This window comes from Podarcis melisellensis (genome assembly GCF_964234715.1).
Source record: "Podarcis melisellensis genome assembly, chromosome: 1".
Lineage (NCBI taxonomy): Eukaryota > Metazoa > Chordata > Lepidosauria > Squamata > Lacertidae > Podarcis > Podarcis melisellensis.
The window spans coordinates 77,130,455-77,202,543 of NC_138528.1; the positions used below are offsets into that span (position 1 = coordinate 77,130,455).

The 72,089-nt window shown below is 43.7% G+C and overlaps 1 protein-coding gene across 2 annotated transcripts; it reads left to right on the forward strand.

Moving 5' to 3' along the window:
• The first annotated feature begins 7,146 nt into the window (after window positions 1-7,146).
• LOC309374560 (uncharacterized protein C11orf24 homolog) lies at window positions 7,147-34,817 on the forward strand. Of its 2 annotated transcripts, XM_081919576.1 has the most exons (5): window positions 7,166-7,286; window positions 14,362-14,413; window positions 27,833-28,076; window positions 29,882-29,995; window positions 32,572-34,817. In XM_081919576.1, exons 3-5 carry the CDS (start codon window positions 27,920-27,922, stop codon window positions 33,921-33,923), a joined length of 1,623 nt encoding a protein of 540 aa, XP_081775702.1. In that variant the 5' UTR covers window positions 7,166-7,286; window positions 14,362-14,413; window positions 27,833-27,919; the 3' UTR covers window positions 33,924-34,817. The 2 variants fall into 2 exon arrangements, with proteins under 2 accessions (XP_081775701.1, XP_081775702.1); XM_081919575.1 differs by lacking the exon at window positions 14,362-14,413 and having other exon boundaries at window positions 7,147-7,286.
• The last annotated feature ends 37,272 nt before the right edge of the window (window positions 34,818-72,089 follow it).

A 72,089-nucleotide genomic window follows, 5' to 3' on the forward strand; every position in this document is an offset into this window, starting at 1 on the left:
CAGGCATGCAGGGAAGCTAGTACCTCTTGCAAGCTGCTGGAGGAGGGCCGCTGTCTGAAGGAATTAAGTTCTATAGTCAGCCTCAAGGTTCAACAAGGTTCAAAAGAACACGCACACACGCAAGCATAATATGCCCTAGTTAATTTCACAATGACGCCTTTAGGTCCTGTAGTTTGGATTTTCCACATCTGGGCAAATCATTTGTTTTGGGCTTATTTTTAAAGGTTATTTGAGCAGGACAAGAAGAGCACAACCTGAACAGTACTCTTCTCAGCCCAGTGAAGGGAGGATGGCAAGAAAGTTGGAAATACTTTGTTTACTGCTAAATGTGGCTCCCTCACCCCCCCAAAAAACCTCATGGGTCACACAGAGGTGTGGCATTATGATGTGCAAACCAGTCACTTGTGATGTTTGCCTGGTAAATTTATTACTGGAATTTCAGGTGGCGAGCAAACAAAATGGGAACATCAACAGGTTTTTGTTGTTAAGGTTTAAATGCTCCATCTATCTCCCATACACATCCATTTACTACAGTTCAAATATACCTGGTCTCCTGCCCGCAGAGGTTCCCTGCCCAGCATGGCATGTTGTCCAGGCAGCCTGTGATCTCCACACAACTTGTAGCATGATGTCAGTGAAAGGTTTCTCCTGCTCTCTGAAACTAATACCGTGCCACGTTTCTGACTACTTTTAAAAGCTTCCCTCCTCTAAGTTCAGCAGCATTAACGTGAAAATGGAATAAACTAGTGTGAATGTAGCCAAAAGTGAAGTCTCCACTCACCCGTTGTAAACAATCAAGGGGCCAAAAAGAAAAAGAAATGAAGAACAAAACCTAAAACGAACCTACAGTCTACCACCATTCCTTCCTGTCTTTTTCTGTTCAGTGGTTCACTTTAGATTGGAAACAATCCTTTGCTCACCTTCTGGAGTGTGTTTTCACTGGCCAATTTCAGAGGTCTGCTAGGGAAGGGGAAGGAGATTTTGTGAGGTACACTCATGGCAAAATCGTTCCTCTCCTTTACCTTACTTTGATTGTGATCTGAGCTAAGGGGGCTGGGTCGAGGCAGGAGGGATGGAGTGGTCTTTCAGCGGCAGCTGCTTGCTTTGTCTCGCAGGATGTAATGCCAGTTTAGATTATCTTGCAAAGCATCCAAGAATTTTTCCTGTCACCACTTGGGGGCAGGGAAGTGAATAAGTAATCAGACCAGATGCACGTGGTGCTTTGAAATAAACGACAAAGGGGTTTTGTTCTCCCACCCTCCCTGCTTTGTTCTGCTTCTGGGGTAGGAAGCTTGTGGCTTCTGAGTTATTATTTCTAGATGTTGGCACAAGACTGTAACATAAGTCAACCTAAGGCCTGTTTGGGCAGGAAGGATATGATCATTTATTTTGTAGTATCTTTATTGGATTGTCTGAGAACGGTAATTTACTTGCAGGGAAAATGCCTTTGCCAAGCTGATCAATACATATAACAGTACAGATAACTAACAATATTAAGATACCAGGATAGTTCAGAAGATAATCAGCTCATTCAAGTTCCAGACATAATTTTCTGGAATAGGAGGAATAGAAGCATGTGTGATTTATTTATTTTTTAAAGCAGCAGCAGCTCATTGTGGGTCTGCATGTACCAAAATATGAATGTAACATTTTCGAGACTATGTCATAATTCTACTTGCTATTGTGTACTGCTTCTCTTTGTTCTGGTCACAAAGTACTATTGTGTGACTCCGCTCATTCCTTTGTCCCAAGTGCTTCCATAGCAAACTTGCTCCATTCTCATGGTAGTTTCCCCTTGTTTTCTTATTTAAATAAATAAAAATACTAATAGATCCTTCCTGATATTGTTGTTGTTGCTGGTATTTTCACACAACACACATAATGTTTTTGGTTGGTATTCCACAGGATATTTCAATAAACACCAGTAAGTAATATTTGTATTTTTACAAATAACTTTGAGCTCTTAAATCATATTCATTTTTCATGAATCAGATTCATTATAAATTTATACAGCCTTCCCAGTTTTCTCATGTTTGGTTTTAAAACTGTTGTATGCTGTTCAGCCACTCTCGTGTCCCTATGGACAGGTTATCTTTGGAAAATTAATGTGTGATGATGACTGCACTCACATTTATTTCAATGTACATGTGAGCAAAAAAACAAAGGAAAATGCTTCTTTTTCTTTGGCGATCACTCGTAGCTGAGTAAGATTGACTTTCATTAACATGGTTTTAGCAACGCAAACTATTTAGTTGGTCCTGTTGTTAATGGTCCTGATGCTAATGGGCCTTAAAGTCAGGGCCAATTTAATCAATTTCACATGTTCTGATTGTCTTGGCTGTTCTGTGCTTCATGGCTCCAAGGTCCCCCACAGGCCCCCTCCCTTGCCTGAACTATGGATGCTGGTAACACAAGCCTACCATATATACCATTGCATCTTCTCAAAGGACTGCTATGGCAGAAGATGTATGCATTTCTAGACCTCTTTTCAGCTTTAAGCAAAGCCCTGCTACCAATACACTAGCAGGGGTGTCCAACTTCCAAGAGACTGCGATCTACTCCTACTATGAATAAACTGGCAGTGATCTACCCATTGGATTGACCAGAGTTATTGAGCTTTGGGGGGGGCAGGGGCAGCTTGCGATCGACCGGTAGATTGCGATCGACCAGTAGATCACGATCAACTGGTTGGACAGGCCTGCACTAAAACAACAAAGCCATCAAACAATTCAAAGTGCCCTAGTTTTCAGCAGAAAAAAACCACTATCCCCAGCTCCTCTAATTTAAGCTTCATTTATACAGTGCTATAAATTGCAAGTTATCCCAAAGAATCTGACAGGTTAACAGCAACTCAGGGAAACATCACCCAACACTTCTGAGCAGTTCCATTCCTTTGCAACGCCCTGTCATTTCTATTTCTGACATTCTAACTCTCAGAACAGTACATCTTTTGTCCTTTTCACCCCGCCTTCTTTGCTGGATTGGAGTTGGGCTGCTTATTTGCTGTACGTGGTACAGTAACTTTGCATAAATGGCAAAAATAATAATAATAAAACCCACACCAAAAAACCTCAATGGGTGGGAATGCTGAACCTAATTGATGCCAGTTATTGCTTCTGGCACAGGGACTTTTCCATGGGGATGCATAGACCCTGGGATTTTTCCTGGATCATGGTGCTTTAAATAGGCCTTGACTCAGCTTGCCAAATGTATTACCCGTTTTCACTCTTGGGTACAATGCCTGTCCAGAAACGGCAAGGATTGTATTTTTTTAGCTCTCCAAGACACTGAAAGAATGTCCTACTGCTGTGCCTTCCACCCTGTTGTTTCATGGGTCCCCTTTCCCAAGCTTCTCCCCTACATTTTGGGAGGGAGAATTAGAAACATGCTGGCCACAGCAGTCAAGGGAATAGGATGAACCAGCCATGGATGAACCAGGCAGGATGCACAGCAGCTGCTTCCTTTGTCAGCATGATGCCCACAAATCATCAGAGCCACTGCGACTTATATAAAGGAACTATTATTGGGCCAGCTGGAACTAGACACTGGAGCTACATAAACATATCTGAGGTTTGAAGCAGAGGTTCCTTTCACGAACCTAGTTTGTTTTCCATAATTTATTCCACCTCTCCAAGTCATGGGGCAGAGAAGTTGGCAGGGGAGTGAAGCACCGCCCCTAACCGAGGGGTAGCCAACATGGTGCCTTCCGGACATTGTTGGACTACAACTCCCATCAGCCCAGCTAGGATACTAGTGATCAAGGATGATGGGAGCTGTAGTCCAACACTGTCCAGAGGGCACCATGTGGGCTACCCAGCCCTGACCAATGTCTCTTCCCCCATAAACGCACACACCTCACTTTCAGATATATCCTCAGGCATTGCTCCAAGTACTTTGCAACCTTATAAGAATGAGACATGCTTTTTAAAAGTTCCCTGCTACTGCTCTGGTTGCTCCCTGGGGCTGCTTCTTCTTGCAAGAGACAATCCCATTGAGACAGTCACTGCATCCTCCACCACAGTTGTTTGTTGAAAGGTTCCACCTTGGCTTCCTCTCACTTCTGTGGCTTTATTTCAGAAAAAAATATGCTATCCATCCAAAATGTAAAACTTCAACTGCTCTGCTGCTTCTTCTTCTTTTTTAAAAGAAACAGGCGGTTGGGTGCCACATTAATCCAGATCCTGCTATTTATTGTACAGACCTCTAAATTAGATATGATTGACTTTAGCGTCCTTTGGTTCTGTCCCCCCCCCCCCATTTTAGAGTGACATACTTCATTGGGGTTTAAATAGTACCCATGTTGCTCCCACAAACTGAAATAGCCTTTTCTTTGCATGTGGCGATCATATCCCTATCTCTCCCAAGTAAGAGAGTATAGGTGTGCAGCCTAAAGTCCTCTTATTCTAAAGTCTTATTCTACTGTAGTTCTTAAATTGTGGGGATAAGTAACGGGCTCCGGGTTGACTGGATGGCTTTCTGAGGACAGTGAAGGTTGGCAGACAATGCATTTCCTGTCCAAAAAAATGTCTGCAGATAAAAAATAAAGAAATAGCACAACAAGAACTCTGCAGCCCTGTTTACAATTTGTCCATCCAGTTCTGGAACTGGCCTACCCACACATGATCTTAATATAGACCTAAAGTCTCTGTTGCAGGTTATTCTAAGAGGTCAGAATACTGGTTATGGAAACAATAAGTTATTATAGCCAGTCAAATGCCTTGCAGAAAGCTTCACCTAGATTATGATTTTAAAGAGTTTCAAGTCAAAACAATTTCAAGAAACAGAGCTAAACAAAGAATGCTACCCCTTCCTCATTACTAATGGGCAAACCTTTCGAAAAGAATAAGCATATGGGGAAGCAAAGGTCTTATGACTCTTGCCACTGCAAGCCTTACATAGGTCAAGCAAACAAAGGCAACTCATTACAACCCTGTCCCAACCTAAGACATATAATATACTGAGGAATGGAACAATTGTCTATTTTTCAAGGTATCTATCAACTTTATTTGTATTTATTTATATGCTGCTCTTCTATTTAAAAAGCCAAATGCAGTTGGCAAAAAGTCACTCCAGTAAGACAAAAAAAGACAAAATCAACGAAACAGCTGCCAGCAGTCAGAAGAGCAGCAAACAAAAAAGTAAAAAACAATCAGATTAGATGACAGTTTAACATAAGAGGGTAAATAATTTTCTACTCCCTTCCTTCTACAACTCCAGCTGTGCTTCCACACCCCCTACATTCCCTCTAACCTTAACAGGAGAAGAGAAGAAGAGGAGGAGTTTGGACTTGATATCCCGCCTTTCACTCCCTTTAAGGAGTCTCATAGCGGCTAACAATCTCCTTTCCCTTCCTCCCCCACAACAAACACTCTGTGAGGTGAGTGGAGCTGAGAGACTTCAAAGAAGTGTGACTAGCCCAGGGTCACCCAGCAGCTGCATGTGGAGGAGCGGGGAAGCGAACCCAGTTCACCAGATTACAAGTCCACTGCTCTTAATCACCACACCACACTGGCTCTCAGTGCTTTTGGAACACCAAAAGCAAATATTTTTTAGTATCCATCTTATCTGTCTCTCCCAAGACCAAAGTAGCTTGCTCGTCTCAGTGAAACCCCAGCTTATACACACATGTAGCATGACCCAAGTAACTAGGCGTGTGATAGGTTGGAGTCCAAGGTTTGGCACAAATCAGGGACGGATTAAAACCTAAGCAATTAAGATTTTGGTGTCCCCACATTTATATCTAATTCAAAATATAAACAATATACTTCCACTTTATATTTGGAATTTTTTTCTCCTTTTTTCCAATTGCAAAGTCTTTGATCAGATCTTCAAAACTATCTCTACTAAGTATAGAAGATGTGTTACATAAGGTTAGATAAGGCATCCAGCCTGCCTTGTTGCATTGCTGTTCTGCTCGGATTTTTAATATACTTCAGCTGAGAAAATGGTCAGCTGAGCAATTTATGACCATTAATGTTAAAAATCCAACAATGGAAAATTTCTGTGGTACTCTCCGTCTCTTGATGCCCTAAGCATGTGCTTATTTTGCTTAATGGTTAATCCAGCCCTGGCACAAATGCACCCAAAGACTCCAACACATCTACAAAATTTATGACCATTTTTTTTAAGTAAAGAAAGAGGACAAATAGAAGAGGCTAAATCTTGCTTCAAGAAAATAACGAACAGAACCTTTTGGTTCAATTTTTCCTTACTATAACTATTTACAAACAGGATTCTGGCCTCCTTAAATTAACAGCAGTAAGTACTTCTGGATTTGTCTTTCTCCCCGCTAGACAGAACCAAGCCTATACTTTTGTGTATTCAAGGAGGCGAGATTGTTCTGCAAAATAGAGAACAGGAGATTCTCGGCCCACGCTTTTAGTTGAACCACAGGTCTGCCCTTAGAATCACATTGCTTTTATATTCTGAACAACAAAATCCCAGTCTTTATACGTTATATAATTACACTAATCGTGCAGGAGAAGCAGAAAATAAACAAACCAGTGCCATGGATTTAAAAGTCGTTAAGGCGGATTTGATTTTACGTGGATTTAGATACTGTACATTTTCGATAATGCTCGAATGATGGGACTTTAAACGCTGTGCTCGTGGAAAGAAGCCACAATCCTTCAAGATTAGGATTAAAAAACGTTGCGTAAATAAACAGAGCTGGGCATGGAAATGCTGCTCCTCTCTTTTCCGTTCCCCAACACCAAAAAGCCGCTTTATCCCCAACATTAAGCCAGGCAAAAGGCGCAGCAGCCGCCCGCCTTCCGCGAGCTGAAGAAGCGGCCGCTGACACTGAGCAGCCGGGCGAGGGCAAGAGCCTACAGGGACCGACTCCTAAAGCGACACCCCCTGCATTACGAAACGCGGCGCTTCTACGTCAGGGAACGCGACTGGTGAATGGAGAGGCAGCGAAAGAGCTGGCAGTGGAGGGAGGGGGGAGGCGGGAGCAGAACGTCCATCCGTGGAAGCCGGGGCTTCCGGGTTCTGCCTGATGACGTCCTCGCTCGAGAAGCACGGGCCAGGGAGGGGAGGACGCGAGGGGGCGGGGCCGCGGGAGGTGGGCGGGCCTTAGCGCCGGACGGCGCCACTGCTGATAGGGCCCGTGGGCGGGGCTGAGGGGCTGAGGGGCAGCCGGGGGCGGAGCTTTGCGGAGGCATGTGGCGGGCCCGCAGCGGTGGGGGCTGCCGCTGCCGCCTCTCTTTCCATCAGCTTTCGCGGCCGCACTCCTTCCAGGCGGGCCCGGAGGGCGGAGGTGGGATATGGCTGCTCCGGGGAGGGTAATGGCCTCTTCTTCCTTCGGGTTCTTTCCGCGGGGCGCGTAGCTACTCTCCGGCTTTGCAACCTGTGGGAGCTCAGGTGGGGCGGGGGGGTGGGTCGGCCGGCGTGACTGGGGGCTGGTGGTGCCTTGCCAAGTTTGAGGGGGCTCGAGGGCCCAACCCTGGAAAGGCGAGCCCTCGCCCCAGCAAGGGCTGCTGCTTTTTTTGTGGGGCGGGGGATCCCGTGTCCTTTAAGCGAGCGCCTCGTCTGCTTGCCAAGTGCCACCTGCCCCCTGACTCAGCTTTGCTCGGCTGGCTCCCCGTTTCCCTCCTGCGTGGATGTTGCTCTTGGAGTTTGTACCATGCCATTCCTGCGTTGGCTGAGGGTTGGAGTTCAAGCGTGGTTTGGCACAGCTGCAAGCCGGCCTTTCCTTTCCTGCTCTGGGGTACAGGAGCGAAGCTCCTTTCGCTTCTCTCGCCCATCTTTCCTCCCCCTCCCCCTCTCCGCCTTTTATGAAAATAAGTTCCTTCAAAAAGTGCTGGGCGGAGGAAGGAGGAATGCGATTTTGGGGGAAGAGGATGACTGCAGACTGCCCCCAGCTGCTGAGTGAGCATTTTTGCACTGGCTCAAAAGTGTGTCACTGCAACTCTAAAAGTAGCATTTGAAATCACAGGTCTGTCTTATACAGGTGAAATGTTACCTTATCCAACTGTTATTTTTATTCCCTGTGGATAACAGTAATAGGAGAATAGTGATAGGTTGGCCTGATAAAAAGGCATTTTGGTTGTTGTCCTTTACTCTGCTTTACCTAATTTAAGTGGCCTGGAAAAGTTGGCTGTTAAAGAAAACTTAGAAGACACTTACAATGACACTCAGGGAAGGGTTCTTCTTGATTTTCTTTTTCTTTCAGGCATGTTCTCCCTTTAAACTTTATTTTTAAAGGCATAGCACAAATTACATGCTGTATCTCTTTAAATGAATTGACTGTATATAAGTGGAATAATATGCTCAGATATAAGAGAATTGCATTTAGAATTCTGGTTTGTATAGTAATACTTCACTGAATTCTAACTTGTGATGTTTTTTATCCAAAATTTTATAAATTGTGGCCAGTCTGAACCAGTGCATTTATTATTTTTCTGCACAGGTGCTGCAGTTGACTCAATCTGCTGTGCAGACTGGTATCCCAAAACTGATAATGGGGCTGCCAACCAGTGCCTAGAGTGCAATGCTTTGTGGCCAATTTGCAAGCATTTTGCCACAAGTCTGTCTGGATGATACTTCCTTTTTAATTCTGAGCTCAGTGTCTAGGATGTATAATGGTCCTATGATCATAGATCTTGCATTCCATTGAAAAACTTATTGAGGTACAGTAACCATATTGGTTTTGTGTTCTTGTATATTCATACAGTAATTTATCGAATGGCACAAAATCAGGGCAGGGGATCCCTGGAATTTGCACATGGGTGAATGTAACACTTGTTCAATTGGCAGCAGTTTCTGATTGGAGGATTGTGGGAATTCCTGCTGGCTACATCTGTGATTGTCTGCATTTCTATCCAGGAATGTCAATATGTATTTGAGTGATGACAAAGTAGGATTGCCTGTGTACACAGAAAATATTGTTTGTAAGAGAAGCTGCAAGCAGTTCATCCAGCTCAGCAAAAGTGCATTATGAATCCAAATTGAAGACTACCCTTGCCCATGCAGCTATAGTGGTACCTCGGTTTAAGAACACCCCTGTTTACAAACTATTCGGTTTAAGAACTCTGCAAAACTGGAAGTAGTGTCCCGGTTTACGAACTTTACCTTGGTCTAAGAACGGAAGCCGAACGGTGGAAGGGCACCAGCAGCGGGAGGCCTCATTAGGGAAAGCGCGCCTTGGTTTAAGAACTGTTTGGTTTAAGAACAGACTTCCAGAATGGATTAAGTTAGTAAACCGAGGTACCACTGTACTTTGTAACAGAAAAGACTGAAATAATTCTTTGCCTTTCAGCTGGCAAGACTCATATATCTGCTTTCTAGCTTGGACCCCTTCCCCACCCAAGTAAATTTCCAAGCTGATTTACTGCTTTGAGCACGATCCCTGTTTCTGATCCCTGTTTCTCACCCCTCATTCATCTGTATGTTGGGCTAGTTTTGCCTTTCTTTTAACACATGGCTTGGCTGGCTGTCTTGTGCCATCTGGAGATGACTCCCTCCCAGAACAGATTTTCCCCACCAGAGCATCTGCTAGGAGATTGTGACACACTTAAGAACATAAGAGTCCTGCTGGATCAGGCCAGAGGCCCAGCAAGGCGCTCTGTTCTCGCTGTGGTCAACCAACCAGGTGCTTAAGTCCCAAGCTGACTTAAGTGCAACACTTCTCTTCCCACTTGCGGTTCCGGACAACTTGGGGCCGAGTTGCATGGGTTGATCTATAAGGCGTATATTGTTGTTATGTTAATTGCCCTGACTTGTGCCAGAAGGCTGGACTAAGCCAGAGGTCCAGGTGGCTCCCTTCCAACTTCATGGTTTGTATTTAAGAGGAACTTTGAACAATGTGGTCAAGGGTTTCTCAAGAGATCTTTGCATTGTGATTAGAAGCCTTCCTGAAATATATTGGTTAATATCAGTCATGCCTGGGGGGGGGGTGTTCACAAATGCATACATTCTCATGTGCTTTAAAAAAGCTTGCAGGACAAGGATGTTTGTTGGATTATTTTTTTAGCCTATTCATATCCCTGGCCTTTTGAAACTGCCAGAAACCTCATGGATTTTTTTAAAGAGAGAGTGAGTACCCTGCTCTGCATGTAAAAATCTGTGGTTTGCAAGGTCAATTCACAAGATGGCATGCCTCTAAAGCTATATTGTTAGTGTACACAGGCACTCCCTTCACAAAAGATGAATGGGCTTAATCATCTCTCTCTAGTTCAAGTTTTTAAAGTATTCTGAAATTCCTTCAGGCTTTGAAAAATCATGTTGCTGCTTGTGATTAGTTGTGTATTTTTAATTTCTTGCTCCTTGTGATCTAGTGTGGGGCCTGGGAGAAGAATGTGCAACTTCTGAAGATGTACTTCTCCCCCCCCCCACCCAGCACATGAATGTGCCTCTTAGCTATGGGGTGAAGATAGGGGGAGAGAGAGAGAGAACCTTGCCTTCATTTTGTGCAGTTCATTTAGTCATGTAGTCACAATGGCTAAAGTGTTGGCCTTGGACATGGGGAAACCCAAGTTTAAATTCCTACTTCTGTGTCTGAAGCTTGGGGGCCAAATTAGATGTGATACTGGGGCATTTCTCTTCTCTCTCAAGGTAGAATAAGACTCTGAAAGTGACATGTATGTTTTTTATTGAGAATTGTTTTTATTCTTATGACCATTGTTCTGTGTAGCTCTGAATTGTCTGCACTTGCCAGACAAGGATTTTAGGCAAAGAAGGGTCTTTTCTGACCCTACCTGGAGATGCCAGAGATTGAACCCAGGGTCTTCTACAACCTACACACAAAAAATGCTCTGCCACTGAGCCACAGCCTTTCCCTGCATCCTGTTTCTATAAGAGTGCTAAGGTGTGTATTGGAGTGTGTATGTACATTTGCAAGCCAAACACACACTCTCCTTGTGTTTAGAATCTTTTAAATTGCATTTTATGGTTGAGTCTTATCATCTCATGCAATACTTTTTTCATGAAGTGGGAGCCATAGAACATTGGGCAGTGGTATAAGGGTGGCTAGCAAGAGTTCAGTTGATAGAGCACGAGATTCTTAATCTCAGGGTTGTGGGTTCGAGCCCTGCATTGGGCAAAAGATAGATAATTTCTGTCAAACAGCTTCCCCCTGTACTCCTATTCAGAATGGCCTCCATCCTCCTACACACATCTGGTGTTCAGCCGCAAGTCTGCTTTGCAGAAGCTGGGGTATTTTTGTACTGTGATTTTTAGACACTCATATCTAAAAGTCACAGTGTAGCGCTAGAAAAAAAAGTTTCATTTTAATTATTTATTAGAACATTTATAGCACGCTGTTCGAGTACACCACTCAGGTGGATTACAACATATTAAATGACAATTTCCAAAGAAAAATAAAGCCATTACGAAAAAGATGGGTCAGTAGTTCTAAAAGAAAACCCTACAATGTTTGTGTGATCCTCTTAAGAACAGCTTTTAAGAGGTGTGGGGTCATACTGTATGTCACAAGCATAATTTTTAAGGCTGAGTCTAACCTTTGTGTGAGGTTCTACTAGCAATCGTTTTGTGGAGAAGAAAGATCTTTCTCTTGTGTGTTTACTAGTCAACAGGGCTGGGTCAAGGCATTTTGCTGCCTGAGGCAATGGACAAGATGTCACTTCCCCATTCCATGTACAGAAGCCAACTGGGCTGGCACTTGAATTAGACAGGAAGGCTATCTATCCTTCACTACATAAGAAGGCTAGAAGCTGGTTTGGGGACATGTGGTACACAGCTCTGTCTTCCCCAACACTTTGACCCCATCCACAGCTTCTGCTTTCTCAGGTGGATGATGAACTCTGCCTAATCATAGGGCCAGGGCTGTGTGCTGCTAGTGTATATATTTGCATAACTAAGAGAACGAGAGAGAATTACCGTCATACCTTGGGATAAATACGCTTCAGGATAAGTATTTTCGGGTTGCATTCCACGACGACCTGGAAGTAACGAAGCGTGTTACTTCCGGGTTTCGCGGCTTGTGCATGCCCAGGCGGTCAAAATGACGTCATGCACGGAAGCGGCAAAACGCGACCTGCGCAGTCGCGTCTGACGTTCTATTCAGGATGCGAACAGGGCTCCGGAACGGATCCCATTCACATCCCGAGGTACCACTGTATTATCTATTCCCATCCTACGAGACACACCAAGGTAGGCTGCAAATGCTCCACCACAACCAGCTTGGCCAGAAAGCAACCGACTGAGGCATAGATGCATTCAGCAAAACACAGGCACCTAGAATTAGAACAGGTGGCAGCGGTTGGAGAGAAGGTGCTGAATGCAACTTTCATACTGTTACAAGGCAACAGAAGCCCTTTCTAAATACTTTCTGTTGGAAAGATGTTTTAGTATACAGTAGCAGGCTATTTTGGTGGGGTGCTACTGAGAACACAGGACAAGGAAGATGTGGTGGCCTCAAAGTCTGGCACACCCCTTTGGCAAACAATATAATGTCAATATATTCAGCTGCTTGTAGGAGCTCATGTTCTACAGCAAAAGTCTCGTGGTTTTTGTGTGTTTTGTTTTTCTTTGTAAGATTCAGTGATTATCCTCATATTGCCACAAGCTAAGCTTGTCATAATCCCTCGTAACTTGGGCCATAAACACACCAAGTTTCCTATTGATTGTTTTAAGCCAATGAGGCAATGTCTCTTAAGGTGCGCTGGTGAGTAGAGGAAGTGGGGTATTGATATTCCTTATGTGCTATGGATGAAGGGACTATTTGGGTGCTTGGGGAAAGATGCAGCTATTGGCATTCCATATACAATAGGGGTGGGAAATCTGGCCCTTCAAATGTTGTACCACAGTTTCCCCTGGTCTCTGAGCATTGGCTATGCTGGCAGGGGCTGATGCATAGCTATCAACTTTTCCCTTGTGAGGAATCCTATTCAGAATAAGGGAATTTCCCTTTAAAAAAGGGAAACGTTGACAGCTATGGGCTGATGGGAGCTGGGAGTTCAACAGTATCTGGAGGACCGCAGGTTTCCCACCCCTGATATACAGAGCATCACCAGCAGCTGTAAGAAAGGGATTCCTGACTTTCTTGGCGCATGGGAGAAAAGTCTTAGCTGGTTCAGGAACCCCAATATGTATATCTGTCCTTGCTGCTACCTGGATGAAGCTGACTGCTTTGCTGTCAAACCTAAGTGTGCCATCTAGTGTGGCTGGAGCTGACTGCTGGAGGTGTCAGCAGAAGGCTGGTTTTCAAGGTGTAGCAGCTGATCCTTGCCAAGTGTTAACCTTAGAAAGCAATGGCGTAGCGGGTGCACATGGGAGCCCCTGGGCACTTGTGCCTACAGTAAAGTATCTAGACCCAGCCCCTTTGTGACTGCATTTCCCTCCATCACCTGACAAGCTGTCCCTGAAACTCAAGCAATCTTCAGAACCGCACAGCTTGTGATGTTGTTCAAGGCAAGGTTGCAGAAAAACTTGAAGATGTCCAAGGCTGACTTTTCATCATATTCTAAACCACAGGTGTGGAAGTGCAATCTTACAGATGTTGTTGGACTCCAGCTCCCATCAGCTAGTATGGGAAACGGCCAGGAATGATGAGAGTTATAGTCCCAATGACATCTGGAGGCCACAGGTTCCCTTACAGCTGCTCTTTACCCATGCATACTTGCCTGTCTTTCTGCCATCTAATGATTTTTGCATATACCTCTCTAACACACACACAGGAAGTTCCCTTGAGTCAACAAAGCTTACTTTTGGATAGATGTGTATCCACACTTAGGTTGCACTCTAAGCTCCCAAAGACGTAACAATATCACATTAGTGCTTGTTCCTGCTAAATAAAGCAAAAACAGTTCTTTTTGAATTAATTTGTGTATTTAATCTACTGCTTTTAGCATTTTAAATTCAAAACAAATAGATGGCTGTTACATTTTAAAGCTGTAAATACAGCTCTTCTAATTCATATGCATATACTTAAGATAAAATGAAAACCATGTGGGTTTCTAGCAAATTGGGCTAAATGGTTGATATTTCAATTGGACACATGTAGCATCAACATGCAATATTGACTTTCCCCAAGTGTATTTTGTTTCAGCTACACAGACCTGTGAGTCACGTAAGCTTTGCAGCACTCAGCAGCTTGGAGTGCTAAAGTGCTCCTATGTCTAGACATGCCAGCAGCATTCTCCATGTGTTTGTATTTGTGCCAGCAGTATTCTCCTTTAATGATAAAAATGAACTGAAGAACGTGCATGCCTTTTTAAGGCAGTTTCTGATTATCAGGCACCTATTAAAAGTACAACACAATTTGTAATCTTTTTTTTTTTTAAGTGTGTCAGCTGACCTGTCAAATTATTCCCACCTTTTTTATTCTGTCTTGAAAGACTCCAGAAAGGGCTGATTTATATTCTCTCTCTTTCCCTACCCCCACCCCTACTGTTGCAGGACCAAATAGCTCCCTCTGCTATTGGGAATGTCTTTTGCAAGTGCTGATGGGGTAAGTTTTTGTGGGGGAAACGGGTTTGGTACCTGCCTGTATCAGGTTCTGGGAGATCAGATAAAAATATATGGAAAAGCGTACACAGGAAGACAGTGCTTCAACAGGAAAACTCCACTATGTGATCCCTTAGACTCAGAGATCTTGTATGAGGGAATTCTGGCTTGTTTAGAGAGGTAAAAGAGATACTTTGCTTGAGCACGAGTATTAGCTCGGAACAGCATGAAGTGGAGTAGAGAACCTACATTAGGGAGATCATTTTACACATTTGTGGGTTTGCTTCAGAATGCAAATTCAGCAAGGTTCCACACCAGTGCCATCTCTGAGTGTGCTGGTATAATGAACAAGGGACTAGAGCAACTAGAAAAGGTTACAACATGTGAGGCTTTTTAGTTTAGGAAAAGGGAAGAGTAAGGGGAGGGAGACATGATAGAGGTATTTGAGATTATGCATGGTGTGGAGAAAGAGAACTATTTCTCTCCCTCATAAATACTAGAACCCTAGACTTTCCAGCATTCAGCTCCCTTGGATAATTCAGGTTAAACAAAACACATAGTTAATCTATGGAATTCACCCCTGCAGGCTTAGTGACCCCCAACTTCAAAAGGAGGCTGGACAAATTCATGGAGAATAAGACTTATCAATAGCCACTAGCCAGGATGGCTGTGTTCTGCCTCCAGTGTCATTGGACCCAGCTGCCAGAATCCCCAGTTCAAGACACCTAGTGCCTTACAAGTGCTACATAGTAGGGATGGTTGTCTTTCACCGCTGCTGGTAACTGGCAAGAAAATTGCCCTTGTACTCTTGATAGTTGCCAGTTTCCCTACCTGTGTTTGCCAAGGATATTGACTGCTTGTGGGTACATGTAGTTTGCACCATTGCCACGAGGAAGTGAATGTTGGGCACCCATGAAGTGATTTCACGAAGCAGTCAAACTTCAGCATGCAGCAGTCTGAACTGGCTACAGTAATGTTAGTGGTGACATGGAAGGAAGATGGCATGAGTTGGAACACTACATCAGCGATTTTCTTTTGTGATTATAGGGTGTGTGGGGCGGGGAAAGTCCACAGTCAACAAATGACTCTTGAGCTATGTAAACAGGCTGCATCACAAAGATGCAGGAGCCCGCGTTCAAAGTGCACAGCCAAAGTTCTCAGCTGGTGGCATTCCTTTACAACTGAATATGCATCCCTTGGGTTCAGAGTTTGTGTGCACATGAGTTCTAATAATTCAAATACTGCAAACTTCTTTTTAACGTTCCATTGCACAGGCGTAAGAATGCAATGCATCTGTAGCCATGCTCAGTATTTTTCTTTTCCCCATCTCCACCCCTGCAATTGTATCAAGATTCCATATTTTTAGAAGTGCAAGGTGTGCACCTCTGTTGTATATGTTGCTGTCCCAGACAGTATACAAAATAGCCACTTAAGGTGGTTACAGTACTTGAGGCTAATGGAAATATGTTCATTGAGCAAGAAGCAAGGCGAGGTAACAGTTGCAGACAGCAATTTTGATTTACCCAAGGCTGTCAGGTTTAACAGAGAAAGCACGTAGCTTAAGATGCGCACAGTTGCTCGTCGATCAGACTGATGTACTGCCGGAGTCTGAACATGGAGTGCACTTTTCTGTTTAGTACATGGCAGCTGGGAGTTTCATTACTGAGAGAACTGGCACTTGCAAGACGAATATGAAAAGCTTTACTATGGTGAGCCAGTTTGAGATTTAATTTTTAAAGGGATGTTCTAGACATCAAAGGTGGAATTCTGCTAATGAGTCTTCCAACATGGATTTACCCCCCTCACCCTCAAATTGACTTGTGGGAGGAGGCTTGGAAGAACCTCCAGAACAGTGCGGGTGGGGGGCAGGAGATGGGGGGGGGGGTAGTTCCATGAACTAATGCGACATCCAATTCCTCCCTAAGCCAGGTTTTTGTAGCGGTTTAGATTTTAACTGAGAAGTGGGCTGACCGGGGCTGTTGTGTGCCAACAGCGTTGTGCATATAGCACAACCCCCCTGCTGTTGGCCTAATGCTAGTTGTAGCATTGTATCAGCATCGAGTTCATATCCAGGATACTGCAGTGTCACTCTAGCATTGTGTGGCAACTGCACAAATAATGATCACAGTGGCTGAATGTGGGAATGCAATATTGTTCAATGCTGTTCAGCGAAGAGGGATGGTGGAGGGCAGGGTTTGTAGCGTGACGCCATCCTAGGGGAAAGAGCAGAGTGAAGAAAGGGGTGGCTGACGTCAGCTGAGATCCAGACGGAGGCTGCTTTTCCTTGCCTGTAGATATTAAAGCAGAGTAACTAACCTGTGGCCCAAATGTGCCTCCAACCATTTTTTGTGTGGTCCCCCAATAATTTAACTAAAGGCTCTGCATTTCCTAAGGAATCTGAGTGTAGAAAGGATGTGATTGGTGTCAGCTGGAGTACTGACTGGGGCTTATGCATCATCTTAATGACTTTTCAGTCACCAGAGTCCTGCTATGTCAGCATACACCTTGCAGCCTATGTCACAGTAGAATACATAATAAGGTGGTTAGGTTGATTCATGAATGATGGTTTTCTTTTTCAGTGTAGCTGCATTGTGAAACAACAGAGTATGCACATCTCGTCAGCATTCACAAACATTTGTGCATTCAGTGTCGTGGATAAACTCTATAAGAATTGCAAACAGTTCCAAACACATCTTGGTGTAGCAAATTCTGTAACATAGTGCTAGACCAGGGGTAGGCAACCTAAGGCCCATGGGCCACAAGCGGCCCACGGGGGTCATTTAACCAGCCCACAAGCCGAGCCGCCCACTCAGCGGGTCCCTGTGCACTGCACTAAAACAGCACAGCGCAGGGACTCGCTTCCGCTGTGCCTGAAATCGTGCATGCAGAGACACCAGAAATCGCGTTTGCGCAGACGCTGGAAATCATGGGTGTGCGCGCTCACGCACGTGCACAATCCAGCCCACAGAGGGATCTCCGCTGGAGTGAACTGGCCCAGGCAAGGTAAACCTTGCCGACCCCTGTGTTAGACCCTCTGTTTTGTAGCATAGTTCTTCTGCAATCTAATCCTATTCATAGTCGCTATGAAGTAGAACTGAGCCAAATGTTCACAAGGTCTGATTCTTAGATTGAAAGGAGTGATTCTGAAGGGACAAAAGTATTTCTTGAAAGAAGAGTGAACATTCATCAATCCTATTCCTTGTGTTTAATACCTCCTGCATTTATAAGCTTGTCAAAAGGATTTGTTATAGCTAGCATTTCATGAGGCTCTTAGGAAATATAGTTATTTTTGAGGGTGAAGGCACAAGTTTCATCAGAGGCTAATAGCAATATGCATCCTTCCTGAGATGGGTCTCTTTAAAGTGGGGATCAGCAACTGGAGACTCCTGGGCCAAATCTGGCCTCCTGAGGGGTGTTACCTGGTCTGCCAGTTGCTGTTTGACAGGCAGGGTAGTGGTACTGGTGTCTGCTGAAAAGGAAGCTTTGAATGATGAGGAATGGATTAGTCCACCCCATTCCTTCTTAAAGTGGCCCTCCTGTAGGAGTGGTTACTGAGCAGGCTTTAAGACTACAATGGTAGGGTTTTAGGGACATTTTTGATAAGTGGCTAATTGTTCTTTTGGCTGCCAAGTACCCTTTTGCATCCAGCCCTGCGCTTACATTCACAGAAGCTGTTGGCTGGTGAGAAAATGAAGGATGTATTTGTTTGGGAGTTGCACAGCTGTCCTGTGGGAGAACAAAACATTTAAAGACAGAAAATGGAGATCTTTAGTGTAGGGTGTTGTGCTGACGTAACCAAAATGGTCAGAAACATATTTCCTGTGTGTGAAAAATTAGAAGAGGCTTCAGTAAGAACTAGACGTGGGTTCTCCCTCCAGGCAGAGGTTACTGTCACTGCCAAAAGTATAAGCCAATGAGCCCAGGCCTGAAGGAAGTGGTGGGATTCTTATCTATCTTCAGCTCTACATTATTTGAATATCTTCTCCTTGCTACATTCCTGTGCCCTCTTCAATTACTATTATTTCTATTGACACATATTCTGTCTCTGATAAACCTTAGTTGTTGGTTGTCATTATCATTGCTAGAAAATTGAGATTTGAAATACAGTACAGTCGTACCTCGGAAGTCGAATGGAATCTGTTCTGGAAGTCCATTCGACTTCCAAAATGTTTGGAAACCAAGGCGTGGCTTCCGATTGGCTGCAGGAAGCTCCTGCAGCCAATTGGAATTTGTGGAACCCACATCGGACGTTCGGGTTCCAAAGACCATTTGCAAACTGGGACACTCCCGGGTTTGCGGCGTTCAGGAGCAAAAACATTCGACTCACAAGGCATTCAACTTTTGAGGTACGACTGTATTTTAAAGGTAGTCCCTGTTCCTTTAATTTCTGATGTTCAGAATGAGTGTAGGTATTTACAGGAACATAGGAAGCTGCCTTAAATGGAGTAAGATCATTGGTCCATCTAGCTCCGTATTGTCTACACTGATTGGCTGTATCTCTCCAGGATTCCAGACAGAGGTCTCTTCCAGCCCTGTGTTGTAAGTGCCAGGGATTGAACATGGGACCATCTGCATGCAAGGCAGATGTTCTACTGCTGAGCTGTGCCCTTCCCCAAAAGATATTATTCATGCACAAGAGGTAGGTTGATGCATGATAAGTCTTGCAGAAAGCTGAAGAATTAGGAAGAAAAGCTATGGATGGGAACCCCAAAAGTAATCAAGTGAGAATGGGTTGCTTCTTTTTCTGTAGCAGACTATGACAACTTCATCCCATAAGTTGTTACCGTCCTGTTGTGCAGTTAATTTCCTTTGAGCCTCACAAAGAGAAAAATCAAATTGTGGGGAGATCACCCTCTGCATTTGTAGCAGGGTGGATATAAATAAATATCAGATTTTTTTTATTTAAATCAGATATTTTTAAATTTAAATTGGATTTTTAAAAATAAAATGCTTTTGGAGGAAAAATCTTTCTTAAGATGGTTTTCTATTTAAGTTACGCTATAGTCCAAAGGCTATTCACCAGGAAAGAAGAATTCGTTTTTAATTATGTAGCATAAGGCTTTATATGCAATGTTTAAAATTTTTGGTAAATGAATTCCACTAATCCATTCACAATGTCATGCTCTTCCAGAGGTTTCTGTAAGGTTATTTGGGGCAGTTTTTCTAACGAGAAGATATTATCACAGATGCTCAAAAATGTGAATTTGTGTCTGTGGAGATAACATGCCTTTTATTCACAGGAAAAATGTTATAAAATAAACATACAGAGTTGAGGGAAAAACCCATTGTTCCTTTGCAAATTTATACACACAAACCAACCCCATACCTCTTAAATGCTAAGTTCCAAGAGGTTCAATGAATAGATTGTTTGGAGTGGAATAGATCTGCACAAGTAGCTAAGTGTGAAGCAGTAAAAATGAAAATGCAACCTTGTGAGCAGAGTACTCCTCAAGTCTTGGGATCTTTGTGTAATAATTGTGCGAGTCAGTTGCATATCTGTGCAACTCAGATTTGGGGCAAGTGCTGAAGGCACTTCAGGGCTGGCAACCTCTTCCCAATCCCACTGGGTTCCAACAACGGCAGTAACACTTAACTGTACAGAATAGGCACCTGAATGTAGAAGCAAATCCAAAGGGGTGGTGGTGGAAATAGTAACTGGGATCTGTAAGTCCATGGCGAGACCTTGAAGTGCTTGCCTGTCAGCTAATAAGAGTTCACTGGTTCCAGGCCCTTCTTCCCAGGGCTCGCCTGACATTGTCCAAACAATAAAGCCTCTACCCGGAACTTCAGTCCTGCAGCAGGAATCCCTGAAGTTCTGCTCCAGTCCTTGGTTCCCCTTTTCCAGCTTTCCACCAGCCTGTTTCTCCTTGGCCTGTTCTTTCTGCAAGCCTGTTCCAGCCTAGGCCTACCAACTGTATCTCTCCTCCCCACCCCACCAGAGAAAGGAAGGCCATCCTCGCCAAAGCCAGGGCTGCTGGGAGATATAGCCCCTATAAACAGTTAACTTATTGAACCTCACAATAATTTCATAATTATCTGTCTATGTATTTCTAATAGTATAACCAAATCAGTAATTTTTGATATAACTAAAAACTACTCTGAAAATTTATTATTCCAAAAATGAAGCCTTATATACCAGCAAGAATGAGTCTTTCTGTAAAAAATGATTTAAATCAAGTCTTACTGACTAGTGATTTAAATCGTGATTTAAATCCACCCTGATATGTAGTACTTTTCCCTCTGCGTTTCTTCTTCTTCTTGCTTGTTTGAATGCAGTCTTCACCCAGAGGCCACTGGGGAACCGAGCTTTGAGTTGGAGCTTTAAAAAGTTCTCCTAATCTGCAACAGTGTGTGAAAAGCAAAGAGCTTCTCGGTCCTCACATGGAGGCTGCGCATTTACAATTTCACTTGTGCCTTTCACTCCTGATTAGGCCCTGGAAGGCAACAGCCCAGTTTCCAGGCAGGTTTCTATTCCTTGGAGGCGTTTACATTGACAGATTTATTGTCCAATCCTGACTTTTATTCGTGGGGTTTGGCAGTTCATTTTTCTTTATATTAAACTGGATTGTTTCAGATATTCCAAATGAAGTGACATTTCATAAATGGAACTTCAGCCTTGTAATTTTTCATGCGGAAACCTTCAAAGAGCAGTGCAGTCTACCATAGCAGCTTCTAGAGTGTTTGGGGGGGAACAAAACTGTGTGTGTGTGTGTTGGGAGGGTGGGGAAGGAAGGAGCAAGAGAGAACATTGCTTTGAACAATGTTAAGCTTGACATTTGCAAAACCTTACATGCACCCTCTCTATTAACATGTGTGAGGTTTCCATAGGCCTCATATATATAACCAAGGTTTTATTCCGGTGATGATATTTGCATTGTTTTGTGAAGGTTGAGTGCTTTGTTGTCAGTTGTGCATCTGGGTTGTATTATCAATCTGACTTTCTATAGTTCTCCTTCCCAGACATAAGTGGCAGCATTATGAGTGTTTCTCAGATTACCTTTTCATCTGTCCAAAACATGGAGTGCATTGCAGAGGGCTCTTCTGAGGTATCTTCTAGGCCAGGGGTTGCCAAACTCTTGTCTGTGGACCTGGTGGTCTGTTAGTTTCATTCAGGTGGTTCATGGTCTGTTTCTGGAAAATGCTATTAAATATCATACAGCATCTAGCACAGCACAATTGCTACAGCAGGTGGAAAACCATTAAATGGTCCAGCAAGACCCACAGGAATTTTCAAGTGTGTACCAGTCCTTGCGAGAGAATATCCATGGGTAAAGTAGCAATTAAGAGGAGCTAGGTATGGGAAACCTATTTTTGAAAAACACGTTGTCTCTAAAATTCTGTTGACAATAGACCATAGTATATTTGAATGTGAATTGCACTGTGGTTCCTCGCTATCCTGCAGTCAAGTTGACTGGGTTGTCTGCTGGTGTATTTTTTTTTCCTTTTTGCAGGAAAAAACCAAGGGCAAGAATGTCTGTGTTAATGAAATGGAATTTTGATGGTTGGGGGACTATGTAGATCAGTTGCTTTATGATAAAAAATGACAAGGAAAAGCTTTTCTAAAAAGATGCTACACCAAGGCAAGACCTGTTCTGTTGTAATGGCAGTGGGGGCAGGTATTGCAAGGAAGTGGTGTTACAGCTCCAGTCTCCTTGCATCTGACAAGACAATTGCCTTCCTTAATCAGTTCATTACCTCAAGGCTTGTGCTACATTTGCAAGTGAAGCTGAAAAAAATAAAGCTACAAAATGGAACAGCAGCCGGGAAATGCAGGAATGCAGTGGTTTGGGGAGGAACAGTATTTGAATTATTGAGTGAGTGAATGGTGCTCTTACAGGATAAATAGGCTGGTGTGGCACGGTATTAGGGAAAATAAAGCCAAAACAACAACAACCATGATGCAAATTTTTGGATGCTGTTCTCCTGTGCAAATTATCATCTACTTATTTTTAACTTGTTTCCATCTAGGCAAACAGTGCCTAGAAAAAAGTCTAGTGGTGTCCAGGAAGTTCCTCTTTCATTGCTAAGGAGATCACTTTAGAGGTGAATGAACTAGGAAGCCAGGGAAACCAGTTGAACCATCTCAGTTGAGAAAAACTTGAAAAGGCAGCTGGGACAGTCAGATGTCACACAACTTCCATGTGAGTTGTTTCCTGACACATGCCAGTCTCTTCAATAGTGGAGAAAATCAGCAAGAGGGTAGCTGTTTTAGTTCATTTGCATCAAAAACAACAACTAATAAAAAAAAGCCTGAGGAATAAAAATATTGCTAAAGGAACACCAGTTCATTGACTACAATATATAATAAAATGTCAAACATTTTATTTTATTTTATTTAACTCGAAGCTGCCAGAGTGGCTGGGGTATAAACAATATTATTATTATTATTATTATTATTATTATTATTATTATTATTATTATTACTAGGGTGAATTTAACTTCTGAACATTTATTTTGAAGGGAGAAGGAGAGTGGTTGCTATATCTGAGATAAGGTTTTGACATTTTTTAAACTCTGACTTCAGGAAGGCTCTCCCAAGTTATATGACCTGACCTACCAAATCAAAGGATATGTGATCTGGTAGTATTGGAATCCATTTAGGCATTACACAGCTGCCATGATTAGCAACCATCAATGGCCTTCCCCTCCATGACTTTGTCAAATCCTCTCACAAAGCTCTGCGAGTCAGTAGCCATCACTACATCATGGAGCAGCAAACTGGTGCCTCAGGTTTTCTGAACATCTTTTTCTATGAAACGCTTACCGGCTTTGTTGCTCAAGGCACAGGAAACCATGTACTCTGTTAGCACAATGCCCTTACTTTAGTGCACAATGGCCTGGAGTGTGTAGGCTGATCTGCACTGGGTTTGGAGTACAAGAATTTAGCTAGATGGTCTTCTGGCCACTTACCAGTCTGGTTATAAGCGATTGCCAGCTAACATGATGTCCTGCTTCCCAGGAGGTGGCAAACTAAGAAAGGTCGCTGGGAGAAGTTAACTCTGCTTTCAAGTCTCAATTTAAAAATCTAAGAGTGCATGTGACAATTACCTCCAATGTTGTGAAGTCAGTCTGCCTCTGAATACATATGGATGGGGTCACAAATGGGAAGAGTGCTGTTCTGTTCATGTCTTGCTTGTGAGCTTCCTAAGGACATCTGGTTGGCCTCTATGAGATCAGGGTGCTGGGCTCAATGGGCCCGATTGAGCAGGGCTTACCTTATGCTGTGCATGGGATACCAAAGAAGGCTTCCCTCCTGATGCAAATAGCAGCTGGGGGAGCAATTTTTGTCAGGACCATGGCAGGGGCAGGATAAAACCACTTCCCCCTGCTATTACTTAGATAACAACAATGTGCAGGTTAGTTGCATTCATTGTCCTCTCTGTCCTATAGCATTTCCTTATAGATTTTGTTATTGAACATTACGTAAGCACCAGCCAAGCCCTTCCCCAGTACATGCACAGTTTGATCCAAAAAGGCAGATGATGCGTTTTTGGAAATAATCCACCGGCAGCAAGGGCAGATGTTCTGTAGTATTTTTGGGCCTGAGTTATATGACCGAAAGATTACTGCTTAGTTAAAGGCATGCTGTAAAGCTGTTCAGGGCTATTTATGGTGTGCAAGAATTAGATCTTTTGAAATGCTCTCCCACATCCAGTATAACTTTGGCTATGAACGTGTAAATACACTGCACTCCGCACAGACGTTTGAAATGTTTTGTGTCGCTAATAGATTCTGCAGTGTTGAGCCAAATTCCTATGCACTCCTCTGACTTTTCTTTTAGCGCTGCTTGACATCCCATCTCCCAATGCAAATATTGATTCTGCTTGTTGCTCAACATGAAGTCCTGATTGTTTTTGCACATCCTGTAGGAGTAGATCATTTCTGTATTTGAAAATGGATCATGGGTGCCTTACCTTTATGGAAGGTACTCACTGAACCAGCGGAATGTTGATGACACAATTACAGGAGTAGGTCAGTTATGCATGTGAAAATGCACCATTAGTTTCTATGGTGGGTGCTTGCTAGCTGCTCAGCTGAGGCACGGAAGGCTCCCTTCGCCTCTTTGGGTTCTAGGGTGGGTCTTTCTGAGGGAGGTACATTCCGGCACCTTTTTCTCTAGGGGGAAAAAGCACTGATTGTGAGTTCTACTTAATATCACAGCTCTAGATTTCACTTACTTTGGTGATTTTTATTTTAGAAATGTTGACCTAGTTAAACATTCAGAAAAAGAACAAAGGTTGTCAACGCTATAAATACCTTGAAAAGGGAGCATAAAATTAATGGCATAATGGAGCACAAAATTAAATACAGCCTTCTGAAAGCTATGTTTTGTTCCCGAACTATTAGTGCAGATTGACTTTATCGTGCAACCATAAATGGAAAAGTTGTCAAATTGCAAGATGGAATTCTCTTGGTCCTAAGGGGGAAGGGGAGTGCAACCCAGTGGAAGATCACATGCTGCTTTAAAAAATAATAACAATTTGTTTTTGGGTTTTAGGAACAAGGATCATAGGATACAAATAAATAGACCAAGTTATCTCATGCCATTTGTATATCACAAAACTAGCATAATTAATTTTCAGTAATATCTGCAACTTAAGTGGTCAATGTGTAGGTTCTTGGTTCATGAATTGATTTGAACAAAAACAAAGGGGAAGCAGGCTATAACAGAAATAAGTGAGAACATTAAACATCGCATAGCTAAACACCCAATCAGGAGCCCTTGTGGTTGTGCTTAGATTAAGTATGAGTAGTAGTCATTTTTCCGCTTATGTTACCAATGAAACAATGGTTTATTGATGAACATAGGAGGGAGGCTCAAAGTGAACATAATTTATGTTTAAATTTAAATTTGGATCAACCAGATTGAGCCAAATGCTGATGGGGGAGGCGTTGTTCATTTTCTGGAATACTGGCATGTTATGAAATTTTTAAAAGCGCATCCTTTTTATACAAAAGGTGCCAGGCTCACTCCCTGGCATTTTCAGGTATGGCTGCGCAAAATCCCCTGCCTGAAAAGCCTGGAGAGCCTTTGCCAATCAGTTTAGATAGCTCTGAGTTAGCTGAACTCAGTATAAGCAGCTTCCTGTATTGCTAAAGGCCAGCTTCCAGTCAGAATACCCACGGAACTGTAGGCCAAGTTAGGGTGCATGCCTCCTTCCACAGTTGTCTCAAATTTCAGTGGTTCACAGCAAAATCTTCAAAAAGAAGATCAGAGGATGTAATGCCCATGCACACTGTAAACCCTTGTTTCCAAGTGCAGGCCTGGTGTTGAGCCTAATGTAAGACTAAGCTGTCAATTTAACTGTGTCCAGCAGTCAGATCGCTTGCTAGTTTTTATATCGCTGCTTCCACAAAAGAGGCCTTAATGGGAAACTTCTACCCTCATTAAGTCTGCAAAGACTTGTTCTATTACTCTTTAAGGCTGAAACATTTTGTAGATTGATATTCAAGCCTGAACACTGTGCTTCTGTTCAGAAACATAATCTCCCCATCACCCTTTCTACACCCACCCACACCCAGGGTATAGTGGACTAACTTCTGCCATATAAATTTGTTAGACTTTAATGTGCTACAGGACGCTTTGTTTTTGCTGCAAAAGGGTAATATTGGTACCCCAAGCCTCTGGAAGTTGAATTCAGGATTTGTCTCATGCAGTGATTTATTCTTCTGTTTAAGACACTGGAGCGACTTCAATGCAAGAAGGCCAGATGTCTTTTTCAAAGTCTCAATGCAGCCACAGAGCAAGTAGGCCCTTCTTGCATTGTAAAAGTTAGTACATCTTAGTGTTTCTCCTATAAAGAAAGAATTTAAAAAGTTGCTAAAACCATGGCAGGGTGGCAAGCCTGTCCTATGTTATTATTGTTTTATTAAATTTGCATCCCACCCTTTCTTCCAAAGGAATCCAGGACAGCACAAAAGTGAGAATTAAAAATAAAAAACTACATAAAACAATTTAAAACATTCAAAGAAATTTAAAATGGTCATAACTATCTAAAAACATGTAAAACAATCACACATATAGAGGAGTTTTCAGAAGTCACAGCTATAGTGAGTGGGCTACCTGTCTCACACATGAGAATAAAATAAAATCCTGCCTCTGTCTTGTGATGAGGTTAAAGGAAGGTATGATATGAATACAGCTTCCAAATGGATTATATCGCCTATGCAGAATATTTTAATCCTTCATTATATGATTGACATATTTCTGGGCATCTGAATTTGAAATACTTTTTAAGGTTTTGTTTTAGGTATTAACATCCCAAATCTGCCTTTTTAAAAAAAACTTAAAACTTTATGGAAGCAGTGTGATCAACTCCAAAGAGAGACATGAACTATCAGAATTATGGGAAATGGAATGAAAAAATGCTTTCTGATAATAAGATATTTAATACAGTGCATGTTTCCCAGGTGTTAAGGAGGTGACCTTTCCCGTGGTGGTATAATTCTGCTCCCTGACCAGCAGCAAAATTCATTCTGCAGTATTTTAGCAAGGAAGCAAAAGATCTCGTAGGCCTTATTTATGTTCAAGTGTAGATTTCAAGATGAGCAAAATGAAAATACAGTGGTACCTCAGGTTACATACGCTTCAGGTTACAGACTCTGCTAACCCAGAAATATTACCTTGGGTTAAGAACTTTGCTTCAGGATGAGAACAGAAATCATGCAGTGGCAGCGCAGCGGCAGCAGGAGGCCCCATTAGCTAAGGTGGTGCTTTAGGTTAAGAACAGTTTCAGGTTAAGAACAAACCTCCAGAATGAATTAAGTACCTAACCTGAGGTACCACTGTACTTGTGATGAGGTGCTCAGGCAGCTTTTTCTTTCATGGGGACACTTGGCCTTCCATGGCCCATCAACTGTGGAGGTGGCTGAGCAAGAGTAGAGAGAGGTAGTAGTAGATTGCGTTACATGGTGGTTATGTTAATAATACTGCTTGTAGCTGTTAATATTTCTAAGAATTTTTCTTTAGAGGTCAATCTAATCTTAAGTAGTTATTCACTGGTCCCACAACTATGAACTTCAATGGTTCATTAATAAATTTAATCCAGACACCGCTTTGGCCTGGATACCTTGGTCTCAATAGCGGACTCCTGTCACATGTTTTTAGACCATTCTGTCACTTGGTCTTTGCCAACCTGGCGCCCTCCAGATGTTTTGAATCACTGCTCCCATCAGCCCAAGTCATATGCCATTCTGTTAAGTGTGCTAGGAAAGTAAAGAGGAGTGTTCCAAACTCGAGAAAACTACCATTGTTGAAGTCACTTGTGGCCGTTTGTCTTCTCAATGTGTATAGCACACCAGTGTGTGGTAGCGGGACCCATAGAAAGAGAGGGCTTTTGCAGGCAGCTGGGTGAAGGCCTGGAAATGTTTTGGAAATGACTGGAAAGTGTAAGTTTGTGGTGTTTTTTCTTTTCTTTTGCAGATGTGCTACTTAAGACCCGACAGCAGCTTTTAAATCTGGAGCTACTATCCAGAGAAGTTTCGTTTCCTTCCAAGGCAGGCCTTCAAGATGTGGACAGCTGTTGGGTCTTTTCTGTTGATCTCCTTATGTGTGTCTGAAAATGGCAGCTCCATCTTAAAGGAGAGGGGGGTCCAGGTAACACATGTACATCTGCTCAGCAGTGAAAAGCATTGCAAGCAAGCTTGTAAAGGCCCAACAGCATCAGGTAAGATTACCTCACCTGACCATAAATCTTTTCCTTTGGGGCAGTAGGCGTCTGCTTAGGTCTTTCACAGCGTTTGTGATTATGGCTGCTACATATGCAGTAGCTAAATGACTTTGCAACCTTAGTCAAATTGAAAACAGCATCCGTTTTCCAGGGACTGCCTTTTCTCTATTTCTTTTTTACAATTTTACAATGCAGCAAGCATAGAAGAGCCTTTGTGTGTAACGCTAGCAAGGAAATTGTGTTGGATTACTTAACATACCCTTCAGCCAGATGTCTCTATTTGATGAAGTTTCACATTCTTCTGTGTCCTTGTTGCCCTGTTACCTGAATGCCCCAGAGATCCTTGGAATGGATTTGCAATCCAGTTTGACATGAGCTTCACGGGTGACTTAATCAAACCCCTTGGAACTTTAGGAGCTTCTAGACTCGGGGTGACTAAATTATTCCCCCCAGATGTTGCTGGACTACATCCCTGACAATTGTCCAAGCTGTCTGGAGCTGTGGTGAGTTGGAGCCTGACAACATCTGGAGGGTCACAGCTTTGCCCACCTCATTCGAGGCTTAAATCATCCCTGACAGATCCTCATCAGTTTCCCTATTTAAAGGCCGTAAGGGAAGAGGACTTCAGTTTCCCAAAGCAACTTTTCACATTACCTAGCTTTTATGGATGCTGCTATAAGTTAAGAAGTGGTTGGGTTTGCTTTCTTGTGCCCCCCCCCCCCCGCCCCCTGAAGCTGCTTATCATGCCCCTACCACGAATCTTCTCTAAGTAAAATGTGCCCAGCTTCTTACCTTGTCATCGTAAGACACAAGTTCCAGTCCAGCATTGTCTACTTCAGGGAGGTTCTCCCAAGTCCTCAAATGTGAGCCTTTTCCTAGTTTTCTTGCTGGAGGTTTTCTTAAATGACAGTTCAAAGGTCAGCCCCAACAACATTCTGCATTCAAAGCACATGCTGTGTGGCTTAGCTTTGGTCCCCTCCCTCATGGCTGAAATGCAAGTCTTTGTAGCTGCCTTCTCCTTGTATCTTGCTTCTACTTTTTATCTGAAGGGACTTGCCTGGAGCTTGTAAGCCAGGGGTCAGCAAACCTTTTCAGCAGGGAGCCAGTCCACTGTTCCTCAGACCTTGTGGGGGGCCGGACTATATTTTGGGGGAAAAAAAAAATGAACGAATTCCTATGCCCCACAAATAACCCAGAGATGCATTTTAAATAAAAGCACACATTCTACTCATGTAAAAACACGCTGATTCCTGGACCGGATGTAGAAGGCAGTTGGGCCGGATCTGGCCCCCAGGCCTTAGTTTGCCTACCCATGTTGTAAGCTTTCTGTCCCACTAACACTGTTTACAGCAAAACTCTTATTGTAACTGGACCCCTTTGAATCCTCACTCATTACTTGCACACTAGCCCTTATCTGTGACATTATTGTCCTTGTTTACTCGTTTTTTCAGGGAAGCAGTATAATATTGTTGACAAATTGTTGCAGTCTAGTATTTATGCTGTTCATTTCACAGATGATTAGAGCTTTGTAGGAGTTTTAATTTGTTTTAGTCTATTTTATTGCAGTTTTCATTCTCTGTATGTTTTAAATCACAGTTGTAAAATTTTGGTAATGATTTTATTGTTTTGTCTTTTTTTTGTAAACTGCTTTGAGGTTTTGTTCTTCAATCAAGCGGTATGTACATTTTATGAAATAAAATAAGTAAAAATGTCACCATACTAAAACTCTGCTAATAGGATAACATGTGATTCATTTTATACCAGTGAGAGTGATGATCTTCCTTTCCTGTGTGATATTCTAGGTAATCTCTACTGCTGGTCAGTGCTGTATCAGAGCCACTGTGTCCTTTTGCGCTGTCCTCAGCTGAGTGCATGTCAGAACGCCAGCACACAGGATGTTAAAGAACTAATGGGAGGTAATTTGGATTCAATGGGACAGCTCATGATTAAAAAACCTGCTGCTGCAGCAGCTATTGCTATTACTAAAGGCAACATTCTCTTACCTCACCATCCAGATGTTTACAGTGTTTAAAGGGGGCTCTATCAGATTTCCACAAGTTTCATTTGAGAGGTAAAGATTCTTTGGATGTGATTATAGGCTATTTTGCCAGACTGATTATTTATATTAAAAACATATACCCCACCTTTCTAGGCAGAATATTCAAGGTGTCTTAAGACAAAGCAGTCTAATGTAACAATATAAAGTATAATATTAAAAAACTGGCAACAATTAAAAACTGCAGAATCAGAAGGACAAAAAAAGCCAAGTAGAGCATTAACTAAAGGGAAAAAAAACCCTTCCAAAAGAATACAGTTTTCAGCATAGCAGTGCGCAATGAAGAAAATACTCTGAGGGAAATATTCCATAATCTGGATTCCAAGATAGAAAAGGCTCCCCACCCCACCCTAGGAATGCCATGCTCTTTCAATCTTCCCATCTGTGGAAGCGTTTCAGTCTGCCAGGTGTAATGATTCCTCCCTCTCCTCCCCCTGCACATTGTTTTTCTTTTTTGGGGGGGTCTCCCAATCCATTTTCAGTGTGCAGAGGAGAGGGGAGAGGTTCTTGTTCATGGCTTCCACTGGCAGGGCTGGTTAGGTGAATCCCTTCCAGTGTCTAACTAAGAAGAGTTTAAAGAAGAGTTTGGATTTGATATCCCACTTTATCACTACCCTAAGGAGTCTCAAAGCAGCTAACATTCTCCTTTCCCTTCCTCCCCCACAACAAACACTCTGTGAGGTGAGTGGGGCTGAGAGACTTCAAAGAAGTGTGACTAGCCCAGGGTCACCCAGCAGCTGCATGTGGAGGAGCGGGGAAGCGAACCCAGTTCACCAGATTATGAGTCCACTGCTCTTAACCAATACACCACACTGCCTTTCCAACTCATGACCAACTCATGAATCCTAGAGAAAGTTAGCTCAGTTAACTATGAATCTGATTATTTCCTGGGGAGTGGCAGAGGGTGGGATCAAGACATCATGGTCTGCACCACCAAAGGCCTGTGGGTGACTGAAGGGTCCGCCTGCCTTCTGATGCTTGGGAGGCCAGCAGGAATTGAGGATCATGAAGCAATCCTCCTGTGAAAAGGGAGGGAAGTGGGGGCTGGCACTGTTAGTACTTTGTCCAAGGTCCCAGCAAAACCCAGTCTGACAATCCTGCCTGACACAAGGCTCGGAAATGAAATTGTGCGGTTTTTAAACAACTTGATTTAGATTGTCCCCCTTTTAAAAGTGCCTCTACCATTCCTTTTCTGGGTGCTCTTTCTGTTTATCCTTGCACCCTTGTTTCCCTGAGGAAAGGAGGTAATATTGGCATTCTTTTCCTGTTGGTTTACAAGCCAGAAACTGGAGGCTCTGTGTGTAATTGGAGTGGTTTTAGCATCCGTAGCTAACACTGGATTTTGCAACAGCGGAGTCTTCTGCTCTAATTGCAACTGACACCATAACAAAACGAAGCATGTTAGGAACTGGGGAATCAGTCTTGTAAAGGGTGTGAGAAAGTTCTGCTGTACATGCATTTTTGAAAGGACAGCTTTTCATGCTTGTTTCTGGCCTTTAAATACTTCTCAGGAACTTAGCTGCTATGTTAAGTTGAACAGGTTCTTGCAGCCAAGAGCGAATAGTTGTGACAAGAAATACATTTCTTTATTTTCTTTCTGATATTTAGCTGAGTTTGAATTTTGATCCAGGAAGGACTTCTAAGATGTGTTTTGTGCTTGAGTAACAGAAGGATAAACAACTGGTGCCCCAGGAGCTCAATCACTTCCTTGGAGACATTCAGCTGTACACCTCTGCCAACTTTCTCTTGTGGCACAGGCTAAGGCTAAGTGATTTCTAAAAAGTCTTCTTCCCTTGTGTGAAAGACAAGGCTCTCTCTTTTTTATATGTACATCTTGTGTGCCTCAGCCACTCCCTCGAGCAGACAAGACATGAGGTGTAGCAGGTGGGTCTCCAACGAAGTCTTTGTTACTGTCCCCTCTGAAGAGGAGGTTAAAGATCCCTTGGCTTGTATGGGAGTCAGTCAGTGGAACCAGTCCTTCAGCCTTTGTTCAGTCTTTGCAATATGGCGACTGCTTTAAAAATGTTTCATTAATCATATGGGGATGGAGCATGGTTATATCGGAGTATATGCAGCATATATATAAAGCTAACTGGTGGTAATGAAGCTATGCTACTGAGGATGTTTGCTTCTGTCATAACTAGTCTAAAAGATCTATGCAACCAATTATTTAAAGCAATATCTGCTCGCTTACTGCAGGTTGTATTTGGGGTGCGTATTATATGTGTCAATCTATGCAATTCTATAGATGGAAATCAATGATGTATTACAGCTGGTAGATTCTATAGCTCTCCTTCACTGTAAATGGAGGTGGCACCACAAAAGTACAACTCCTGGGACTCTTTTATCGACTGCCATTTGATCTACTCTTTATCTGCAGCCCAATCCTGATTGTGTCTCTGGTCTTTTGTTTTGTTTTGTTTTGTTTCTGGCCAGAATTTGTGATCCGTAAAAGGAGAGATCATGAAGGAGCCCTTCAAACAAACAACACAGGAAAGTCTGCTGGAGCGCAGGAGCTACTGAATAAAACAAGACTTGCTGAGACAGAAACAAAAGTGCCTCTTTTGCCAAAAGCTCCAGAGAGGAAGGTAGCAGAAGGTACTGCAGTCAGCACAACTACCACTGCCACTTCAACGATCGCTGCCATCTCCAAAGGTAGAGCAATAGCCATAACGACAGCTAGTAACGACGTAACCACAACTCATGTTAACACAACTCTTGGCATCCCAAATGTGACTTCTGGTCCCAGCACTTCCCCTCAGAAACCATCGTTGCCTCCCACACCTTTCCATTTAACTGAAAGTGCTATTACTGTTAACAGTACATCAAGTTCAAAAGGGGCGCAGACCAGTAAGTTAACTTTGGGAGTTGCTAAAACAACAGAAACTCCTCCCAGGACTATTCCTACTTCTTTTGCCACAGCAGCAAACAATCCAGTGCTTTCCACAACCCAAAAAACAGGTATGGCAACCGGCACTCTTGTACCAGTGAACTCTAGCAGTGTTGGAAGCAGCTTAAGAAGCCCAGTAAACTCATCTTCAAATGCAACCACCCAGAATCCACCAGCTTCAGCCACCCAGAATCCACCAGCTTCAGCCACCCAGAATCCACCAGCTTCAGCCACCCAGAATCCACCAGCTTCAGCCACCCAGAATCCACCAGCTTCAACCACCCAGAATCCACCAGCTTCAGCCACCCAGAATCCACCAGCTTCAACCACCCAGAATCCACCAGCTTCAACCACCCAGAATCCACCAGCTTCAACCACCCAGAATCCACCAGCTTCAGCCACCCAGAATCCACTAGCTACAGCCACCCAGAATCCACCCAGAATATCTCAAACAACCAAGAGACCAGCCACAGTAGCAACAAAGTCAGCTGAACTCACAACAATTGTAAAGACAACTCCAGATAGGTTAACGCCTCGTGTGACTGCAAAGGGTGCTGAAACCACCACCGCTGCAGAGCAACCTGCGAGTGCTACGAGTCAACCAGTGCTTGTCACAACTTATACAAATCCCTTGTCAGTGTTTGCAACGAAAAGTCCAGTGGCACCGCCCAAATCAGTAACCATAAACCAAGGCCAAGATCAGCAGGACACAGGTAGTGAGGGTAGCTATCGTCCAGTAGATGTTAGTTTGCTCTTAGCAGTGCTTCTGTTTGGAGTCCTGTTTTTTGTAACAATTGTAGTATTGTTTGTGATACAGGCCTATGAGAGCTACAGGAAGAAAGACTACACCCAAGTGGACTACCTAATCAATGGGATGTATGCAGACTCAGAGATGTGAAAGCAATAGCAATCCAAAGCCACGCATTCAATATATACATCTACTTCTTGTGGGAGGTCCAAAGCCATGGGTGGCTTGTCTTTCAGTTCCCTGTTCTGCCTATAAGACCAACTGAAAGTGCTTCCAAATAACCTTTGGTGCAATGTAGGAGAAATGCCATGTATTCTACTTCTAAAAGTATTTTTTTTTTAAACCAGCAGGTTGCCACTGACATATTATTTCTCAGTTTTTGCTTCTGTTGTGCCAGTTTTGTTTTGCCATTTCAAAGAGGGGCTAATGCTGCAGGCAGCCCTCCTCTGAGGACTGTGGTGCTTCCTAGGCTCCTGTTCCTCAAGTTCTGTTGATACCCTGCCTATCCCTGCATAACAAAGAGCAAAAAGGGGCTGTCTCTGCCTGCAAGGCACTGTGTTGACTGCTGCCAGTCCAGATGGGTTACAGAGGACTGGCAGCATTGGTGCAGGTGGCAGAACCCTAAAGAGTGACAGGTGCAAACCCCCCCCCCCCTTGGCCTAGGTGGCGACCCCTTCCATACGGTACGTTTCCTTTTTTCTGCTTCCAGCTACAGCACTGAACCAGCTGCGGGAGACGCTGCTGGCTTGAGATGCAACCTTAGGAGCGATGCTTGTTGGCAGGTTATGAGTTCCGAAGTGTCTGGACGGAAAGCTCTTTAGAACCGTGAGGCATTCCTAATGTTCCCTGTCAGGGGCAATGTTGGCAGAACAGGCATTTTATTTCAGTGAGCTCCCTGCTTGTTTAAAATGTGTGTACTAAGCCATGTTCATGCTGTGCTGTTTCCTAATCGTGACTGTTCTTCGCTGAGGTGCTTCTGCATCTTTATATGATTTTATTTTTGTACCCACCAATAAATGAGGCCCTGGAGGGCATGTAAAGGTTTGCTTACTGTGTCCCCCCCCCTTCTGCCACTCCCCATTCCTCATATAAGGCCTTCTGATAACCTGAATGTGCAAGCAAACTGAGTATACTTCCTTTCTAAGATCCAGTCATTCCTTTCTTCTCAGCTGCGTGATTCCCCACCCTGCCTCATTCCCTGTGTATCTCAGTCTTGCAAACTGTTCCCAGTGCATTTACGGCACAGGCCAGGTATATAAGCAGTCTTTGATTTCAGGGCTGCTGAGCCTTCATGGCTCTCAATCTGAATCATGACTCCCAATGATGACTGCAAAAGGTTCCAGTTTTGTGAATGGTTTAAGGCCATTCAGACCAGCATGCATCATGCGGAATATGCTTAATGGAAAAAAACCTTTAGCTACAGCCTTGGGAGTGAACTTGACAACAAGTCCAAGCCCCCTCACACTGTGTTAAATAAAGGTCTAATTGAGCATTCAGAGTTTGGGGTCTGATCTTCTTGGGTCCTGGGTGAAAAGGCAGTAGTTCAGCTAGTAAAGCAATTTACCTGAAAGACTTTACAGTGTGCCCATCTAACAGACAGCCCCACAATCACATGGAGACATTCCCATTTTCATAGAACAGAGACTGGGTTATCTACCAACCTTGATTTTTTTGGGGATGAGATTGACTGCTGCTTGGGCAGGATAGGAAGTCCTCCTGAGATCTTTGCCCTCTCATATTTTACTATTTAGATTAACACCCCCCCCATCTTTTACGAGTGTGTTAATATTTTAATAATGCTTTCACTATACACTTGCTTCTTCCAGCAGCTCTTCAACATGTAACTTGTTGGTTCAAACAAATGTTTTATAAATGGCAAGGTTATAGATTAGTGGTAGATCATCTGCTTTTTTCATGTAGAAGGTTCCAGGCTCAATCCCTAGCATCTCCAGGTAGGGCTGGGAATGTCCCCGAAACCCTGGAGAGCTGCTGCCAGTCAGTGTTGGCAACACTGAATTAGATGGAGCCAATGGTGTGACTTGGTGTAAGAAAGCATCCTATGAGATCATCTATGGATATGACAGAATTTGCAGTGCGTGTGTGGGGAGTTTTGATACCTCTGGCCAAGGAAGAATCAGATGAATATAGCCGATTACAAAAGGCTAGCCAAATTCTGTAACCAGCAAGTTAGTTTAATGAAGAAGTGGGCAGAAGGGTGGGGGGCTTCTTAGAAGCTTTGGAATGAAATGAACTAACCTCACCATTCCTAATTCACTTACGTTATATTTTCTCATCGTATAAGTTTTCTGAAATTGTTCCATATTAGTGGCAATATGTAGACCCCAAAGTTATACGGTATGACCTTGTTAAAGGATAACCATCAAGAAAGAACCTGTAACTTGGACCCCCATCTGTGCTGTACCTTTAAAGCTGTGTCAAACCACTTTGGTAGTTAAGGGTGCCGAGAGTTGTTAGGAGACCTCATTGCAATGCTAGAACCCCTAAGGTTGTTAACGATGGTCATTCTTCTCAGAGAGCTCTGGGGTCTCCTAACAACACAAAGCACTCTTAACTACAATTCCCAGGATTCTTTGAGAGAAGCCATGGCTGTTTAAAATGGTATGATACGGCTTTACAGTGGTACCTCGGGTTAAGTACTTAATTTGTTCCGGAGGTCCATTCTTAACCTGAAACTGTTCTTAACCTGAAGCACCACTAGCTAATGGGGCCTCCTGCTGCCACCGCGCCACTGGAGCACGATTTCTGTTCTCATCCTGAAGCAAAGTTCTTAACCTGAAGCACTATTTCTGGGTTAGCGGAGTCTGTAACCTGAAGCGTATGTAACCTGAAGCGTATGTAACCCGAGGTACCACTGTATATATGTGTCTTATTGATGGAGCCTTGCTCTTACTTCTAGACTGAAGTAAGGGGGTCCTAATGGAATACACGTTCTGAATTCCTCTGCAAGGCAGAATGTGGGGACCAAGTGGGAGCCAAACCACTTCACACTTCCTTTCTCAAAATGGAGCCACTAGAGTCAAGCTAACCCACCACTGCCATTCCTTCTTTAATTGTATTGCAGGTGTCCACTTGTGCCTTGTGGGGAAGGGAGCTGGTTTTTTCATTTTTAATTATTGCAATTCCCAGTGATTTCTCGAGTAAATTTGTATTTTTAGTTGTATAGACAGGGATAAGCCAATAGGGTGCACTGCTGTGCTGCTCATGAAACATATGGATTCCCTTGCCTGACAGATTCTTGAAAGCAGGAGATGTCTCCAGAACTTGAGCTTCCTGCATTCCTTGTCTGCTGTTTCTCTTTATTTTCTTGGCTGAGGACTCTTCATGTGTGTTTGTAACTATAACTCTAATTATGACTACGTTTGAATGTGAGACGTTCCACTGTTGCATTGAAATGACCCAACATCCTGCTGACCTCAATTAAAAATAAATGAAACTATTTCGTTAGGAATGTACAGATTTTTAAAAAATATATATAAAAAGCAAAACATTTGTGTACATAGTTCGTTCAGTGTCTAATGCACTAGGTCTGTCATGCTGGGGTAGGCAGCAAGTAAGATAAGTGAGGAATCACTGTGCCTGAAGCCTCCAGGCTGCTGGATTTGTCACCTTTTCCCAAGCCCTCCAGCAACATATTATGTCAGCATTTTTTTAACACTGTCAGTGTGATTGACATTTGGCATCAAAGTGCAAGATGACGGGTCTTTGCCCCTAGGAGCTTACAATCTAAAATCTAATGCAGGAGATGGAACACACGAAGGGAAAGAAGTTGAGGCGGCGAGTACACAAGGAAAGAGAATGTAGTTCTTTCAGTTCCATGTGCCTTTTATTTTTTATAGGCCACCCAACAGCAAAATGTTTTCCAGGTGGCATAAAACAGATAAACATTGGCAGGCATTTTTACTGTAGTCAAGGGCCAGAAACTAAGAGTGAAAACTTAACTTGGCCCTGTTGAGTGCCTAGTGCTAAAAAGATGGCAACATGGGCATCAGGCAAGCCTGTCTAGGGAGGACATTTCATAACAGAGAGTTGGACCATCAGTCCAATCTAACTCTGCATTGCCCACACTGACCGGCAGCTCCTCCCCGGGATTTCAGACAGGAGTCTCTCCTAGCCCGATCTCGAGATGCTGCAGATTGAACCTTGGACATTTTGCATGCAATGCGGATGTTGCTCTGCCACTAAACTACAGTCTCTCTCTCTCCCCCTTGCAAGCTACCACCAAAACAGCTTCTTCAGTAGCAGCTGCTCCTCACCTGGCACCCAGAGAAGGTTCTCCCACAGCATAGGCCTTAAAATGAACTCTGCACTATAATCAGTTGTACTCCCTGCAGGTCTTCCCCTATTTATACTCTAGCCATTGCCTTAAGCTTTCTAGTATTCCAGAACTCCAGGCCAAGATCTTGTCATGAACAGCATCTTTGAGCCCTGTGCCAGTCACCTGGGATATTTCTTCATTCCAGGGATCAGTCAGAGTTTTGACAGGACATCTAACAATGCCAAACTAGAAAATCTTCAAGGGCCATGAGCACTCTCTGGGAATCCATCAGCCTCTGTGCCCATCCTGACTGGTCTAATTCTTGAGAGGTCAGAAGTCCCTGGAAGCCTAGATAGAAGTAGGTAGCCATCTGCCTAGGTCAAAGGAGCAATAGTGATTCTGCCACCCACCTATCACTATTGTCCTATCCAGCATAGAACACTAAGTCGAGCGTATAACTTGCCAAATGTGCAGGGCCAGATGTAACTTGGGAGAGACCAATGTTATCATGGAGGCCATGAGAACCTAGCCTATGGCCTGACAAGGGAGTCTAAGCTGTTGTAGCCCCTGTGCATCCCTCAGGTGTGCTGGAGGACGTCCATTGCCTGTGTTGAAGTAAGATTCAACTACCAGTATAGACAACTTCTGCAAATGGAATTGGGGTGGATGTCTTTTGCCTTAGGTAGCAAAATAACATGGGCCAGCCCTCAGATCAGGTTGGGGTTTGTAGTTTTTATTTTATTATAGGGAAGGGCCATAGTTCAGTGGAAGAGCATCTGCATGCATACAGAAAGTCCCCAAGTCCAGTCCCTGGTATGTCCAAGTAGGGCTGAGAGAGAATCCTGCCTGAAACCCTGGAGAGTCCCTGTCAGTCAGTATAGACAATATTAAGCAATATGGATCAGTGTTGTGACTCAGTGTAAGACAGCTTTCTGTATTCCTATTCAGGGCTCTTCTACGTCTCTCCCCCCCCCCAAATAATTCAAATTCTGAGGGGTTGACATGGTGACAGAGCACAGCAACTACATCTTGCCCCCTCCCCCCCCCCCAGCCTGGAGCCTATCTTGCTGCTGTCCAGAGCAGCCAGCAGAAGGTTAACAGCCACCTGCCTCATCCAACCATACAGGCCTGGCTGGCAGTTCCCACTTACTAGCCCAACACTTTAAGGCTCAATGGAATATTGGCACAGCCAGCAGGAAACCCTTGGGTGAGAGAAGCTCCTCCACTGGTTCATCCTGCCCTTCTGCGTGTGTGAGACAATAACTTTCATGGCTAATGGCTCTGAAATCCAGCCATAAAACTACCAGAAGCAAGCAATGAGCGAGAGACCTGGATGTAAAATTTCATTCCCTACTCGAAATTCACTTTCAGACGTGTTTCTCGGACAGAGATGTGGTTACCAAAATAGCTCGTAAGAGTTAGAACCCAATTATAGTCATCCATTAGTGATGAATAACAACTTAATTGCAAATGACAGTAATTAGTCTGTCTGTGCAGCTCAGTGTGCTTATTAATTTCAGAGAAACGATGACCACCAAGATTAGCGGGGGAAGCTGAGAACCAAATTGCGGTAGAATAGGCCTAGTCACAAGCAGGATCTTCTGCTCATTTAAGGGCTTTTCTACAACTGGAGTTTTACTGTGGGTCAGTTTGGGGAGATACATGTGGATCAGGGAGGAAAGGAGGGGGACACCTGGTCTAGCCAGTCAGAACAACTGAATCAACCCTGGCCATCAATGGGATGAGAGATGTCACAACCAGATCACCCTCACATGCCTGTGGGGTAGTTGCCTTGACTAAGCTGACCTGCAATACAGAAAATACCTGGGAGATGGTGGGCATATAAAACAGTATTTGCTGTGATCATGTTGTGCCGCTTAAAAGAGAGGAATATGGTTCTAGGAAAATTTAGCAAGGTCTGCATCAAAATGTGTAGAAGTGGACATCCACCCATTGCTGTTCCCATCTGTCAGCCTCTCCCTGTGCCCCCTCCCATTTTATCTGCTCCCATCATCCATTTGTGAACCCGGCCTTTGGGTGTTTGATTTTCGTTGTTGTGTATACTGTGTATATACGGACAATGACAATAAATTTATCTTATCATCTTATCTTATCATCTTATCTTATCTTATCTTATCTTATTTTGCTTGATGCTATTGAACAATCAAGTACCAGGTTTGCCCCACTTTTTTGCAAAGCAGATTTTTGTAACTACAAAGTTCTTTGTAAATTCTGGACAACCGTGCAGTTCTTTCTGATAGAGTTTTCGAAATGTAATAACCTATTTAAGGAAGAAGATTTTATTTTTTAAAGCCCCCCCCCCAACCCTGGTGCAAACTATCCCAAGTTTCAACCAAGTAGTTGTGGTTGTAATTCACATTAGCAAAGCCAGGGCATGGCCACTTTGGACATGACCTCATTCCTGCATTCACATTAAGAAGGAGACCCATTTCTAATTCAGTGGCCATTTCAAAAACATTTTGAGTTACAAAGGTGAATCGACATGGCACACATTTTCACTTCAGCAATCTGAAGAGACAAGCTCTTACAGATTCACCATTTTGCTTCTGGGATGGGTGCAGCTGACGCAGCAGGTCATGTAGTCTTCTGTTATCCTTTTTCAATAGCAGCGTTCAGGCTTTGGACTGAAGTGTTGGCACTTGCACAGCTTGTGGGTGTTATTCTTGCTCATAACATGTAACCTTTATATTGGGTGTGGATCCTCAGCCTTGGAGGTGCTGAATGTGGCCTCCAGGCCTCCCTGTCTGGCCCTTGGGCCTTTTTCCAGACCACATACCCTCTCTAGGTCACACACAGCTTCACTAGCTCTGCCTGCCTCCCTCCTTGAGTGCTTCTGCCTAGGTGGAATGTGTCCTTAGGCTGTGACAATGCCTATCCTTGCTGAAGGATGGAGGCATGGGTGTGGGGTGAAGCCTATTGTACAAAGGCAAGAGTCACATCCATTGACCCTCCCACTCTCACCTTTGGTCCCACCACCATGGCCACGTGACTCCTGGAATGTTGCCCACGAGGAAGTGCAGCCTTTCAGCTGAAAACATTCCCCATCCCTGAGACAGAATAATTTGGGTCAAGCCACAGGCTGAAGCAAGGTCTGAACCGGAGGCCTCCAGCTCTGTATTCTTCAGGACCTGTTTTCAGGCTGAGACCCATAAGTATATTACATTTCCAGTTCTGCTTTGATTTCAAGGTACATTTAATATGTGGGCCAAAATTGTTCCGGTCCTTTGCCCCAGGCTCAGAGCAGGCAGAGTGAGGAATCCCCAGGGAAAGCCAGGTGTCTGGGTGATGGAGAAGCACATTTACTTCCTTCCTCTTCCCAGGACTTTTGAGTATTCAGAGCCCAGTGTGGGCAGCAAAAGAAAAAGACAAAGCAGGTCTGTACATTCTGTTCACAGAGCTGCTACTTCTGCTGCATATTAGGGCTGGGCCATGGGCAGCAGTCTTAGGTGAAGCCTAGGCTGAAGGGCAAGTCCAAATAAGGAGGCTAGAGCAAGCCAAAAGTAAGGACCAAAGGACAAAGCAGGAGACGGGATTAAGAAACAAGCCAGGCCCACACCAGAGCTCAGGGAGACCTTGTTGTTTTGCTTAAGAGGAACAAGAATCCCTCTTATAGTCCTACCTGTCCAAGTGGATCCAGTGACCAGCCCAGGAGGGTATGATCAAGCCATGGCCTGAGGATGTTGGGCCTCTGCAGATGCTGCAATTCAGTAGCCCCCTACAGGGCTTGGCAGCAAACAGAAACAAAACTTCTTAGTATAAGCTCCCAACAGCTCTGGACCAAATCATACCACTTCCATTGTGTCAAAACTCACACACAGCAAAGGGTTGGAAAAAACAGGTGCACAGGAGTCTATGTCAAGTGAAAGAAAACTGATGGCTGGATTTCCTATAATTGGAATCGGGCCACTGTACTGCTGTATCCAAACTACCGTATTGGTTCAAATATAAGCCGCACCTGCAAATAAGCCACAACTTTAAAATTGAGGGGGGGGGGGAGAAAAAATACAATACCCGGGCTGCTTCCTGGTGGGGAGCCGCACCGTTTTGCTGGCAGCCTTCCCCACTTCCCCCTTCTTTCCGGAAGCTCAGGGAAGGTTTGGGAGCAGCAGGCGGGCTGCGGGCTGTTGCCCTGTGCTCCCAGGCTGCTTCCTGGGAGTGGGGAGCTGCGCTGCTTTGCCGGCAGCGTAAGGTAGTGAATATAAGCTGCACTTTAACTTTTCATCCTCAGAATTTGGGGGGGGGGGGGAGTGTGGCTTATATTCAGGCCAATATGTATGCTACTTTGGAATGTTAAGGAAGAAATCATTTTCCATCATGAAACAATGATATCAACATTTTAGGAAATACTAACAATATTGATTCATATTGCATCCACCCCACCCCAAAAAAGAACCCCCTCTGGCAGCTGGAGTTTCTGTTCATAGCCAAGCCTGGGATGATGTATGCAGTCTGATCCATTGGAAAGCACATGTGGATGAGCCAAGAGGGAAAGGAAGTGTGGTGACCACATGGAAGCCTTGATCCCGTGGGACACTGCATGTCTCTCGTGAGACATTAACCACAACACCCTCTTCGACTTGTGTGGGATCGGAGGGAGAGAATGTCCCTTCAGATGTTTATCACAGAAGCAGAGCTGGGCCCTGTGGGGGCTTCTGGAGAATGTCAGGCTGCTGACGACAGTGTCAGGCCCCTGCCTACCAAGGCGAGTGGACCAAATCTTGTGGCCTCTGAGAACAAACAAAAAGACTGCAGCGGAAGAGAGCGTCCTGCACTGGCAGGAGAATAGACTTCATGAGCCAGTATCTGTTTGCTCACTTTCATGTCAATGAAAGCAGAGTGTGTCTAGATTAATCAGAATGATTAAAAAAAAAAAAAAAATCAGACACAAAAATAATAGCTACCCTCCCACTGATGCAGTCTGCTATTAGGTGGTTCTCTGTCCTCAGGCTTTGAGGATTTGTCATATTTGATATCCTGATCCTCCATCTTGCCTGTTATTCCTTGCCCAACAAGAAGGAAGCAACCAGATGGGAATATGTTGTAATAACCACCCAGCCATATGTGTGTGGCGTTAGCCCAGCCTGAAAAGTTCAATGTTTCAGTTGTGAGATCTACATAAATATAGGGGTCTGTGTTTAAGCTCAAGCTATAAACACTGAGTCCTTCTCTATATAGGTGTGGACAAATTTGCCACAATGCAGGGAATTCAAATCAGTTTGCTAAAGCTGACAGTTTAGTCCAACTCCAAAGCATCTTTTTAAAACATGGGGCAGTACCACTTGCTGGCACTCTAAATCAGAAAAAAATGTTAACATTTCTATTGTTAGCACTACTATTGGTAAATATCCAAAACTGATTTCTCCCCACGTGTGTGTGTGTGTGTGTGTGTGTGTGTGTGTGTGTTTCACCATCATGTTAAAGACATTTAAAAAGCAATAAAAGTTCAGTGTGTAAAAACAACAAAGACTTGGGGCAGCTTAAATATTTAAACATTTATGGTGGCATAGACTGGGGGAGTGGAAGATCATTTTGCCAAATGCATGAAAGAGTCATCTAAGTATGTGCATGTGTGTTTGTATCTTGAGTATCGAGGATAATATTTTTTAGCACAAAGTGACTCCAAAATGTCATGAGAAATGCAAAGGTACAACAGTAGGTGTATCACAATACCATGCAGAGCACACATGAATACGGAATCCAAACAAACAAATGCAAGATCCAGTCAAGCTAACTGTCACCTGTTACAGGACTAATAAGCAGCCAGGGGAGATTAACAGGGACATAGCAAGATCAACAGCGTAAACCAACCCTTTCCCAACCTGGTGCCCTCCAGATGTTTTGAGCTACAACTCCTGTCTGTCACAGCCAGCATAGTCCCACTTTTGATTTTTTTTTTTTGTTGGAGCATCCTGAGTTTTCACATCTACAGCAAATGCTCCTAGAATGGTTTCTGAGACTTATCATTGTAATGTCCAGCTTCAGTTGCATTCATTGTCTTCTGTAGATACTGACCAATTTGACCCATGCTAATGATAAAAGGGCATTGCTTGCCGATGATGGAATGTATCACCTTAGAAGATGTGCAGGTAAGTGAAGGCTTAAAAGAATAGCTGGGGCTGGTTGGTCTCATCATAGGGTCGCTTGAGCAGATGGAGTGGTTGCATTAGCAGCAGGTTTTGTATCTCCATTAGATGATCCATTGTAGTTGAGGTCAGGTGGCTCCTTGAAAGCAAGGGCAGGCTTACCACCCAAGGCCTGTGAAAAGGAAGAAGAATATTCCAGAATGATGGGTGGCATTAGGTGGAACCAGGCAGGCAGCCATAGTATGACTAGTAATCTGAGGTTGTCATGGGGAAGACAGGTGACAATCTATGTCTTCAGATCAGTCATACTGTTATGGGAACCTGCCGGGCTTCACAATGTGTCGGTCAATCAGATTTATTTGATAAAAAAATCTACTGGTCACCCCAAAAGTATAAGAGATGCAGCTTAGCAGAAGCACTACCCAGCACATGGAACCTCATTTTGCGTGATAAATTTTTATATGTCATCAAACCCCTAAGATCTCTTTATGATATCTTGAACCCCTCAAGGACTGCTGAATACAGTTTCCAGGATTTTATGGGTAGGTTTTACTACAATCTGCTCAAATTATAAAATAAAAATGTCCTGGTCATCAATGATTTTGAATAGCTTAGAATTAAGTTCACATTGTGAACTGGCCAAATACTATTTACAGACTTCTGCGCACACACACACACACACACACACACACACACACACTATTTCCCTGCAACCTTTGTCCAGAGCTAGCTTGCCACCCACCCACAGATCTTGGATGTAGGAGGTCTGCTGAACAGATTGAGTCTGCACATTTTATTCCTCAGAGACCCATGTTCTTGATAGATAAAACACGTATTATATCTGGGGGAAAGAAGCTATGGTAAAAAGGTTATTCCTAGTTCAGTGAAATAGTTTCAATTTCCATGTGCAGGAGTCATGAAATATACTGTTACCAAAGGACATATGTCTATCTCATCCCAGTTCATCAAGCAGCAGGAAGTTCCAAGGATGGCCTGCTTACACAGCTTACCCTGAAGCCCATAGCAAGACAGCTCCTAAATTTATAGCACACTTAGTGTCTGCTTGTCTCACCCACCAGCTGAAGGCTGAGACATTCCAAAGGCTAGAGAGTATTTAAGTCCTTTTGGTTTAAGCCCCTGATCATTCATTCATCAGGTTCCAGAGTATGCAAAAGCATAGTGGCAGACCCATTCACAATAATCAAGGCAGTCAAACTTGTAACGTTTTGTGTTGTTATTGTGTATTAATATTTACATTGTCATGCATTAAAGGCTGCTATTGCTACTTTTCATGTATGAACACAGACTAAGGACCCATCTGGTCCAGCATCCTGTTCTGCCAGATGTGTGTGGGAGGTGAGGAGTTGAGTCAAATTTGCATACCTTGAGTTCTTTCATTCCCTAAGAATGTGAAGGTTTTAAATATGTGGAGTGGGCTGCTCTGTGTGCTGGTCTTTCTTAGGTTTGTGAACACCTTTTCTGTAAGGCTTGTTACACATAGAAATTGTGTTGTATGTGAATTTTTGCTTTTGTCTGCTTCTATGATTGTTTTTATCTCGAATGTGTGTGTGTCTTGTCTTCTGTATTTAATATCAGTTTGATATTGATAGCCACCAGCCATTTCTTCCTTTCAACCAAGTGTGTGTGTGTGTGTTTGATGGTCCCAATGATGCAGTTTCTGTGACATCTTTGGGGCCAAAGTAAGAATGTTTACAAAAATGATTATCTGAAAGGAGCTACGACCTGTGAGTCATAATTATTTGGCCTTCGTATGTACCTGGTGCTTCAACTGATGTATACAAAAACTCGTTGGGTGCCCTCCACAATGCCTACCACCTCACCCTCCCGAAAAGTGGTACCTCCTGTCCTAGAGCTCTTAGAAGCTTTTGATACCATTGATAACTCTGTCTGTCTGTGTTTGTGTGTGTGTGTCCAGACTGCCTGTCTGAATTGGAATTGGAAACAGTGGAGCAGCGGATAACCCTCTTCCCATTTGTTCTCACTATGCTATGCATTTCCTGAAAAGAGAGATACCTCTAAATGCCGGGCTCACCCAGCACTTAATCCTCCAGAGAAGAGGTACTAGCTGAGATGGCACAGGATGGCAGTGATGCACTGTGGAAACTTACTTACACTATTTATAAGCCACCTTCAGCACAAGTTCCCTCAAGTCAGCATGCAGTGACCATTTTAAAATGAGATAAAGTCACACAATAAATTATTAACAAAAAAACTCTACCAATTATTTCTTCATATTGTTTCGGCATCCAACTGGAATGGCCATTAAGAGCCGCACAGTGGATTGACCAGTGACATCTCTGCATCCATCTGTCTATATCAGGGGTCTGCAACCTTTAAGACAAAAAGAGCCACTTGGACCCATTCCCAAAGGAAAAAAAAACTGGGAGCCGCAAAACTCGTCATTATAAAAATAACCTTTTTGTCACTTTTTATTATTTCTTTGTTTGACCCCTCAGAATTACTCCTCCTCGTAGAAATTAACGTTACATTAACAAGTTACCTTTTCGTGTGTGTGTGTTCTTCACTCCCCTTCAAAACAGTGACCAGCGTACATGCCCCTTACAATGTAGTGGGCGGGCGGGCAGGCGGGTGGGCGGGCGGGAAGGTGACGTCGGGGCGGTGCGTGACTAACGCACGCACTGCCCCCATGCAACGTCACAGCCAGTACAGCGCCCGCCACAGTGGGGAGTGTCGGGGCGCACAATGTGCCTCCTCCCCTCGCTAGTATCCGCTCCGGAGCCGCGGCAAAGGTGTAAAAGAGCCACATGCGGCTCCGGAGCCGCGGGTTGCAGACCCCTGGTCTATATGGTCATGTGCAACCAAACCTATAAGGTATTTACTCTAAGGGCTAATATCCACACTCACCTTTTCCCCTGCGCTTTCTAGGCACAGGTCTGTGCTTTAAAGAGTCGTGTCCAAGCACCCTTTATTTTTATTTTGCCCTGGCACTGAATCAGAACAAACAGCAATTTGGGTTTTCTGCAGATTGTTGTTTGCTCTGATTCAGCAGTACATAGATGGTATTTTGCGGGGAAAGCACCAGGGCAAAAGAAAAGTGATTGGACATCTAGATGTAAAGCATTGTCCTGGGCCTAGAAACACAGCACAAAAGGAAATCTGGATGAGCCCTAAATCTCCACCCGTTCCAGATTTGTATTCTGATCCACTACCCTTTGCTCTTTGTGAACAGTAATCCAATCAGATGTGTATTCATGTATTGCATCTAGTGCCCCGATTCTGGTATGTCTTATGTATGTTTTATGATTATGAATTTATTGAACGATGGCTCCTTGTTTGAATAATTTGAGACATACAAATTGCAACTTACCGTAAATGTGCCTGTGATCCAGCAGGTGTGACATGTTATCATTTCCCTTAAAGCTTTTTGCTGACCTCAACTACTGCCGCTTCTATAACCACCAAAACAATTTCATATTAACATGTTATTTGCCTTATTTGTGTGTGAGGCTTAAATATAGAAAATGGCTGGCTATTATTAAGCTTCACACGGCCAGTAAACAAAAAAACTGACAAAAAGTCTCAACATATTGATTTTATTTATTGATATATATCTTGCCCTTCAATTAACAAAATACATTATTTTTTGTACTTCACAGTACAAATGTCTACATCAAAAGAAGTTAGTTTAAAGTTAAAGCTCACCTGAGCTTGGTTAGAAATATTTTGAGGCTAGTACAAAAACCTGTCAGTTCTAGAGCCGGTGGAAACTTTGTAGAAGATAACGGTCTCTATCTAAGCAATATTTACGTGCTTTGCACCAGTTTCACAGACACCACAGACCTAAACTGTGGTTAACTGCCCTTGGACTTTGTTTGAGGAATTTTTATTTGGGTCAGCATGTCCAAATTGTTTTCTAGCTGAGGAATTGTGGGTAACGCCTCAAAAAAGAGTTTCCTCTTCTGAAATCTGCCCTAGTTGACAAATGTTTCTTTCTTTCCAGATAATGTAGGGAAAGTGTGTGTTACTATTTTGAGAGAGGATGAATGACATCTGTTACTCACACCCCCAGCCACAGCCACAGCTGTTGCTCTTTATTAGCTTCACTAATGGATTCTTTTATCTGTATAAGCTTCTAGTGATGTCATGCTTGTCTTCCACCCATCCTACTTGTTCTGCGCAACCTGTCTGGATGCGCTGAATGAAGGTATGCAGATTCAGGAGCAGTTGTGCTTTCGTCCCTAGCTACAGAGCCACAAATGTGTCACCATGGTCTCGTCCACTTTGCCTCTCTGGCCAGAGCACAGGGAAAGGAAGCGATTCTCATCTGTGAGCCAGAGAGAGAGCTTGATGGCAGGAAACCAGGTGGAGGAAGTCGCATTACTCTCCAGCAACAATCCCAGCTGCAGCTGCGACTGAATCATGCATGGTGCAGTAAAGAGGTTATGGCATGCCCATTAACCTTTAGAACAGAAGGGAGGGAGGGAGGGAGGGAGGGAGGGAGGAAGGAAGGCGAACTTTGCCTTCCTTCTTCTCTGTTCCTAACCTGCCTCTTTGCAATGAATGGTTCAATGAGAAAGTTTGCAAGCATGTGGATCGTTCAGCAAAACATCCTGAAGCACACCTTAAATTAAAAGCTATCAAATTCCTCCTGCATGATCCTTTGTGGACTAGAGACCATGCTTCTGATGAGGTTCACAAAAGATTTTAAAACAGCCCTGCTGGATCAGGCCAATGGCCTATGTAGTCCAGCATTCTGTTTTCACAGTGGCCACCAGATGCCTGTGAAAAGCCTGCAAGCTGGAGCTGAACCACAACATCACTGTCTGCTCCTGCAGTTTCCAGCAACTGGTGTTCAGATGCATACTGCCTCCGACCACGAAGGCAGGGCATGACCACTGTGGCTTGCAGCCACCGATAGCCTTCTCCTCCAGGGGCTTATGTCATAATACTTGTGTTAGTATTTAAGGTGTTACAGAACTCAGACTACGTATTGTAGTGAAAGCATGAGACATGGCTACCCTCTAGAAATCAATCATCCAGGAGGAACATGACCACTGTTCTTGTTGTTTAGTCGTTTAGTCGTGTCCGACTCTTCGTGACTCCATGGACCAGAGCACGCCAGGCACTCCTGTCTTCCACTGCCTCCCGCAGTTTGGTCAAATTCATGTTTGTAGTTTCAAGAACACTAACCAACCATCTCGACCTCTGTCGTCCCCTTCTCCTTGTGCCCTCCATCTTTCCCAACATCAGGGTCTTTTCCAGGGAGTCTTCTCTTCTCATGAGGTGGCCAAAGTATTGGAGTCTCAGCTTCAGGATCTGTCCTTCCAGTGAGCACTCAGGGCTGATTTCCTTCAGAATGGATAGGTTTGATCTTCTTGCAGTCCATGGGACTCTCAAGAGTCTCCTCCAGCACCATAATTCAAAAAAAATTACCATTAGGGAATTTGAACTGCAGCTCCCTAGTACGGACAAGCATGATAGGTTGCATCCATGTAGCTTATGAAATGGCCTTATAAACAGTGCATTTAGCATTTCTGATCTGACTTAAAATATGAATGCACAAAGCAGGTAGAATACTAGCCGTGATCACTTTGTTCTGCCCCTACTGTTAGAAACAGCAGGACTCTTCTAATGTGCTTTTCAATAGGAATATATATATATATATATATATATATATATATATATATATATATATATATATATGCAGGTTTTGGTGTCCTCGGGTGTCTTCCCGTGTAAAAGTTGGGGTGTCTAGGCGACGTTTCGACGAGGTCTCACTCGTCATCTTCAGGCTGGTGCTTTCGGCTTCTTGTTACTGGAACAGAGCAGGATCTCAGTGTTTGAGTTCCTATAAATACTGTTGAGGGGGTGTGGTGTATAGCCTCCAATGTTCTGGGCAGAGAGGAAGTTCCCAGGCTAGTGTGCCTTTTCTTCTTTTGTTCCTTAATTACTTGAGGGATATCTTGAGTGATTTCTTGAGTGATATCCTGAGTACCACTTAGGTGGGTCATTAGGTGTGGATTAGTTGCTAAAGTCCCTAGGACACACTATCTACCGGAAAAAAACACACACCAACCGCTACTTACATGCACAATCACACCACCACCCTGCACAAATAAACTCCGTAGCCAAGACTCTCATCTCCAGAACCAAACGCCTGGCTGACAAAGACCACTTGACAACTGAGTTACAGAATCTCTCAAATGTGTTAATTGCCAATGGATACCAGCAAAACAGGGTTACGAAGCTAATCCAAAAAGAAACACCCCCCAAAAACCAAGACACAGAAGAAAACAATGGCATGGCCCTCCTTCCTTATATCAAGGGCACTACAGATAAAATTAGCAAAATCCTCCATAAACACAATATCAAAACAGCCTTTTGCACCAACCAAAAAATAGCCAATATCCTCAGAAACCCCAAGGATAAAATCCAGTTGGAAAACCAAGGGGTCTATGAAATACCCTGCAAAGTCTGCCCAGCCACGTACATTGGACAAACAAACAGACGAATAAATGCACGTATCGCAGAACACAAGAATGCCGTCAAAAAAGAAGAAAAAACTTCCTCTCTTTTCCAACACATGAAAGAAACAGGACACGAAATTAATTTTGCAGATTCCAAATTGCTCTTTAACATGGAACATCACCACAAGAGAATAATCATGGAAGCCATCGAGATAGAGAAACACCCTCACAACATGAACAAGCGTGACGACACATCCCGCTTGCCAGACATCTGGAAATTAGCCCTCCCCACAAAAACTGACACCAGATCCAGAGGCACACAGAACGCTATCACCAATCAACCACACCAGACCCAAACCCAGACCCTCTCCACAGATAAATTACAGACACCATCCAGTAGCCAAACCATGGTGGCACCTCCGGATGCTGCACCCCCCTGCAATCCCTACACAGATCTGGCTGACACAGGCCACAAAACCACAGCTCGCCCCTATACACGAAGCCAAGCCAGAGCACAACTAAGTGCAGTACAGCCATCTTCTCAGAAAAACTCTTCACAAAGTTCAAGAGGTCAAGACACAAAGACTTTAGCAACTAATCCACACCTAATGACCCACCTAAGTGGTACTCAGGATATCACTCAAGAAATCACTCAAGATATCCCTCAAGTAATTAAGGAACAAAAGAAGAAAAGGCACACTAGCCTGGGAACTTCCTCTCTGCCCAGAACATTGGAGGCTATACACCACACCCCCTCAACAGTATTTATAGGAACTCAAACACTGAGATCCTGCTCTGTTCCAGTAACAAGAAGCCGAAAGCACCAGCCTGAAGATGACGAGTGAGACCTCGTCGAAACGTCGCCTAGACACCCCAACTTTTACACGGGAAGACACCCGAGGACACCAAAACCTGCATTCCTGTACCCGTGAAAATCTACGAAAGCATATATATATATATATATACCAACAATCACATGTTTATGAAGACCTATGGGTTGTCATGCTGCTTCCTTCTAGGAGACTGGAGCTCTTCTTTATGGTACAGCACTACAAATGCAGAAAGCAAATAAGTTACCAGTACCTTAACCCTCTAGGTGCTTCTCTTCACAGGAAAACAGTTGAACAGCATTTATATTGATGCGTGGCATCTTTACACATGATGCTCAAAGCAATACTTGCTTCAGTTGCTTGATAATTCTGATGTAAAATCTGTACTAACCAGAATGTTGCCTTACAATTCCTTATTCTTCCTCTCTTGTATTAACAACAACTAACCATTCAGATAAAAGGGGGGGGTGGAGAAAGAGACAGAGAGAGGGACTCAAAGCCTGTTTAAGTTTCATACCTGAAAAGGGTCTCCAGGTTCTCCACAATATGTCAGTTCCTCATCAAAACCAAGCAGAATCCAAATAAAACTGCCAGGGGGCATTTCCTTAATGGGCTGCAGCCAGGATTGTCTCGAACACTGAGCAGACCTCTTGGAGTGGTTTGGAAGGATAACTAGCTGACACACCTTTGTTCAGCAGCTGGCAGGGCAACTTCATGCACAGAGGCAGCAGTTTTACTTGTTTGGTTTGCTGGGTATTGTAGCTGGCAGCCAAATGGTTAATGATTGTAGCCTTTTGGAGGTCAGGCTGCTGCCAACAGCTGTTATTATTTTAACTTGTGGTGTTAACTTAAGTTGCTAGAGTGCTTAAGCTCCAGTGAAAGAAGCAAGAATAAAAGTTAAGGCCATTACTAAAGAAAAAAACACCTATGTGACAGCTGCATGGTGCAAGATGGTAGCTATTACATAAAAAGAGGGCACAGGATCGAATCATTTGAATTAAAGTTCTGACCCGTGTGAATCATTCCCAAAAGTATACAAATATTTCCACTAAGGGTCTTTTCGCTCTAACAGTGTGTTGTTTTTCTGCAGTCAACTAGATGCCCAATTAGACTCATATGTGAAGAAATGGCACTATGTTATGCATCCATGTCATGCGCTGGTAGGACAATGGGAAGGAAGAAGAGGATCCCAGCAAGAAGGTGTAGCCCGGACTGGGGCACACTGAGGCAAGCAGGGCGTGGGTAAGGAGAGGTTGGTGTAGGAAGTACTCACAGAATGACGGAGCATAAGAAGGGGATGGGATCAGTGCACAGGAGCCACAGCTGCAGGACTCATCACCAGAGCCAGAGGGCACAATGGGCTCTGAGGCGTGGGAAGCAGCAGGTGTGGTGCTCTAGGAGGCTGAAGCAGGTGAGGGCCCACAGCTGCCCAGCTCACTAGCTCTGGGAAGAGGGGTATGAATCTTCAGCTGGAGTAGGCTTGGACAGGTGAGGGTCACATGCCTCATCAAGCCCAGATGCTGCAATCAGCATGCAAGGTATAGAAGCGCAGCAGACCTGAGGTGCTGTGCTTGCTCAGCTGCCGACGTTGATGGACCTCAGTTTGGATGCTTCAGGATCTCTGCAGGACTTTGGATGCATGGATTGACCCTGGGCTGGGGTCTTGACATACTAACATGCCACCAGGTAAGACATGGGTTCAGGACAGTCCACTTCCCACAATGCTACATCCATACTTCCATCTCTTTTTCAAATCATGTGCAAAGGTGGCATATCTCTGTGTGCCTATATGTGCACTTCCTCTTGTCTCAAACTTTCAAGGCTCATGGTATAGCTCTCTGGGAACAAGCTAAAGAAATCAAAAACTAGAAAACAGGGAGAGGACCAAGAGGCTGTTTGGATGTTCCAGTCAGAAGAGGCAACAAACTTGGATAAAAGAAAGGAAACCAATAGACTGCAATGGAGACTGGTGGCCAATGACAGCATAGAGAAGAGAAGGGCATTGTTCTCTTCACCTTGCAAGCTACTCTTGTGTGTCTGTAGGCAGAAAGCCAGGGTGAAAATAATAAGTCAAGACACATTTCTCCTTGGAGCTTTAGACAAGAATCTTATTCAGCCCTACTAGGTAGTACTTGGCATTGCAATGCATGTGCCATGCCACTGAGCTACAGGCCTTCCTGAGAGGTGTAGAGCACAAGGGGTGGGCTTCAATGTAGCCCTAGTGATTGTTTGGTCAGCACAAACATTTCCACTTGCCTGACATAATGATCCTCCTGCTCCTCACCCCCCCATTGCTGTTCTGGGGATTCTCCTGACCCACTGCACTACTAGTGAGAGTCCTTGTGTGGGTATTCACTAACAGAGCAAGTTAACCGAATCTGGCCCTAGGAGTTTACACAAGGTTCACAGATGGAACATTGCCCTAGAAACCCAAGAGCGATCTTGCTGCTGAGACCTTTTCCTTCTTATCTGGGTGGATGCCCAAATACTGGACGCAGTCCCAGAGCCCTGGCACTACTTCTGTAGGTCTCTCTTACACTAAAACTCCAGACAACATTCTTAGTCTGTGTTGCCAGCCTCAGACAGTTGAACAGTTCAGTGGGGGAAAGGGAAAGAGGTCAGTTAACGTTGCTGCCGTTAACATCTCTACTCATGCTTCTGTACAGAACTATTGGTGATGCAAGTGAACCACGGAGGTAGCACTGTTTTGGTAAATTGCAGAGGAAGAACCATAGCAAAAAAAATTGTACCTTGAGTTACAAACGCTTCAGGTTACAAACTCCACAAACCTGGAAGAGTTACCTCGAGTTGAGAACTTTGCCCCAGGATGAGAACAGAAATTGTGTGCCGGTGGCGCAACAGCAGCAAGAGGCCCCATTAGTGAAAGCACGCCTCTAGTTAAGAACAGTTTCAGGTTAAGAACGGACCTCCGGAACAAATTATGTTTGTAACTAGAGGTACCACTGTATGCTTTATCAGTCCAGCCCATCTAGTCTAGCATCTTCTTATCACAGTGGCCAGTCAGATGACTATGGGAAACATGGAAGCAGAACATGAGCACAAAAACACTTTCCCCTCCCTTGGTTTCCAGCAACTGGTATTCTTCTCCTGGTGTATCCCCAGCACACACAACTGGAGGGTTGGGGGAACCTCCAGAACAGATTTGAGGGGGCATTCCGGGGAAGGAGAGAGAGAACAAATTCCACTGTGTGGATGCAAATGCTCCACTTGCGCAATGACTTTGTTGGATACAACCCATAGAATCTAATTTTGAACAACTCCTAAACTGTGTTGCAATTAATCAATTAGAAATTAATCAAGGTACATCAGGCTGATGTACTACTTTGAAGTCTGAATGCTACTAGGCCAAGTAAAGTTCAAAACATTTTTTTTTATGCTGCAGAGTTCAATATTTTCCTCCGGAAATAATACAGGGTTCATTGGGGTGGGTGTAGGGGAAATCACTGAAAGCAATGGTACAAAGCAAAGCCCAGTCCTATGCATGCTTACTCAGAAGTTGTTGTTGTTTAGTCGTTTAGTCATGTCCGACTCTTTGTGACCCCATGGACCAGAGCACGCCAGGCACTCCTGTCTTCCACTGCCTCCCACAGCTTGATCAAACTCATGTTGGTAGCTTCGAGAACATTGTCGAACCATCTCGTCCTCTGTCGTCCCCTTCTCCTTGTGCCCTCAATCATTCCCAACGTCTCAAGAGTTTCCTCCAGCACCATAATTCAAAAGCATAAATTCTTCGGCAATCAGCCTTCTTTATGGTCCAGCTCTCACTTCCATACATCACTACTGGGAAAACCATAGCTTTAACTATACGGACCTTTGTTGGTACACCCCAATAAAATAAACAAAGTTTATTCTCCAGCAAGTGTGCCTATGTCATCACTAACATTTGCTGGATTGGAGTCCTTTGTTTTGTCTTCTGCAACTGACAATTCTGCTGTAATCTTCAGTGCAGACTTTATAAACCAATCATATTGCTGCATCCATGTGGAAATGCTGCACAGCAGCAGAAATATTACCTGAATTTCCAGCCTTGGATGACTTATGCTGGAGGATAGATTGACGGACAGCTAGTCTTTGTTCTCCTGAAAGTCTCAGCAGCTTTTGATACCATTGACTAGGACATCATTCTGGACCTGGACTCAGCTGGCATCATTTTATGGTGCTTCCATTCCTTCCTGGATGGCCTCTCTCAGAAGGCGGTGCTGGGGAACCTTTTATTCACCCCATGGCCACTCGCTTTCACAGGGTTTCCACAAGGGTCTATATTTTTAACATCTACATGAAACCATGGAGGGGGTTGTTGATGACACTCAGCTCCACCTTTTTTCCATTTTGTCATCCCAGGAAAGTTGCAGAAATTCTAAACTGATGCTTGGAGGTAAATATGAGTTGGCTATGGTCAAGCAAACCATGCAAACCAGGCTTGGGAGATCGCTTGCTCTGCAACATGGTTTACAAATATTCTTAGATGGTGACACTGAAAGTCCAAATACGCAGTTTGGGAGTTCTCCTGGACCTGGCACTATCTAGGTAGGCCCATTTGGCAGTGGTAGCCATTTTACCAGCTTTGGCTGGTATGCCAACTGCAGCCCTGTTTGGAGAGGCCAGGCCTAACCACAATATTTGATTACGGTAATGTGAAATTTGATTACGGTAATGTGATGTTTGTGGAGCTGCCCTTGAAGACTGATTCAGAATGCACACTCTTATCAGAAGAGTATTGACCAGGGAGATGTGGGTTCAAAGCCCCACTCTACCAGAAAGCTCATTCATTGAGTGACCTAGGATTGTTTTAAGAATAAATAAAGGGGAGACTATGTATGCTGCTCCTTAGGGGAAACATGGAATAAACATGTAATAAATAATTACTCTTTATTTAAAATAGACTAGTGCACTGCATACAAATGCAATATGTGGCTAAATGATATAATTAACGTTACTTGCCCTTTACACATTCCCCCTTCCTGTATGTTACAGTGCTTTGGTGGATGATAACATTAAGTCAGTTTATTCACCTAATATGTGATGGGTTTGAGAATTGTTTTAAAGACAGGACAAATCCATAGGCAATGCATTTTATTCTCCCTATTTTAATGACCACAAGATATTGTCCTCATTACTGTAATGGTGTATGCAAGCTTGCATGTTGATGAGATGGGCTAGCTAATGAGGCCCACTTTTATTTCGCAATATGAGCGTAAATCAAACTATTTCTATTAAGAGTAGAGTACAAACTTATCAATGACTGGTAGGTTTCCATTTTCCCTCCTTCAAACAGACCTGCAAACAACAGTAAGGGCACATCACTGGACTAGGTGACCCTCTGGGTCCCTTACAACTCTACAATTCTATGATCTCCTCTCCTGCCATTCAACACCTCCTCCTTCCATTCCAGGTGTGGGGAACTGGTGGCCCTTGAGAGCTTGCAGGCCTCCAACTCCCAACAACCGCAACCAATGGCCCAGGGATGATGGGAATTGTAGTCTATCAGCATCTGGAGGGTCACATGCTCGCTAGCCTTTTTTCTTACTATTCTTTCTAGGTCTGCATCACCACCACAGCCTCATATTGTTGTTGCCTTCTTGGTGGGGTTTCAACTTCCTGCCTAGCTCTTTTGCTTTGCTTGGACTGGAGGAAAGCACATTGTGGTTAGTAGGCAGCTGTGGGATGTGCTTCCTAGCTGCTTCTGTTTGACCCCAAAGGTGTCTGAGGATTGTGGGGAGTGCATCTCGTGACTGTTTAGTTAACCACAGACTGCTTCCCTCGAGCCTTCAGATCTTGCAGTGCAAAATGTCTCTCTGGAATGAGGCAAAATGGGTGGCGGCAGCAAGCTGCTGAGAATCTTCCCCATCTGTTGACTAAGATGGGCTTATCTTGCCAGTAGCTATTCATGTAATACTATTATATTTTTTAATAGAAAGAAAACAGATTTTAAAGCAGCCACACTGAATACTGTTCGAGCAATGGATACAGTTCTATTCCTGAAGCTAAGCAGGTCTGTGCCTGGAAAGTGTCTGCTTGTGAGACTGCCTGGCAAACTCCATATATGTATTTTTATTGTATGGTATGCTTGTTTTACACTGCTTGGAGGGGCCTTGCGGTAAGGAAGCAGCCTACATTTTTTAGGCTGGATTAAATAAAATGGTCTGACAAGGTAGCTTCATATGAAGAGCGGTCCGGCACAATCTGAACACCCCCACCCCCCGTCCCTCGGGCAGGGCTTTGTGGAATGGTAAGCTTGCCATCACAACTGTGGTCCTGCTGCTCAGTGGCTGCAGCAGAGGGGAATGAGCAGCATAATTGGCATTGATGGGGACCACCTCTTCCCACATGAACTAACCCAGATCCTGTTTTTGTCATCTGAGGCCCTTCTCTGTGTGCCCCCTCTGAAGGAGGTGCAGAGGGTGGTGAAAAGCAAATGGGCCTTCTCTGTGGTGGCTCCCCACTTGTGTAATGCTCTTCCTAGTGAGGAATACCTCAAGCCATCACTATCTGTTTTTAGGCTCATGGTAAAAAACATCTTTATTCATCCAGCCCTTTGAAGTTTAATGCACATATTTTTAGTAGGGTGGGGTGAAATTGGATTCACTCTTTTATGCATATCATTGTATCTTAAGTTGTTTTTGCTCTTGTTTTTTGTCTTTGTAAGTCACTTTGAATTCTTCTTTTAATTGCCTGATAATAATAATTAATAAGGTGCATGGGGCCATTCTGCGACGATTCAATTAGAGCTTGATTGCCTGTTTGTGTTCCTTCTGTATACTTAAGTTGATGAAGTAACACAAAATGAAGCCTCGCTAACACCCCCTACTGTTAACGATATTGGTAGAGAGAAAGTCTGGGAAAGGTTAGCGCCATTTTAGTGTGTTGCTGACACAGAACACTTTAAACTTGATTCCAGGTGCTTGGGGCCAGTATGGAGAATGCCAAGTTCTGCAGTGTAAACAGACCTTGGGCATTGTGTTGCACAATAGTGTTGGGAAGCAGGGAATACTAATGGAATCCAGCTGGAAATGGAGCAGAATTTTAACTAGGCCAAAAGAACTGGAATTGGTTACAGCGGAATTTGGCCCAGTCTGCAGACTTCAACCCCCTAACTCCTGTGAGAAGTGCCACAAGTGGTTGAGATCTCAGCTTTCCATCTCATCCGCCCAAAATTGGCTCCTGCTGCAGCCAAGCAGATCCTAGCACTGTGAAAGGCCACTTCATAGCATTATATAAATAATCATGTCTGGGAAGCGTGCCACCTATTGAATCCCCTCTTGAAGCATTAAGGCTTTCCTTCAGTGCCTTTGATTCAAGTAGTGGCTCGGCCTGTCGTTGCTCAGCTTCTGAAATCTCACAAGACGGCAGCCTGAGGGAAAGCACGGCTGCAGGTGGTAATAAAGATCATGAGGTAATTAAGTCGCACACATTAAATTCCTAATTAAAAATCCAACAGCAGCAACAGTGATTTAGCTTTAGTAGCTTCTGCTACTCTTGCTCAGAGGTAGGGACGTTTAAAAGAATTACAAAAACACCTGTCAAACAAAATGGCTATACCTCCTTTGGGTTAGTTCTCAAAAATGGATGTGGCCTGCGTATATTTCAGTCATGAACTGAACAAGGTGAAACACCAAGGAATGCTGCTTCAAGCAAACAAGTCGTTTTTATTGTCGAAACCATGACACACACAAAATTACACAAGTTAACATAAGTAAGACAGCATGATTGCTCCAATCATAGCAATCTATCACATAATTTCAAACCATGCTAAAGAGTCCTGCCTTTCTGGATTTATGCTTTTTTTCAGGTGAGCACCATTGTTGGCCAGTGCTCTCCCCGCTCACTTCTTGCCCATACGTACTTCCGAGAAGCCCCAAGCAAATATTTCAAGTCACTTCAGCTTCAAAATAGAAGCTGGTCAGTGCGTGTGAGTCTACACTTCTTTTTCTTTTAATCTATGACTCCACCTAGCTCCTAGTCACAATTGGTTAAGCTATGGAGTGGGGCAAATTCTGTTATGTACTAAAATTCTCACCCTGGGCCAGCAGGGGGCTACTGTAGATAGTTATGCAAATAAGGGATCGAAAGTGACATTCAGTGATTGGATAGTTCTAGAAAATTGTTACAGTTACATTGTACTGGAGCTCTATATAAGCAGGCTGACTGAACCCTTCAGTTCAGTTCTGTTCTGGCCTATGAATAAACAAGAGCTGTTTGAAGAATCGCTGTGTCGTCTGATATATTCACCCACAACTTAACAAATTCGTAATTCCTTTTCTTCAATCCATCTCCCGTGTAGCAATGGTGGGCTTTAAGCCTTACAGCCTGGCCTCTATTGTTGCACACGTGTGTGTTTGCGTGAGGGCCCTTCTGAACTGCCCTCGCCACCCACCTGAATATAAGAGAACTAGGGAGGTGGAGACGCATTTATTTGACCTGCACCAAACCCAGGGGTGACCCCCCCAAACCAGCTAGGGAGACAGCTTGCCACAGGTTTTATCACCTACGCGGGCAGTGAATGTGGTTGTTGTCAAGCCAGCATCTGTTCAGGACTGACCAGAGTTGCCCGGTGACTTTCTGTAGCAACTTCATGGTGAGTTCCGACATCTATTTTTATAGAAAAAAGCACCACACACACACACGGGGAGAAAGGGAGGGAGGGAGGGAGGGACATGGATGGATGGATTTTGCCTTCCTGGAGCGGGTGGGGGAAGAGGCTTGTGGCCCTTCAGGTGTTGCTGGACTCCAACTCCCATCAGCACCAGCCAGCATGGACAATGGTCAGATATGATGGGAGATAGAGTCCAGCTAATTCAGAGTGAGGAGACACAGGTTAGCCCTCCCTGCTACAAGTCATTGTAAGTCATGCCTACCATACTAGTCAGCCACAATGGGGGATTTGCACAAATACTTTTAAGCTCCATATCCCTGCTCCCCATACTTTTATGCTGACTAGCATTCCAGTTTTTGAGTCATAGGCTAAGTGACACCGGGAAGTCTGAGTGTGTGCGCCCAATCATTCAGAAAACTAGAATGATGTCTGAGAAGAGTGACACAGTCACTTTAAAAAAAAGAGTCTAATTTGATTCTAATGTGAATCTATTTTAGGAAACTAACTTGATCAGCCTACTGCAGAGGTTATGTTATATTGAGGGTTGCACTTCCACAGGGGAAATTTCATGGAGATTGCATATCAGGGTAGGTGGGGGGCAAAGGCAATGGTGGATAGGGTAGAAACCAAAAGGGGGTTTGGTCTGGGTTGGTAATGGACCACCCATTTTCTTTCTGCATTCGCAAACACCTTACCTCTCTCTCACTTCCCCTTGCCCCACTGCATGGCAACAATGCTTAGAAAAAAATCTTCAGTTCACACAAAGAGAACCGTTTTTTCTAAGCCTAATTGCCATGCAGAGGGGGTTGGGGAGACAATTATTATTTCTAAAAGGACAAAGGCAGCCAACTTAACTTTGGAGTGTGTACTTTAGTAGTTCGTGTAATTAAGGTGCAAAGGGACTCTTTCCCTCATATCTTGAGTTCTCTTTGCTCCTGTCTCATCACTTAAGAATCTCCATTTTGACCTTGGTCTTTTACACTTGCCGGTCCCATTACATTTGAGTAGCACACGCTAGCCTAATTAGCCCAGCTTCGTTTTCATCTCTTCCCTTTCTCCATAAATGATTAAGAAATCATTATCATTTCAGCCCACTTCATCACTCTTTGTACATCATCTTCCTACCTGTAAGCAGTCACCTTACCACCTTATTCGACCCAAAATAAACCATGGTGTCCTTTGATTTTGAAGGTTACACAGCCAGATCTTCTGGCTAGCCGAAACTTAATGTTTCTCATGGTTTCTGAGAGCAGAATTAAATGTTACCAGAGAGACACAGGGTCCCTCCCCTCTATGTGAACCTCCATAATGCTAATAAGAAGAGGGGGCAGAGAGGCATTTGCTGGCAAGAATCTGCAGGCCAGAGAGGGTGAAATATTCCCCCTCCCTGAATCTTTCCTGAAAATCTTTCCCACCAGCTGTTTAAATTATTCCTCCAAACTAGGATCTGAAGGCACAACAGCTACTGTTCAGGACGGCAAATGCAGAGAAAAATCACTGGGCGTAGAAGAAGATAACCAACCCCTCTCTCACCCAATTCTTCATTGTTAATGCCCTCACCAATATCTACATTCATGTTATCCCAGCAAACCAGTGTTTTCAAATATACCATATGTATGCAAAGATGTGGCTCTTATGTAACTATCTAGTCAATCTGTTTTGTATTAACCATCTTAATTTAGAATAGTATAAAGTCTGCCATTTATTTAGCTATTCTGAGGCTTACGTACAAAAGGGGTTGTTCACACATACAATAATGTACCTAATCACACTTCACCTTTATTTTATTTACTCAGAGCATTTGTATATGCAATCAGTTTTTAAAAAGACAGTCCCTGCCCAAAGGCTTATACCGGTAATATGGGGGTGGGGGAAGGCCCATAAAGGAAAAAGGACAGGGAAGGAAGAGGGAAAAATCAAACTCCGGCACAAATTCTGACAATGACCAGGCGGCACAATTCAGGGGCAGGAGGTGCTAATGGAGCTGGTCTTTTGGCAAAGCTGATGGAATAAGCCCTGCTTCCCATCTCTCCCACTGAGGCAGTCTGGTGGAATGGCTGCCCCAGGTGACAGCTGAGGGAGAGGATGGAGGCCTGATGGAAGCAGCATATTTTATAAACAGGTCACAGGATGTATCTTTCTTAAGGTGGGAAGAAAGTCATCAGATGAGGCTTACATCCATTGATGTAGAATATCCAGATTGCTAAATCTCTACTCAAACTGCTGTACATGCCATTAATTTCAGTGGAACTTACTCACTGCCTGTTAACTTGTTATTGTTTTTTCTGATTGATTAAATAACTATTGCTTAGCAAGGAAGATATTATTCTGGGTGGAATTACCCTTTTCCTATAATATGACGGGCAATGCCCTTTGAAACCCATCTTAAATGCATGGCCGTTTCAGTGGTGGCCAAACGTTTTGTGTTGACTATGTGCTTTGTGAAGAAGTATTTCCTCTTGCCTTCCCTGAATCTCCCACTATTCTGCTTCACTAGATGTCCTAGGTTCTAGTATTATGAGAGAGGAAGTGAGCATGTGCTGGGGGGAAATGTAAAACATGAAAAATGGTAGGGCAGGGGAAATGAAGGTTCTTTCATTCTAACATTAATTTGTAGCTTACTCCCCCTCCCTTCTTTAATTAGCACCCAGTTTCTGATTTTCAGATATCCTCTTTCTCCTTGTAGATTTAATTAGAACATTTGCCTACTACTTGGATATCATTGCCAGATTTGCACTAGGAGGGAATACTGGTAACTAAGCAGAAGGCAAATGCCGCTTACTAAAAATAGATGCTGAGTGGAAGGTGGAAAATGATTCCTTGTGTTTAAGTTGAAGGGAAATTAATTGAGCATTTGAGGGCAAAGGCAGAATATGACTCTTGGTCAACCACATCCTTCCCAGAGTTACCACAAGCAGCTGGAGTGCATGGGATATGAAGAATATTTAGCATTAAAATGCAGAAGGGAGAGCGGGTGGAAGGTGCAGGACTTACAGCTGTATCTAGAAAACTGCTATCTCCTTTGTTTTAACTCATGACAATGGGAAGTTTCAGTTACATAAGAAGCGGAGACAGACATAAGATACTGAGACAGCTCAGTATTGTCTACAAGGACTGGCTCTGCAGGGTTTCAGGCACAGACTGACCTAGAGATGCTGGAGATTGAACCTGGCCAGAGTGGTGCATGCTCTAGTTATCTCCCGCTTGGACTACTGCAATGCACTCTACGTGGGGCTACCTTTGAAGGTGACCCGGAAACTGCAATTAATCCAGAATGCGGCAGCTAGACTGGTGACTGGGAGTGGCCGCCGGGACCACATAACACCGGTCCTGAGAGATCTGCATTGGCTCCCAGTACGTTTCCGAGCACAATTCAAAGTGTTGGTGCTGACCTTTAAAGCCCTAAATGGCCTCGGTCCTGTATACCTGAAGGAGTGTCTCCACTCCCATCGTCCAGCCCAGACACTGAGATACAGTGCTGAGGGCCTTCTGGCGGTTCCCTCATTGCGAGAAGTGAGGTTACAGGGAACCAGACAGAGGGCCTTCTCGGTAGTGGCGCCCGCCCTGTGGAACGCCCTCCCTTCAGATGTGAAGGAAATAAGCAGCTATCTTATCTTTAAAAGACATCTGAAGGCAGCCCTGTTTAGGGAAGTTTTTAATATTTAATGCTGCATTGTTTTTAACACTTGATTGGAAGCTGCCCAGAGTGGCTGGGGAAATTCAGCCAGATGGGCGGGGTATAAATAAATTATTATTATTATTATTATTATTATTATTATTATTGGCTCTTCTGTATGCAAAGCAGATTCTCTGCCGCTATTCTATTAGCCCTTCATCATCCTTGATTTTGTGGTGCTTTTTGTTCAACAGAGTAAAATGAATAAAGTGTTTTCTTGGAATAAGCAAATGGCCAAAAGCAAATAATGAAAAGTGGCAAGAATTAGTCAACAATCAGTTGGCATATGCCCTGGAATATTTTACTTCTGTTTTTTATTTACCGTATTGGCCTGAATATAAGCCTCACTTTCCCCCCAAATTCTGACCGTGAATAGTTAAAGTGTGGCTTATATTCCTGACCTTACAGTATGCAGCCAGGAACATGGCAAAGTGGCGCCCGCCCTGTACGTAGTCCTCGTCCTCTCCCCCAAGGCCAGGAAGGGAAAGAGCGAGGAAGGGGGAAGGCCGCTGGCAATGCAACACAACTCCCCTCCCACTCAGTATGCAGCCAGGAGCCGTGAGGAATGAAGCGGTTTATATTCTGGTATTTTTTTTTTATTTTTTTCTCTCCCCCCTCCAATTTTAAAGGTGAGGCTTATATTCGGCTGCGGCTTATATTCGGCCCAATATGGTAGCTAATGGCCTGTAGCATGATGACATATATGTCACTTAATTTCATTGGCCCCTTGCGTTTTTCTGCTGAATCTGAGCTTGACTGTATGAGTGTATATTGTCTAGTACAGAGGCACACAATTCAAATGCCTGTAAATGTGTAGGTGTATATAAATACATACAGTGGTACCTTGGTTTGTGAACTTAATCTATTGTGGAAGTCTGTTCTTAAACAAAACAAAAGTGTTCTTAAACCAAGGCGTGCTTTCCCATTGCAGTGGGGGACTCGTTTTACAAATGGAATTTATTTGAAGAGCAGAACAATTTATTAAAACTGATAATCCAGTGGGGTTTAATCCATCATAATATGTTGAGAGCTGCAGTTTTACAGTGCAGTCCTATGCATGTCTACTCAGAAATACCGGTAAGTCTTAAGGAGCAAGAAGAAGAAGAGGAGGAGGAGGAGGAGTTTGGATTTGATATCCCGCTTTATCACTACCCCAAGGAGTCTCAAAGCGGCTAACAACCTCCTTTCCTTTCCTCCCCACAACAAACACTCTGTGAGGTGAGTGGGACTAAGAGACTTCAGAGAAGTGTGACTGGCCCAAGGTCACCCAGCAGCTGCATGTGGAGGAGCGGGGAAGTGAACCCAGTTCACCAGATTACAAGTCCGCCGCTCTTAACCACTACACCACACTGGCTCTTATTAAGGAGTTTAATAAGACTTATGTCCAGGTGTGTATAGGATTGGAGTCTTACTCAGGGCTATGATTGTCCAGACTAAGGACTTTGGCAGAATATTAGACCACATGTTCTAGTTCAGTCCCCATAATGTAAGAACTGTTGATTAGGGTTGCCATATCTTAAACAGTAAAAACCAGGACACCCCGAAAGTTGTTGAGCTTGTTTTTGTAAAACAAATAAATAAATAAAAATCGCATTTTGGAAATTCTTCCCAGACATCAATTCTACCTTTTAAATCCTGGTAATCCTAGACGTATGGCAGCCCTACTGTTGATAGCTGTGCGCTAGACAGACCAGTGATCTGACTTCAGATAAGTCCTATTTTTTTTCTACTGGTGTGCACAAGGACTTGCCACTGGGGAGCTTTTCACATTGCATTTTTCACACATGTATGTACGGTGATTGCCTCCTTTCCTCTCACTCTTTTTACCCCTATAACAAGCTACCAGTGAGACCAGGCAAAGCACAAAAGTGGAAGTGCAGCCATCCATTGGCCTGCAAGCAGTCTGGTTTACTACAATGGGAGCCTGTTGGTGGTACCCAAACCCAAATGATAACTGCAAGTCACTAGAATTGTGGCTCAAATGAATGAATGAGAAATGCTGGTTGACTTCAGGAGGCATCAGAGGAAGTTCACAAACCAGACATAAATTCTACATTACATTTACAACACACACACACACACACAGAGAGAGAGAGAGAGAGAGAGAGAGAGAGAGAGAGACAGAGAGAGAGAGAGAGATCCTCCTTCAGCACACAGTAGTTCATAAGTGTATTTGGGTTACGCTGTCTCAACAGAAATATGAAAGCTAAGGAATTACAAAGCAGCTGCTGCTTAATTGAAATAATAAATTTAGCATAACTCATTGATGCCATCATCAGTCAAAGGAACTGGGGATATTTGCTTCTGATAAGGCTTTTTAATTACTTTATTACTGTAAAAAGTCAATGGAGCTCTATAAGTGCATCAAACAGCATCTACGTCTCATGGTAATACATTCAGTGCTACTTCAAGCATCCAGTATTCTGCCATCTGTATCATACCATTAAATGTCTGTGATGTTTTATAAGTGACTGATACAAATCTCTTCCTGTAGGGCTTTACCTTTTCAATTAACACAGCAAAGGCGGTGGGGTGGGGTGGGAGAGCTGTGGCCAAAGGCACAAGCGTACCAAGCTTTGTAATACATTTACAGAGAGAGAGAGTTGATGGAATAACATTTTCGACAGGTGGATCTGCCTAGTCTGTCTCTTTGTGATTTAGGTATTTTGGAAAATGTATTAGACACAACCTAGAGTGCACATCTAGAAGAGGCCACTGTCAGTTACAAAATGGGATTTCACATAGGAAATTGCTAGGACCAGGACCAGGACCAGGACCAGGGACTACTAATATATATATATATATCTCATTTTTGCTTTACAGATTCCAGATTCCTATTGAAATCCATGTTCAGGGAAGTTTTTAATATGTGACATTTCAGTGTATCTTTTATCTTTGTTGGTAGCCGCCCAGAGTGGCTGGGGAAACCCAACCAGATGGGCGGGGTACAAATAATAAATTATTATTATTATTATTATTATTATTATTATTATTATTATTATTATTATTATTATATCTCAAATAGCCATGGAACCCACAGGAATCATATTCCATATATCCCATCCCACAATACTTGTCTGTAGTGGACAACTAACAAAAGGTAACTCAGGCCCACTCCAGCTGCCCCTCAGGGCAGGCATACTCTTTCCTTTCCAATCCCATGTCCCATGGCTTCCTCCTGAACAAATGTTACGGCAAGTGGGGAACGGACTTGTTTGCACTATAGTGGACGAGGGCCCTCCAGGTGGCAATAATATGGCAACAGTGGGTAAGCACTGCAGAAGACCTAATGAAGCAGAATGATGTGCATATGGACCAGTAATGCACTATTACTGCATCAATGACACAGGATGCATCCACACACACCCCCCCGACTAGTCTAGAGGTCCCTCAGATGAGGGGGGAGAGGGAGAGGGAGTTAGCTTTCACTTTCCTATGCCCTCTTTCCTTAGGAAGAGTCAGTTTGGCATGGAGCAGCATGAAGCTCTACCATCACCTCTCAAACAAAAGGACAAAGCTGCTGCACCTGTGCTCTTCAGACAAGTGTCGGTGTGAATCTCTGCCGCGGGGCAGTTCTTTTCAGGCTGAATGCTAAATGCCTGAATGCCTGCAATAGTTCCTTAATCCTAACGTATTGTAATCCCTGTATATTCAGTTTCAATTATTAATTTTATCGGTGTGTCTTAAGAATAAAAGGGCTGCTGAAGGCAATATGTTGAATATCAATTAATAAATGTAATGGAGCAGACAGGTTCTGTTCCCTGTCTTCCTTGTTCTCAGTATCTGACAACCTAGAAGAGGAAAAAGTTGTTTACTATCATGGAGTTTGAAGGGAGTGCAGTGGCGTAGCGTGGGGGGTGCAGGGGGGGCCGGCCGCACCGGGCGCAACATCTGGGGGTTAGAGTTAGGGGGCGCAAATCCACGGGTTAGGGGGTGCAAATTACTTGCCTTGCCCCGGGTGCTGACAACCCACGCTACACCACTGAGGGAGTGTGAGATATATGGAATTTATATCCAAGGCCGTTAATGCCAGTTTTTAGCACCCTGATTACTGAAATGGATGCTAATATTGATAGGTTATCATCATGGACAATCATTAGTTTATTGTCTTCCACACTACTGTTTCAAGGATATTTTTTTTATGGATATGCTTAATTAATACGTTTTGTGATTTATTATTGTTTTTGTTGTAAACAACTTTGGTACTCTCTGGAGTGAAAGGTGGTATAGGAATAGTTTTATGAATAAATAAAACTTGTGTAGCAGTCCATCTGTGTAAAGTCAAGATATGGGTAGGAGAATAAAGCAGACCAGGAATGACCACTGGACCTTTTGCAGATTTGTTTCCTTATAATTACTAACACTTGGTGAACTCAGGGCCACCCACCTAAATGCCTAGAAGCTAAGGCATCGGGGCAGTAATGTTTTCAAAGCAATTAGAACAGCAATTACCCCTCTGAGTTAGAAGCTTGGTTTTGTGGTTCTAGAGAGAGGTTACCATGCCATCAGAGGATGTGTTATATTGAGCTAGGCCACTGATCCTTCAGAAACACTACTTTGTTCAAACACATCCAGATACAGTTCATGGTTATGGTGCTCCATGCACCAATCCTGAAAGGCAGATCAGATTCTATGAGCAACGAGACTTCAAGAAAGTGTCTTTCCTAAGGCCACCCAGCGTGTTTGCAACTGAGCTGACAATGCTTTTCACTCACCTAGGTGGACATCCTAACCAGAAGGTTTATGCTGGCCCTCGTGAGCCACCGTACATGGCTGCAGGATTGCATGTGGACTGGTTTGTTGTACAGGCCTGCTTCCCTAAAGGGTACAACCCTTTTTTGTGGTGCAAAGGTTTTATCAGAAATGTTTATTACCTCGTCACAAATTCTGGCGGCACAAAGGACAACCTTGCAATGTTGATAGCTCGCTTTTGCCAAATTATGTGTCGCCCGCACGTGCCCCCCCCCCTCTTTAGGCAGGCCTTGTGTGCTAGAAGCCTGTCAGCCACACAGATCTGTGGGTCAGCGAGGAAGGAGAGAGTGCAGTTAAGAATAGTACTACATCCAATCTTAAAATCTGACAGGGCTGTCTGCGAGGAAAATTACAGTGTTGGGGAAGGACAGTGACTATGATTTCAGTGTTCTGTAGTAAATATAAGTCCAGGGGTTTTGGTGGTAAGGAGGAGGCAGGCTCAACAGGAATGTGTACGCGGCCTTTGTTTCAGCCATGTCTGCTTCAGCTGCTTCCCATTATGTTCTGTGCATCAGAAAGACCTGTGGACAAGGGAGCCTTGCATCTCCCTGACCCAGAGAAAGCAAGACAGAAAGGGAGGGGGAATCTGAAGGCTGGCAACTAGTTTTCAATTTAAACATCACCTGCACACAACCCCCTCCACCCCCCCATAAATATAGGTGCACCAATGTTACCCACTCCCATCTGGCCTTTAGGGAAACAAACTGCTGATTTCCTCCTGTCAGGTTTATTTTTAATGCCATTCACAGCTGCTCTTGAATGTATAGTTGTGGCTAGAAACTGTAGCTAGCAGCTGGGCACCTCCCTCCAGGTTATTTCAAGCCCTTGGAAAAATTCAGTTCCTCGCACATTTTGTTATTAAATGTAATAACTGTGGGTGCTGTGTAGGCAGAAGTCTCCTAGTGCTACACAATCATGGCTTTTCCAGTGGGAGTTATGGGCAGAATTGCAGTTGACTTTCCACGCTGCTGGTGTTATTGACCTATCGGTGCACATCCCACTATATTCTACCCACCCCAGTGGTGAAGCATGATGCAATATTGCTGTGTGCCCTATTGTCCCTCCTCTCCCTTCCACAGTTCTGTTTTAGAACATTTGCACAGGTGTGATCGGCTAAATTCTGACCCATTCCTTCCTCAGGGCAGCCGCCACCCCAGTTTCATGTGATGGTCACTTTTCTCCTTATTCTCCAGCAGTTATTTTGCATTCAAGAGTAGGCAATGCTGCAGAAATCAGATAAGCACCTGTTCAGGCCTGCGACATTATTCTGCTGTTGAAACACAAGATTGCAAGACCTTTCTTCTGAATCCTATGTAGACCCCTTTAAAGCATGGAAGAAGGGTCAGGCTCCCAAGAGCCACAGACAGATTCATCAAATCAAACACAACAAGGAGTCTTGTGACACAAGAATAACAAATTTATCATGGTATAAGCTTTCACAGACTTCCACCGCATCAGATGCCATAAGTGTTATCTTCTGTTGCAGGTGGATGTACACACCCACACATGACAGAGGGATTGATAAACAGTGGGATCAGAAAGAAACAAAATGCAGAAAAGTACACTACAGTATAACAATTATGTGGTTCTTAACAGCTGCTGATGACACAGACATCCTGCCACTGGTATCCAATTCCCATGTGTCGTGTGATCAAAAATTCATTCATTCTACAAGTAATAGCACTGAACCTCTTGATGAATTGCAATTTGGTGGTTTCGTGTTGAAGCCTGACTTTGAAATTCCTTAAGGATTGAGCCCTGAACTTGGGAAATGCAAAGATTTAACATGGGACCTTAGGAATGAAAAAACATATTTTCTCTCAGTTTGCTATAGCCTCTCCCTGAACTCATGGACCTGCATAATCAGGTGAGCAGGCAAAACAAGCAACAGAAATAAGTCAATAGTTTGGCAAAGAACTAGAACAGGTAAGCAGGGCAAAAGGCAAGCTGTGGCTTCAGAAAAAGACAAGGATTAGAGCTGGAGGAATGATGGACGTTGGTGCCTTCAGGTACTAAGTGCAGCACTAAATGCCTGATACGATAAGCGAGCAGGGAGAAGGGGCCATTTATCAGGCAGTGCAACTAGATAGCTGGCATAAAAGAAGCTGCTGCATGCTCAGCACTTTTGGAAAAAATCTGACCTTTCTATTGGTGCTTAAATAGGAGCTGTGCATTCTTGAAAAATTCTGTTAAGCAACTGTTGGTAGTGTATGCTGAGAATATGACATTGTGGGGACTAGCGGTTATGGGAGACGGCTGTACAGGCGGCAAGTATGGTTTATTTATTTGTAGCTACACAAGCAAAACAACAACAGTTCCCAAGCTCCAGAAACCTTCCAGAAACCTAGTACCTGCTGCATGGGATTAATTACCATCTCGTATGGCTCATTATAGGCTACTAGTTTTCATCTGAATGTTTGGACAATCCTCGACTTTTGACCGGACATCAGTAATATTTATAGCACTGTCTGTGGAATCCTGTACATCTCAGAAGCAAATCCCATTAAGTTCATTGCTTCTTACTCCCCAGTAAGTGGGAAGAGAAAGGCAGACTGATTACTGATCACTCTTTTGGTATAATTAATATTAGCTAACATCTAAAGAGCAGCACAACTAATTCTACAAGCAAAGGGACATTTCAGAGCTGTTTTTGATGTAACTTAGGGTGTATTGTTCAAAGAAAAAAGTAAACATAAAAAAAATTTACAGGATAAATTGAAGCACTTGTGCACATCATCATCATCTCTATATTTTGGAAACTTGTTTGTTTGCTATGCATTTGACACCTTCTAAGTTATCATAACCAGATTTTGCACAATGTTATGCAAGATTCGGAACAGGTTTTGTCTATGTTTAGGGACAATTGAACACTATTTTGAGTCAAGATGTTGGACAGAAACTTTCAAAACTGCACCAATTTTTAAACACTGATTTCAAAACTGCACTAATGTTGTGTTTTTCTAGAATTCCCAAACAACACCAGGTTCAAAGCTTCTAGTTATTAATAACAGAGTTACTGCTGAGCAATTTACATTAACTGTGTTCCATCTTCTGCAGCTGGATTATTGTGTAAGATGTTTCCAGTTTACTCAGCTAACCTGAGCCCAGGCCAAAGAAGAGAGATTGGCACTGGGGCAGGATAGGGAGCGGGTACATTCACAGTAGTTAGCTTGGGCTCCAAGTATATTGTTTTCATTCACATACATTATTTTCAGTCCTAAGAACAGCAATGCGGCTTTTTTAAGGGCCTTAAAACTGCCAACACTTTTTCTTTTTTGTCACATGGTTTCTATGCATTGCCATCTTTAAACTGTTCAACATGGTTGCATTGAAATACATATTTGTTTACTTTAGAGCATATGATATGCAAGCATTACATAGCATTAAAAATAAAAATAAAACAACAATAAACACTCAGACAAAGATCTCTGAATACGGTAAAGAAGTTACTAGTGTATATACCTTTCTTGGGGTATGTCCTGAAATCTGTTTTAAGTGCTTGGGCTCAGTCTGCTGATAAATGTGGAACAGTGGGTGAATAAAAATGAACAACTCCCTCTATGCTTTAATGTGGGAGAAGCCTTACCACTTGTTAAGCTCTTCTCACCAGACTCC

Bases quoted from the DNA above. Each gene is read 5' to 3' on its own strand.
- LOC309374560 (XM_081919575.1), top strand. From the start codon at position 27,920: ATGTGGACAGCTGTTGGGTCTTTTCTGTTGATCTCCTTATGTGTGTCT. The intron at 28,077-29,881 runs GTAAGATTACCT...GTGATATTCTAG, and splicing joins TAAAGGCCCAACAGCATCAG to GTAATCTCTACTGCTGGTCA. The intron at 29,996-32,571 runs GTAATTTGGATT...GTTTCTGGCCAG, and splicing joins TGTTAAAGAACTAATGGGAG to AATTTGTGATCCGTAAAAGG.